This window comes from Molothrus ater, chromosome 3, assembly GCF_012460135.2.
Source record: "Molothrus ater isolate BHLD 08-10-18 breed brown headed cowbird chromosome 3, BPBGC_Mater_1.1, whole genome shotgun sequence".
Classification (NCBI taxonomy): domain Eukaryota; kingdom Metazoa; phylum Chordata; class Aves; order Passeriformes; family Icteridae; genus Molothrus; species Molothrus ater.
In genome coordinates this window covers 78,151,686-78,211,017 of record NC_050480.2, presented here as the reverse complement: position 1 = coordinate 78,211,017, position 59,332 = coordinate 78,151,686, and the positions used below count along the sequence as shown (strand labels likewise).

Genomic DNA, 59,332 nt, shown 5'->3' with positions numbered 1-59,332 from the left:
AGGAATTAAGTAGTGTATATTGTAGAATCCAGAAATCCAACAAACCTACAGCTTGGATTTTACCTTGTTATAACAAGCATGTGTACAGAAAAACATTCCTAAAATCTAGCACCACTGCAGCAAGAAACGTTTCTCATCTGTTAGCACTAGTTTCAACTTATGTGATTCTAAATTTAAGGAGATTATGAGAATGTAACATTTCTAAAATCAATTATGCAAAGCATTTCCACAGCTTGAGACTGCAACAAGGATCCAGTTAAAACTGTTCTTGGTTTGTGATGGGAAAGAACTGCCTTATCTAGGTGATCAGGTCTACTGTACCTTTCAGACCTGTAAGCTTTGGGTAAAGATATATATGATGTAGATACTTCAACACCAGTTAAGTATGTTTTCATTATTAAAATGTATAGTCTAAAGAAACAAACAAAAAAGAAGGATTAGACAATAATTACTTCTTCTGTGAGTGCCATCTCACAGATCAATATGTTCATTTTTTCCCATAATTTCTGGAAGACCCTTTGTCATACCCAATGATTGAAAAGAATTAGAATCATAGCAGTTATGAGAAGTGAACATTTAATTAACCCAGAAATGAAAAAAAAACCCAATAAGCAAACAAAAAAATCCCTACAAAATGGTTATTTCAGCTACAAATCTTCTCAGTGTGTTTTTCTGGACTGCTTTCAGTAGAGACTTGCTTCCTCCACACATGAATTGCTTTTTATATATCACTAAAAATGTTAAAAGAGAAGTAAAGGAAGAATCTTTGGCTAACCTAAAGAATCTATACATTTAGGGTCTAAGACCTTGACCTACATGTTAGCTACCTAAAGCATTATTTACATGGCATCATTCAGGATGCCTTACATCATCTGCTTCTTCCTAGTCCTGAAGACACTTAAATCTTTCAGGGGTCTTCATTTAAGGTTCTTGGAAGTGTCAAGAGCTCTGCTTCTGTGCATGACCAGACCTGCCTGCCCACAGCATCTCAAACCCTCTCAGTTTATGACAGGTCATGTGGAAAACCAAGAGCATCCTTCTGTTTAATTTCTTGTAGGGGCTTCATTTACAGAGAAACATGAGTTAAACTTACACCATTTTTGGAAGAAAATAAGCCCCCAGTAATAGCGGAATTTGCCTAAGTATGACAAATACTCCTAAGTATTAGACAGCTCAGCTGGAAGATGAGAACTGGATAACCCCCAGTGAGGAGGCTCGACTCTCTCTTGCAGAGATGCCTCTCAGAGGCAGGTACCCAGTGTTTAGACACTTGTTACCTTCAGAGCATACCTGGATTAGAAATGCCTGGAGAACATCATCCCACACAACCTGTGAAATACTCCCAATGTCTTAACCAAGCTTAAGGCAATGTAAGACAAGCTCAAGGGTTGCTAATGACTTAAAGCCACAGCTACACATGAAAGAAGCAGCATCACCAGGAACGTAACCATCGTTATTTTGCAGACTCCTGCACCACATATTTGTTAAGTGAAGCACTTAGGGAAGTGCCGGAAACAAGAGTTTCTTAGAAGTCTTTAATTATTCCAAAAGATTCAGACTTGCTGAAGGTAGTCAGTGTTTAATAAAAACAAATGGCTTCTGCATTATTTGTGCCAGTTTAAAAGACAGCAAGGAGATGCAAAGCTGCCCTAGTCAGAGGTGTGACAGAGCTTTTAGGGCACCAGGCGCAGCAGCTCCCTGTGCTCCGGGAGGGAGCTCCGGCCCCCTTGCACCCACCCGTGGATGCGGCGGCCGCCTCGCTGCGCTCCGCCCCGACCCTGCCCGGCCGCCGCTCCGGGCACGGCCGCGCCGGGAGCCGCCGGGAGCGGCGCGGGCACGGGGAGCGCCGGGGCAGGAGAGGCAGCGGGCAGGAAAAGCAGCGGGCTGGTCAGGCAGCGGGCTGGTAAAGCAGCGGGCAGGTAAAGCAGCGGGCAGGTAAAGCAGCGGGCAGGTAAAGCAGCGGGCTGGTAAAGCAGCGGGCAGGTAAAGCAGCGGGCAGGTAAAGCAGCGGGCAGGAGAGGCAGCGGGCAGGTAAAGCAGCGGGCTGGTAAAGCAGCGGGCTGGTCAGGCAGCGGGCAGGTAAAGCAGCGGGCAGTGCCCCGCGGAGCCCCTCAGAGCCGAGCTAGGAGCGCTCGGGCGCGGCGGGGCCCGGCGCGGGTGCCGAGGGGCGAGTGCCGCACCCGCCCTGTCCCGCACACCTGAGAGCAGGACGTGTGGCGGGGATACTCCGCGGGAGCTCGGGAAGGAACGGAGGATTGCGGTGTGGTGCCAGCTGCACGCTCTCCTGCCCTCATCTCTTTGCTTCGTACCACAGTAGTTGTCCCTCTGTTCTCGCTACTGTTCCATCTGTGTGGCTCTCCCGATACCGTCCCTGTACGCCAGGGCTTGCCTTCCTCCAGCTCCTTACTATCGAGCCTGGGAGGAAAAAACACAGAGGAGAGCAATATTCTGTCCTGCCAGTGGCACCTTTTGCAGCCTCTATGTTTAGCAGAGGTCTTGCTTTCATTTTTCCTTGCAAATGTCCAACAATTTGAGAGAGAATATTTATCAAGCAGAAATTCTTTATTACTTTTGGGTGGTTTGGTGAAACCTCCAAGCTCCCCAACAGGCACTGAACTTAAAGCACAAGGCAAATGGAACAGGCTGGGAGGGAAAAGGGGAGGAGGAAGCTTAATTTCTTCATGCAGAAACTGGATGGAACAATCCTGAGAAGGAAGGAACAGCCACACTCTTTCCGTGACATTCTGGAGAAGGTCATGTTCCATTTCAGCCTGAGACGCACAACTGACTCAATTCTCCTGGTGTTTCTGAAGAAAATAAATCAGTGATCTGTTCTAACTCTTTCTGTTCTTAGGGAAGGACACATTTTGTGTGGTGCTCTTTTAGCCACTTACCTGCTTTGAGCTTCTACAGTGACCAGCAGTGGAGGGAAAATATTAGATCATGTCGGAGTTCTGGCTAATTTCTGCCCCAGGAGACAAAACAAATCTGCAGGCATGGGAGAGAATGAACACTGTGACATCTAAATCCAACCTGTCCAGCAACAGTAAATTCCATATTCCAGACTTAAAGGTAAGTGAGGAAGGGGTTTGTGTGTGGGCAAAACAGCAGCATTAGCCAGGACTTTTGGGATAAATATGGGATTTATCATTTGGGATAATATGCAGAGCGTAGAAGGAGCCTGTGGTTGGGGGATGAGTTGTGTTCAGTCAACTGAAAGTTGATCAGAGAGAAATAAGTCATTGTTCTTGAAGCTGCTCTTCACATTGGAAGGGTAGATGTATAAGGAGTAAACATGAGTGAGATATTAAATAGCTGATCTATTGCATTCCATGTACAATGTGCTCCTAGTCATCAAAGTCATACAGCATGGTACGTCTTGGATTGCTAATGCAAAGGGAGCAGCTGACTATCCACAGCCATTGCAGCAAGACTACTGACAGAGAAAAGAGTGTTGCTTTTTTGTGTGCACAAAAAAGAGAGTGATAAGATTTTTATCATCCATGGACCTTATTTTTATCTTCTGTGGACCTTACCCCATTGGTGGTGGTGAGAGTCTGCTTATGTTGAAGGAAGTAAAGCATTTGGAGTATCTGAAGATGCCCATTTCCATTCTATTTGTTCCACGTAAAATTTATTTCTTCTCCCTTAGATTGACCCTACATAATGTTGAGCTGGCAACATTACAAGAAAAGGTTTGGCAATATGCTGCAATACCATAAATATGGGGTTATGACTGACAGTGATTCAAAAAGCAGATGTTGGTCAGAAATGACTTTGTGAGAGACTTGCTTTGGTAATAACAGAAACACAGACAGATACCCCCTTTTGAATAAGTGCTGCTTCCCTTTGTTCTCCTAGTACATCTGACTTGTTTGTATCTGTGCATTATTTGTGTGCATTTCCAGTCACTATTTTGTCTGGTTAAAGACTATTCTATGGAGCTTGATGATAGAGGACAAAGTGAAAACAGGAAGAAAGACACTGATGTGCAATCTTGAGATTACACATACTTTTTTCCTATATTGGAAAAGGCTTTTTATGCCCTAGCTCTTGGGTAAAGGAATTGCTACTATTTTCCACCAAGTAAATAAGGTTCTGCCAAAGGGTTAAATTCATGTGTACTGAGGACAAGTCAGTCCCCTTAAGGCTCTGCCAACAAAAGCCTTAGACAGAGTTGTGCATCTTACTCCTAATTCTCATCTTTTGCACAGGTGGGGACACTGGATGCTCTTGTTGGTCTGTCAGATGAGTTGGGAAAACTTGATACCTTTGCTGAAAGGTAAAATAGATCTTATATACCACCTACAAATGAGAAACAGACATTGTTTTTATGGGATGGTATGTCCTTGTGTTCACCTTGGTCTGACTCAGTTCAGCCTGGACTACAACTGGTCTAAAATGGATAGGCTTTGTTTAACCCTTGTGTTGATTGTCATGGAGTTATCACAAAAAAAGACTCATTCCTTAAAATTTAGATGAATTATATCCATGGTTGCTTTGTCAGCACAGCAATGCATTCGAGTGGCAGTGCTAGGGAAGCTGTGTCTCATAAGGAAACTTTTAAATGGTGGGTTGTGGGGTTATTTTGTTTTGTGCTTTTGTTTTTATTTTAAAGGACGTCCTCCCACCTCATCCAGAAACTTGAAAAAACAACATTTAGAGAATGTGAAGCCCTCCCTGATCTTGTTTTGACAGAATATTTCTATTGAACCTTCTATCCCTTTTCAACCAGATAGAGGACCTCTAATGATTATATTCATTTGAATGAAGTCCAGACTGCTCCCTCTCAGGCTTTTAAACTCCTTAAAAACCAGAATATTGACTCATATTGCATCAAACCTACTTCAGCAAAGACTCACATGATCTCCCTGCTGACAATTACCAAGTTTGCCTTTTGGGACAAAGTGACCTGGGCATACAAAAGAATAATGTAGTACAGCAAGCCAAGAAAATGACAGGTTTTAGGATACTTCATGGCACAAGGTAGACTTTGAGGCAATGAAGGTATAAGCTGCTGGGCTTTTCTGCTTTGTTCTACTTTTTGCTTTGGCAGCTTACCTAGTTTTGGTCACAGACACATGCATTAGCTCTGGGTCTTTTTCCTTTTTTCTCCCAGTCTAGACTGATAAGCATCTTCTTGTCTAAATATGCTCAATCCTTACATAGATCTTTGTGTGGCAGTTGCAAAAATCTACAGAAACCCTGATATAAACTGTTTGCATCTATGCTAGGCAGTTTAGGTGAATGTTGGTCTGCTAGAATACATTTCTCCATAGGATTTTTTTTTCTGATTTCCCTAGTGCTACACAAGGGTTGTATTAGAATGATTGCATATGATAATTCTGGGTTGCACACAAGATTGATCTTTTAGAATCATAGATGCGATTCGTATCTCGAGTTGAAACGGACCCATCACCATCATTGAGTCCAACACCCTGCTCCTCACAGAACTACCTAAACTAAACCATACTGATTCTTCAGGACTTGAAGCAAGGCAAAGCAACTTAATTTGTCAACAAAACCATCTCCATTGTGACCCTGCCCCATATTCTTTGAAACATGTTCCATCTTCTTCAATTATAGAGATCCTTGAGGAAGTGGAAAGGGGGGCAAATTTGGGGACAGATAGTGCCCATACCTGCTATCTGTTCTAATGGAAAGTGTTGGATGATCCTTGTTGATCCTTGTGGATCTCTTCAAACTCAGAATATTCTGTGATTCTGTGTTTCTAATCAGGGTAGCAGATAGGAAGCAGCTGGTTATTCTGGGTTTGAGGGCTACCAGAAATTATCAGAATTGATTTTTCAGAAAGGCATAACTAATTCCCAGCTTTGTGAAGCATTAGGACTTCTGAAAAGCTGAGTTCAGAATCCATGTAAGATCGTGGAGGGCAGTTAGAAGTGAAATGTCAGTAGGAGCGCCTTAGGCTCACTGGCTCCTGTTATTTTTGTCTTTACTTGCCAGCACCATACAGCTGCTTGTTCAAGCTGAACACCACTTTACTCCACTAATTGTCCCTTTAATGCCAGTAATGACTCTTTCCCTCTGATGGGCTCTAGGGACACGGAGCAAAGGGGTCAGTGAGGCCCATCCACTGTAAGCTGCTGAGGCAAGGACTCTTCCTGTTTGTCTCATTTGCCTGTCAAGATAGGTAATCAGGAAAAATCAAGATTTAACAATAAGAAATATGTTTGGAAAAATAAGAAAAATACATTAGTGTAGTATCAGAGAATAACAGAAGAATCAGATGTATTAGCAGACTGAGTCCCACAAGGGCATACAAAAGCATTTTGCATTAAATAAATGCCTCAGGTTTTATGTCTAAATTGTGATTCAAGGGTTAAAATGCCAGGCACTCTCACTTGGTTGAAGTAAATGGCATCCAGAGGGTTACAAGCCTGTTCAGATGACCTGAGCATTTATGTTCCTGGTTCTGTGAAAGAGCTGCCTGCTGAACTGTTGCTGGATAAACACGGCTGCCAGTAAAGCCAGGCAGTGCAAACCTGTCAGCGCTGCCTCCTGCCAGGACAGCAGAGAAGGGGCAAGAGTTTGCAGGAGCTATTGTTTCCACATACTTTTATTATTTATTTACACAGGGAGGAGGAGTGTTTTTCCATGTCATCCTGTGGTAGCGTGGAGCTCTCTCAAAAGCTGACAGTTTCCTCAGTCACTCTTACCCAGGGGTTCTCTCTGGTGCTAGGTCAGTGGCATACCTGGGAGTGGCCTCAGATTGCAGGACTTCTGCTCCCTGCAGTGTTTTGGAGGCTTGGTGGGTAGCACCCTTTCTTTCTCAGTATCATTTAAAGAGTGTTAGACTTTTTTTTTTGGAAGCTAAAGACATTGCAGCCATTGCAGAAGCAAAACATTAGTCTCAAGATATAATGGTAGGTTAAATGGAGTTACTCCCTTTACAGATTTTTATTATTACTTCTTGAAGCAGTTTTGCTGAAACTCTCTTTTTATAATGCATCATTTGATCATGATATTTGCTCAAGATGGGATTCATCTTATCTAAAGGCAGAGATCTGATACTTGGCTGTGAAAACTGTCTATTGTTGGATGTCAGTGGGGCTCCTCCAAGGGTCTGATTCCTGTCATTTGCTCCAGACATCAGTGGTGTGGAGGCAATAGGTTCTGTCTTTGCATGGGAAATATACTGGGTGAGTGAATCCCACTTGCTTTCACAGGATGCAATGCAAGGCAGAGAGGCTAAGGCAGGACTGAAGAACATTCCTCTGGCACAGTGTATTACACACAGAGTGGCTGTATCCTGCTGCAGGGACCATGGGATGTGTGGGTGGGAAGGGAGCCAAGCCTTGCCTGGGCAGGTAGGACTGTCAGGTGCATGAGAGCACACACCTGTCCGTCCCCCCCCCCCCCTTATCCATGGAGAGAGGCCAGAGCTGTCTCCCACCTGTCAGCCACCAGATGCACTCAAGAGTCATGAAAGCAGCTCAGACCCTTTGGAGAAGCTCCTGGTTTATACATGTCCCTGTGAACTGCTTTCTCCATAATGTCTTTGACCTCTGCAATGCTGTTGGTTTCACCAACTGCTGTCTTGTTACATGTTCTTTGGGCTCTTTGAGCGTCTTGAAGGAGACAAAACCCAGCTCTATCTACAAGCTGAAATTTGCAGAAGTGCTTGGTAAGGTTGCAATTGTCAGGGAAGCTTGGCCTGGATCCCTCAACCCCCCCACAGCCTGAGTGTGGGAAATATGTGCTGTACCCTAACAAGCCTCAGCTGGGTCTCTATGGGGCTGCAGCCAGGTGGTGAAACAATACAGCAGCTCTGAGAAAGGGAGGTGAACTGGAGCACAGTGGTATAGATTCCTCCTACAGGCACTCTGAACTGCCTCTGTCCAGGGTCATGGGAAGAATTATTTGGGTTGAAAGGCTACTTTAAAGATCCTCTGGTTCCAACCCCCTGCCATAGGCAGGAAAACCTTTCATTAAACTAGGTTACTCAAACCCCTATCCAACCTGGCCTTAAATGCTTCCAGGGGCTGGGCATCCACAACTTCCCTGGGCAACCTGTGCCAATGCCTCATCACCCTCATAGTAAAGAATTTCTTGATGTCCAGTCTAAATCTTCTCTTAGTTTAAAATTGTTGCCTCTTGTCCTGTCACTATAGGCACTGGTAAAAAGCCTCTGTCCAACTTTCTTATAGGAGCCCTTTATATAGTGAAGCCATTTTTCTTTCATGTTCTGCAAAGCAGTTGCATCTTTTTTGATGCTTTCCTGGTATGCATACCTTGCCCAAAGTCCCTTTTCTGCTCTTGAAAACCACAGGACTGGTCACAACACCACATTGTCCATCTACATAAAAGTGTCCAAACACTGTAGATGCCTTTTCAGTCTCCAGTTCATCTGCAGCTGTAGTAGTCTCCTCTTAGTAAGGAAAGAAAGAGAAATGAAGCAGAAATGAAGCCTGCTGTTACACTCCCTATCACAAGGCCAAGGATTATGTCCACTTTGTGTCTCCACCAATTTAATGGTCAGGCAGTAACCTTGTAGCTTCTAGGTTCTTTACAAGGTGCAGTCAACCTAGGACAGTTAGGGAACTACGTACCAAATTCTATGAATATTTTTGAGTACAGAAGGATACCTAAACAACCAGAAAGTTTTGCAGCCTGTATGAGACAGGTACTTTGACTAGAGACAGGGGGAACTACTCCTAGAGGGACTTGATTACTCCATTCCTTAAAATGAGTAAAGAATAAATAGCATAGTTGTCATTATAATGCAAGAGTTCTATTATCATTACATTGCAAGGGTTCCATATTGCCAGAGTTCCATACCTCCTTGATGTCTCTTGTAGGCAGCTCCTCCAGGCACTGACTCTTCCTTGTCCTCACAGCAGCCAACTGACTCCAGCTCCCACCAATCCACTCTTTTATAACACTCTTCTGATTAGCTACAGGTGTGGCCTGTTAACATCAGGCCTACTTCTAATCCTTAATAATTGGCTCAGCAGCAACTCTTTAGGGGGTAAAGCTACTTTCTATGCTCCCTTTATTTACTTGTGTTCTATCCCCCTACAATTCCCCCTTTTAATTACAGAGTGGCAGCATTTCTAGAAGGACATATTCAAATAAATTAACATTATGACACATTCATGTATTTCATTTAGAACTAAGAGCTATACAAATGTTCAGATAACATATTATAGTACAAACATATACATATTTTTCTGAGTCTTGGTTCAGTTTTGCAGCTTTTCTCAGTTTACAAAGTACTTACCATCAAAATCTTTTATACTCATATTTAACAAATACTAATAGCTACAATTAATATATCTTACCAATAATTTAGTATTCAAGTCCTTTCCCCAAATCCACGGGGTTATATAGTTGAATCCTGTTTCCCCCAATCCACAGGATTATATAGTTTAGTCCTAAATCCACAGAGCCATATAGTTTAGTATTTGAGTCCTTTTTCTCAAATCATGTCAGGATCACCATTTGTTGTCATTATAGTGCAAGAGCTCTATTATCATTACATTGCAAGGGTTCCATATTGCCAGAGTTCCATACCTCCTTGGTGTTTCTTGTAGGCAGCTCCTCCAGGTACTAACTCATCCTTGTCCTCACAGCTGCCAGCAGACTCCAGCTCCCCTCAGCCACCCAATCCACTCTTTTATAACACTCTTCTGATTGGCTACAGCTGTGGCCTGTTAAATCAGGCCTGCTCCCAATCTCTAATAATTGGGGCTCAGCTGCAACTCTTTAGGGGGTAAGATTACTTTCTATACTACCTTTATTTACTTATGTTCTAGCCTCCTACATGGCACAGTGGAGACTATGTTCTTGGTGGGGGGGGGGGGGTCGGGTCGTGTCTCGTCTCATCTCGTCTCGTCTCTGCACAAATCACTATTCTGGACTGGGTGGAAGGATTTGAATCTAGCTCTCCTACACCTTAAAGGAGTGTCTTGTCCACCATGCTGAAAGAGAAGAGAGAAGGAGTCCTGCAAAGAAAAAGGAGTAAGAAAAAAATTCCCCATCAAGCAAGATAACACTGCTATTTTCCCCTGAGTATTTTCTGAGAACCTTTTCTCAGGGAGCTCTAAGGATTTCTTCAGTATCCTATGGAACAGATCTTTAGTGTCTATACATAGCCTCCTTTGCCTTCATTGCCTTGGGGGTTTTAAACATGAGTTTCTTGTCATTCTTGCCTTCTGGTTTCTGCTATGCATAAAATGAGTGTACAGAAGACTGAATCTTGATATTCTCTAAGTCCAGAACACAGGCAAAATGACATTACCTATGTTTTTGCAGAGATCAGTGTATTTAGAGGTAAGACATTTAGTTCTGCATTGTGTCCTAGATTTTTTATTATAATTTGAATTGCAAATTAACCTGCCTTTCTTCAGAAATGTTTTGTTTGGGCATTTCTGTGTTTATTAGATCACTGTGAAACTGTTTTTTAATAATTTTGTTTCTTCGCTAACAAAGCTTCTTTTGTTACACTTAAGTGTAATAAAGAAAATAGCCCAGTACATAGGAGAAGTTATGGAGGACTCAAAAGACAAAGTCCAGGAAAATCTTCTGGCCAATGGAGGTAGGTGCTGTAAATGTGGGGTTTAAATGCATTGATGCTGCTTTTGCTTGCTTCAGAATATGAATATGTGGAATTGAAACCCTCACACTTCAGAAAGGACAACCATCAGCAACATTTTATAAGAAATGTGTCTAGCCTGCTCCTATTTTTCTCAGCAGAAGCTAACTTTGGAGTGAAGATAAAAGTAAGAGACATCCTTGTTCACTCCTAACATGACTTAGCACACTCCTGTGCCCTGCCTGGGCTTGATTTCTTAAGGGCACCTAAATCACGTTCTGTATGGTTGTGTGACAACTGTCAGTGATCTGTCAGTAATTTGCATTCCCCAGCTATTCTGGAAAAATACAACAAAATTTGATGTGGTATGCCTACCGATTACAGACTTACAGCATGATGCTTTTGGATAAAGTAAGAGTGTACACTCCATCTCCCTTTATCTGCAATGTTGTACTTCAGACCTGTATTAATAAAGGATGGGGAGGAAGTTCTTTTAGAAATGTCCTTGAATGATATAAAACTGATGCTTGATGGCTGCAAATGTTCAAGAAATGCAATAATCCCATTTACTGTGTTTCAGGGCTAAAGGATAAAATGAAATGTCTCCAAAGTATGTTGAGGACTGATGGTTGTGGTGTTGTTACATGCATGCATTTGTGTATATTAGTGCTAGACACAAGTCTTGGTCTGGTTGTAGAGATACAGTGATCAGGTTACGATGGATTTCTCAAGTAACAACCTCATAGCTTGATCACGATATCCCTATGACTTGAGAAACAACAGGTTTCGTTTATTTCCTTTGTTTCCCCTTTTTACACCAATTTTTTCCCTATCAGCTCTGCATGTGTTCTATTAGAAGGATATGGAAATTACTTGCATGTCTTACTAATTTCTCTGTCTGGGTTCGGTCATCCAAACAAATCATATTGAATTAGGGTATTAACCTTTTTAAGATTACTGACGGCATCTTAAAAAATGAAGTTAGCTTTAGTATATGAGGATTCCCCTAATATATTCCAGTGTCAGTCTTCATAAGCATCAGCAACTTTACTGGACCAATTCTTCCTCCTTCCCTTTCTGATTAGTAAAAGAACTATGAAGTTGAACACTTTCTTGCAGCTGTGAAATCAGAAACAAAATTATAAGACATGATTTCTTGTTGCACGGTCCTATTTCATACTATTTGACCATCCCAAGATTGTTTTAAGTAACGCTGGCTTTAGCTCACGTGTATGTAACCCCAGTAGCAGTTGGTAGTGTCTATGTGTCTAAAAAGTTTTTTTGCTAGATTTTTAGGAACAAAAATGCGAAATAGTAAAAAATACAGCACTTTTAGTTACATGAACTTGCACACACACACACACACACACTCAACTTTCCAGTGGATAACAGTTGAAAGCAGCCACATGCAAATTTTCCTCTTATAGAGGGAAACGTGTGCTTGTGTAATATAGAAACTTTTAATATATCATAACAGCATAAACAACCTTTCTTGAAATGTAAGTAAAGCTTTCCCTCAAAGATTTGCACCAAATTCTCTTCCATTTATGGAAATGTTAAACCTAAATGAATTAAAAAATTTGGTAAGTGGTGGAGCCATTCCTTATAGTAAACCCAAAACAAAGCAAAATGAGAAGCATAACAATTTTGAAGAACTGAGTGTTTTGGAGAGGAAGTATTTAACATTGTGTTTTAGAGCTGGTATGTAAGTTAGATTGTGAGACATGCAGGCTGTGGGTTCCCTGGGCAGCTGTGAGCTGGTAGGAATAATCTGTCCTGGGTGGGCAGCTGTGTGAAGCCTTTTAGAAGTGACTCAACAGGTTCCATAAATGAGGGATGCCATTCCAGGAGCATCAGGGTCCTGGGGCTGCTTGGCATTTTAAACACAGCTGTGCTAGTTCACAGTAGTTTGTTCCATCCCCAGGATCAGGCTGCTTAACTAACCTGCACCAGTGCCAGCTACCACTGGCAGGCTCACTCAGGAGTGAGCTTGAAAAACTGGGCTGAGAACTCATGCAGTGCTCAACTGCCCAACATTTGGATGCTGCTGAGATTCAAGGAATGTGAGGATAGAAAGGACATGTGAGGTTCTTCAGGGAACTTTTATATCTCATCAGCTATAAATCGGTCAGTGTCTGTCTTTAAAGAGCCTGTGTCTGCAAAGCCTGAGCACACAAGCTTAGAAGAAAGGCAGCAGGGTGAAATCCTTGTGTTGTGTACCCTGTGCTGAAAATGCTGTGTGAACTTTGTTGCTGAAGTATTTTTGACCTGTCTGCCTTCCCCACAGAGATCACGAGCAAGCATCAACAGAGAACTGTGCATACAGCAGCTGTGTCATAGCTCTCCCAGTCTTCTGCTGTTTTGCCCCTTTTCTACACCCTCCCTGTGCAGGAAAATTTGCTCATTCATGATGGGGTATTAGCAGGAAGGGTTGGATCTTTGCCCTATGACTCTTGACCATTGAATGTGGGGGACATTGACACAGCTGTGGTTTTGCAAGAGGGGGAGAACACTGCCATGGCAAGTGCTCTCTGCCTTCCAGGCAGTTTATCTCTTGCTAAGAAGCCTATTTCTCCTAACATAAGATTTTCCATGCTTTGGAAATCTAATAGGGTAAACTGACTCTGTTGTGGGGTGAGAGAAGCCCATGGAAAGGATAGTGCTCTCCTGCTAAGGGTATTCAGTATCACATGAGACTGCAGAGTACCCTCAGCCTGGTAGTATGGCAATTACACAGTTTTTCACATTCCTTCTCATGCATCTTGGTTCAAAAAGTTTTCCCATAAACCCCAAAGTCTAGCCCATAAGAAATTGTGCTCAGACCTTAGTGTGGGACTGAATTAACTCTCTGAACAAGGCAGCAAAGAACACTGAAGTGCCCCAGCATGCATGTCCTTTTACTTGGCACCTTGACCTTGTTTTGCTCCCTATCACCTTAGAGCAACTTCCCAGACATTCTCCATATCTACTCTCCTGGTCTGGAAGGAAGCCCACCCTTTAGGTGACATGCTTCTGGCCTCCTTGTCTAGACCTTGAGACCCTGCCTGCTGCCTTCCCCTTGTCTCCCTAACTTTCTGGGGGGGCAGTTCCAGCCCTTCTCATTGTGGCAGGATGCATGACTTTACCCCATCCTAGAAAGGTCTGCAAGAACACTCTGTAGTGGTGAGTTCAGCATCCAAAGGTTCTCGGACTCAGACAAAGAGCTGTTTGATTTCATGAGCTGCTGGAGGAGAATTTTTTATTTGGTACCATAATGTAAGCCTTAATGTTTCCTAACATTAAGAGCCCTTGATCTTCAAACAGTGAAACAGGAAAACCTTGTTCTAGGAGCTGGGTGTTGTATGTGTTCATTTCCCCTTCATTCTGGGAAGATGCTGTGGGACCCTGTGGTCCAAGGGTGCTTTGTTTTGGGGGTTGCATGCACAGGTCCTTGCTGTGAATTTCTGTTCTTGGATGCTGTGACTGGATTTATCCATTATATAAATAGCCTCTAGCTTTGTGTGAAATGGGGACCTCTGTGTGCGAAGTCAATGAGGAATTCCTCATCACACCTGCATTTGTTTGATTTCTAGTGAGCACTTGACTGAATCACAGAGAAGTGACATCTGCTATGGTCTTAGTACCTTTGATCAGGCTCTCAGCAACCCTGAATATTACTGCTGATCCTGGACACAAAGTATTTTTCTGATAGCTGTTGCTGGGATTAAATTCAGGCATATTGCAGAAATCTAGATTGAGATTACACAGAACTGTTTTTACTGTGAAGAAGAGTAGCTGTACACTGCTGTGTCCCACTGATACAGATAATTTTACACTTTCTCTGTACTGTTAGGTGTAATGCAAAAAAGATTTTTGGTTTAACTTTTAACTTTTGGAGATGTTTAGGAAGTTCATTAGATTGGGCATAGGATCTGTGCATATTTGATCTAGATCAAATCTCTGTAAGAATTGAGAAATGGGCTTCTGGTTAATGCTCTAAAGTTAATCAGAGCTATGCCTAAGCTATAGCTGGGGACTACTCCCCAAAGCTTGACCTGCCATCTGGTACACTATCTGCTTTCATGCATCTCTTTTTCAGTTGACCTCATTAGCTACCTGACACGGTTTGAGTGGGACATGGCCAAATACCCCATAAAGCAGCCGCTGAAGAATATATCAGAAGCATTAGCAAAGGTAAGTTGTACTCCAGATTTTAAGATGTCAGCATGGGGAAGTGTGTCTTTTGACTGGTTGTGATCCCTCCCCTCATGGTGGGAGAGGAGCCTTTGCCTTTGGTTTAGGCAGGAACAAGCTCAGAAGCACACACTTTGTACTGAAGCAGTTGATATTACTATTGCAGTATAAATTAAAATAATGATACATATATTGAAATCTATCCAGTCTGTAAGTATATGGTCCTTTATCAGATTCACTAGAATACATTGATATGTTTTGTGCACTTTAATCCCCTCCATTGTAATTTTCTTTTTTTTTTTTTTTTTTCCATATACTGCCATATTCTCCACTTCAGAGGTGTTTTTCATGAAATTGTTAGTCTGACATTAAATCAAAAGCCTTCAGGCTGAATTAATTATTTACACTGTCAGTTCATTCAGAAAGGCATGATGTGTTGTTGTTCAATGTAGGTAACAAATAAAACCTCTTAGGTACAGCTCTAGCACACCAACAGCAACAGCTGACTGAACCCTACTTTCTGCAGAGGCCTTTGTCCCAGGGGAGCTCTGACCCTGGCTCTCTTGGCCACAGGCCGGTGGTTTTAGGAGAGCTGGCAGCTGTGTCTCTGTGTTAAGGTGGTAGTTGTGGGACAGAGGTGAGAACAAGGCCTCAAGCACTGCATTGACTCCTTTTTTTCACTTTGTTTTAGCAAGTGACTCAAATAGAAGCAGACCTGAAGACCCGATCGGCTGCGTACAACAACATTAAAGGAAATTTGCAAAACCTGGAGAAGAAAACGATGTAAGTATTTTGCATTGGGGATGCTGTTGTGTGGCTGAAATGCGGGCAGTGTGTGCTCACACCCATTGCTGTGTTCTGGTGGGAACAACTTTTCCAGCTTCAGAACATGCTCAGCATTTAGAGATCCAGTGAGAACAGGTGGTAGCTGATGTGGTCAGCATATCTCAAAATCAGCTCAGGGAGACTGAAGTTCCTAATAGGATTTTATTGACACTGTGAGCAGGCAGTCTTGGAAAAAGTCAACTGTTTTGCTCTGATGGGACTTCAGGGAGTCAGAAATTAGATGAGCTGTGTCAACTGGTGGGTTCCTTTGCCACATGGAGCTGTGCCCTATGTTCTGAACAGCATTTGCAAAGCTCCCAAAGGAAACAGCTCCGTTTTCTTGATCCTGCACCTCATTAGCATCCCACTTATATTTTTGTTTTCTTTTTTTTCTTCTGTTGGTTCAGGTAATGCACTGTTCAGGCTTCCCAAATGTTCTCTCTCCTGTCTTCATCTGCTTATGGTCTTTGCCTGTGTCAGTGGTGACACCTGGGTTTTTTTCTAGGATATTACTAGGGAGAATGGTAAAATCCAGTAAGTAGTAAATTTAAAACAACTTAGATGATGCTGTGCAAGCCCCCACCCAACACATGCTCGTATATACTATTGTTCCTACTCAGGATTGGGCACAGGGCACAGGTGGCTGCCTGCTGGCCAGGGCTCCAGCAATTTATGGAGGGAGAAGAATGGAGACCTCATGGCCAGGGACAATCCTCCTTGTCATCATTCCATCCATCTTTAAATGCTCTCAACTCTGGTGTCCACCAGTGCCAAATAGCTTGGGTTGAACAAACATTGAATAAGTTACCAGCCAGTTAGTTAATATTTAGACTGGTCCAGGGAACCTCAAACCCAAACCTATTAGTTTAGGTCCTTCTTCACTCCTGCCCAGTGACAGGGAGCGCAGCTCCTTTTCACACCTGGTGCTTTCCAGCCACATACAGTCAGCCCTGGCTATCTACATGTCCTAGGAATTAATGTGATCAGGTGGGCTCAGTGTGTGGAGACCTCCTGCAGGTCCCACCTGTGCATGAGACTGCTGCTCTCGCTGCTGTTCAGCAGGAGTGTCTCAGCGTGCTGGTCTGCAGCAGTCCAGGAATGCCAGGTTGCTGTGATGGCTTAGGTCTGTACATACATGGCTCACTCTGCCTGCAGCACAGTCACACAAGCAGCTCAACAGGCTTCCTGAGAGAGCAGGTGCTTCCCACAAGATGTGGTGATGACTGGGAGCAGATGTGCACTTCCCAAGTATTTACACCCTTACTGTAAAAACAATAGCAGCAGAATGGTGTGTTTTACTTAAAGGGCATAAACTGGCTTCCTGCTAGTGACCAATATTGTGTCCTTTAGTATTAGTTACTTTTTGAGTCTTTTAGTTGCAGTAAAAATAACAAAACAGCTATTTAAGAAGTGTAGCTGTGTCCTTTAGCCACCTCTTTCTGGGCCTTCTTCTACCCCAGTATAGATTAGCATCTGCACCCACAGCACAATGCCCCCAGTGTTCCACTGCTGAGTTCCTGCTACTGTTATTTTTACTTTGTCTTCTTCACTGTAGGGGAAATCTGCTGACCCGGACCCTGGCAGACATTGTGCACAAAGAAGACTTTGTTCTCAATTCTGAGTATCTTATCACGCTGCTCGTCGTGGTGCCAAAGTAAGGCAGCAGTGGGTGGCACTGAGTCCCAGGCCTAAACACCACAACCACACCTGGTCAGGTTGGGGCAGCTCATGAGTGCCCTGCTGGGACACAGGTGGAGCCCTTAGCAAAGAAGAAAGAACAATTTCTGCCAAGAGTGGTGCTAGCACAAAAGAGGGAGATAAAGACTGTGCCAAAGCTGGAGCAGGAAAATTGGCCTGAGGGTTCTTGATGGTTACGAGTGGGTTCTCAGTCTCCTGATAGGAATAGTATGAGCTAAAAGAAAACCAGATTTTGACTGCAGCCTAGCCAGTCTCTAAAAGGAATTAGACCTGTTCAACTCACAACCTCTCTCTGCTGGCTGCACCCTTGTAAGTGGCCATACATAGGATGACTGCTAACAGTGGGGAAGTTACACCATGTTCTCCTCAGAGCCCTACACAAAACTTTTCCTCTCCATATAGCCCTGTCCCAACACACACATACAGCACCATCACTCTTCTGTCTCTGAGAAACAGGTTACAAAAAGCTATCTGACGTACGTTTATTGACTTCATTATGTGAGTTTATTCACACTAAAAAGAGATTTCTCTCTTTGTAAACTCCTACCATACCCTTGTTCCCTTTCTCACTGGGCTGGCATTCACCATGAGTGCAGTCTAGCACCAGATCAGCTCTGGGATTGTACATAGCAGATGTAGCATACCTACCCATGGACCAGAGCAGCTTGTGCAGGGGTCCTGGAGCATGGGACACTGTGTGGCAGCCTGGAAGTATATGCCACATTCTTCCCACCATCAGTTTCCTGATACTGACCGTTCCTCAAGCCAAGATCCAAAGTGAAGACTGAGGCAATAGTATTAAGGGAAGCATCTCCTCAGCTGGTGACTAGGAGAGGAAAGGATAAGGAGAGGCTTAATGCATTTTAATGACATAACCAAGCACAAAGAGTTCAACCCTTCTACCCTAAGTTATTAGCATAATTAACTACATATATCAACATTTGCTTTCCAGTATATGGTATTTATTTACTGTGCTTTGTTTTGTGTTGCTCAAAGGTCAAGCTATGTACAGTGGCAGAAGACCTATGAATCACTCTCAGATATGGTAGTACCTCGTTCCACCAAGTAAGTGAAATTCCATATTAAGCTCTGTGTTTGTTTCAGAGATCCCTGTCTTGTTTCAGCCCCTCAAACTGGTGGATCCTAGAGGAAATCACTAGTCTAAATGCATAGGCTCCACATTAATGTATTTGCAATTCAAATAGAAATTAGTTTGTTGAAGGAAAGTACAGATGAAAGAAAGGTCAGGTTTTTTTACAATTAGCTTTTCTTTTCCAGTAATCTATTTGTTTTTACTTTCAACCAGACTGTTGCTTGTTTTTGTGTAAAACAGGCAATTTATTGCATTAATTGAGGTATAGTTCAGACATATGTAATCATATAGAACTTTATGGAAAGTACTTTATAAAAAGATGAAACACTAAATCTGCCTTTTTAATTGCTTCCTGTTGTAGCATAGAATAATTCAGCATACTGTCATTTGAACTAGCAAAACCATATTAACTCATCCTTTCACCTTGGGTAAAAAAATCTTTCCTAGGAATTAAATACTCCATTACTCAGCTCATGCAGACTATGAAATCCAGTCCAGGGCACAAAAGCTGACCATGGTATATTACTTGAAATGCAGAAGGTGGAAAGCATAGAGAAAGAAACAAGCTGTCTTGTCTACTGCCTGTGATATAAACACAAGTGCATGTAAAGGTGGGGGAATGTTACCAGGAAACACAGAAAAATCAGACAGGCAGAATGTGTGTGTATTCAGTGGGCTCAGGAACTAAACCAATTGAGTTTTACATTGAGATAGAGTAGCCAGTGCAAGTAAAGTCATTGTTCACTATTTCTGTCACAGAGGTTTTGAAAAAGCAGAGTGTTGTTCAGTATCATAAATGAAAATAGAAAGAATTGCAAAAGGGAAAGATGAGGTAGGTAAAAAAGGCATGAGGGATTTGCCATGTCAAATCACAGCAGTGGATTTCCCTCCCACAGAATGATTGCTGAGGATGCAGAGGGAGGACTCTTCACTGTGACCCTATTTAGAAAAGTGATGGATGACTTTAAGGCTAAAGCCAGGGAGAACAGGTAAGAAGCCCTGACTACTGGGCAGGGCAGGCTAGCAAGAGATGAGGATCAGGTGAGGCTTGTTGTGTGTGCAGGATGCTGAATCCATCACTGGTTTTAGGATTTCTTGACTGCTTGTGTTTCTGTTGGTCCTAAAGCCATTGAGAAAGCAGGGTGGGAAGGAGCTGTGGTAGCAGAATGAGTGATCCTGTTCTTTAAGCTCCAAGTTACAGATCCTGGAATTGCCCTTTCTGCTCTCATTCTGCTGGCTTTCTGGGGGTGATTTCAACTCCTACCCTCCCCATACTTTAACTTGTTAAATGGCTTAAATGGCTAGGAACTTCCCATACTTGCTTCTCCTCGGAAAAAAGAAAGGAGTTTCACATTGCCTGGACTAAGGCTTGTGAGAGCAAATGTCATTCAATTGTAGGTTCATGGTTCGAGAATTTTATTATGATGAGAAGGAACTGAAATGTGAAAAGGAAGAGCTGATGAAATTAGCTTCTGACAAGAAGCAACAATATGTAAGTACCACCTTGTGAGTTGGTGGCCCACATAGTGGCAGCCTTTGCTACCAGGATGCCTAAACACCTCTCTCAGAAATGGCTTTATGGTTCCAACTGTCTCTGGTGAGCTCCATTTAGCCCATAAAACCGAGGCATATATAATGATAATAATAAAATTATTATAATTAAAAATAATAATGATTTGGCCAAGGTCACTTGAGTTTCTGATAGACTGGGAGCTACTATCAGGCTGCCTGGGAAGTATCCCAGCAGTCCATGATGGCCTCAGTGGCAGTGCTGGCTATGGAGCTGCTTCACTCAGCGAGGGGATCACAGCACTGTTCTGGTCTCACAGGGCCCCTTACTGCGCTGGCTGAAGGTGAACTTCAGTGAAGCATTTGTGGCTTGGATTCATGTGAAAGCCTTGAGAGTTTTTGTTGAATCTGTCCTGAGGTGAGTACACACAGAGTGCAGGCAGAGATTCCTGGGGAAGTCAAAATGTACAGCTCTCTTCCTGGTGCAGTTCCTTTGTGGGAAGAACCCTTACACACCTTGTTTTGTCTTGCTCGAGGTGTATGCCTTACACACTCCATTCCAGAAGCTCACAGCAGACAATATAGACGTCCACAAAAAAGGTGACATACAAATCTGGTGAAAAACGATTTTTTGGGGGTACTTACAGGGAAGGGGAAAACAGAAAGACACTGTTTAGTTGACTTTTGACTTCAAAAAGAAAAGGCTTTCCAATAAGGAGGCAGTGTTGTTTCTGCAACACACAACCAGTGGGCATGTCTGGAGGCTGAGGGGGAGAAGGGCACGAGCAGACAGCTGTGGCCCTTCCCGGCAGATGATCAGGTATGTTGTGTTCCAAGGTATGGCCTCCCTGTGAATTTCCAAGCAATGCTGCTGCAGCCAAACAGGAAGTCTGTGAAGCGCCTGAGAGACGTCTTGAACGTGGTCTTCAAACACCTGGATGAAGTTGCAGCAGCAAGTATAATGGATGTATGTATTTGGACCACAAGTGCACATGCTGTAGCTTCTCAGCTTAGCTGAATGAACACTTCCACTGTCCTGGGGTTAGAGCATGCATCTGCTCCCTTCTTGCAATGATAGGAGTCCTGGATGCAGCTCTAACGCCAGCTGGTTACAGACTGGATTAGGTGGGTAGGCTCAGATTATGATGCAGATGCAGAGAGATGGCTTATATTTTCTGTTGAAGCATCTGATGTTTACAGCTACCAGCACAAAACAGGTCTGCTCAATTATGGCTGTTCGCCTACATAAAAAGCTTAAAATCTATTATAAGCATTCAGATCAACAAAAGCAAGAAAAATTAATTTGGAACTAAGACCTAGGACTGTCACACCTCTGTCCTCTGTAAAAGGCTGTCATTTATAATTAACTAGGCCTTCAACAAGCAGCAGTACTTGCTTTCTCCTTCCCCATATCTTGAATGACAATTCAAAACAATTTAGGCTAAAGCAATAAATGAGGTAGCAGGCCTTCAAAACAGCCTAAAACCAGCAAGCATGGGTCCCATTGCACAAAGGGAAGACAGAGATGAGTTGCTGGGGAGCTGAAGCACACAAAAATGCTACAAGTTCATAACAGCACAGGCATGAATTCTCAGTGCTAATTACATTAGGCAACCTGAAACAAGAAGCAGAGCAGATTCTCAGTGGTGAATTCCCCACCTTAAGCATGGCACATACAAAGCTCCATTGCACCTGTGGGAAAGGAGCACAAAAGCAATCCCCTGGAGCTTGGAACTGCACAGGTTTACTGGTAACTAAAGTGGTTACTTCCTTTTGCAGCCTGGCATGGACATCCCTGGGTTACAACTAAGCAATCAAGAATACTATCCTTATGTCTATTTCAAGATTGACCTCAGTCTTCTTGACTGCAGTTAAAGAAGAATTGCTCAAGCTTCATCTATTAAGTTTCAAGACTGTCATGTTACTGTAAAACAATCTTTAGCTGCTGAAAGTCAAATTAAAATGCAAATACTGTAGCAGGATGATCTTCCTACCACTTCTAGTAATTTTTACAGTGACTACAGTAAAAGTTATCTCTTATTCATAGTTTTACAAAAACATATTTCAGAGGCAGAGGTACTATGGTAGTATTTATTTTTTTTGGTAAATTACAAAGATGGAATATCTACTGGACTTGAATAAAACAAATTAAAAAGTATGGTGGCTAATGGATCTACTAGGTGTGTACAGTCCTCTTTTTCTAACAAAGCAAACTTAAAAAAATCTAAACAGAAAAAGTAGAAAGCATCAGAGCAAAGCCCAAAGTTCCTTTAACAAAAAAACCCAAAAGCCCAAGAGGAAAGTGCTGTGGAACTTATCATAATATGACGTACAGTCCCAAGTACTCATGAGTTTAGTTTTTGCAAAGATATTTCAGTTAGAACAGTTCCATTACAGCTCATCTGCTGGGATGATTTAAGAGTTGGAGCACATCTCCTGCACAGAATCAGCAGTTACTGCTGTCTGCCCATGGTTCTGACACTGCCTTTCACGAGGATGAACTATGGGCAATCTCTTACAGACACCAGATGACAAATATCCACATTATGTTATTTCCTTGAAAGAAGGGGAATCTTTCAGCTCTTTCATTCCTTATTTATAAACAAGCTGATCACATCAGGGTCACTTCACTAGACACCAATACACAAGACATGGAGAGCAATAAAATAATGGTATTTCTATTAAAAAAGCAGCAGTAAACATCCCTATTCACAGTCCTGATTCCCCTTCCAAAGGAAATAGCAATTTCAGATCAAAACAATGCCAGATGGGAAGTGAAGAAATATTACTTTATTTGCTGGAGACAGCACCAGGGTGGTTGTCTGTTAGCACCTGGAAATCCTTATCCTTACGCCCTAAAACACAGATTAGCTTTATCACTAATCCAGGGGAAAGACTGACAGCTCCCAGCATCTCTCATTGCAGCAGCAACCCCACTTCCATTGTTATAATGATCTTATGAAGCCTGGCACAAAGAAAGAGAAAGCCCCTGAGAAGAACAGGAAAAGGAAGACTGAAGAGCATTTAAACTAAGATTGTCCATCTTATCAAGCTTTTTAGCCAAACTGTCAAGATCTCACAGCAAGGAGGTGGTTTAGGACTCCCCTCTGCACAAACCTCTATTCTAAAGTTCACTTTGAAGAGTCATCCAAAATGGGACTACTTCTACTATGTGCACCTTTCTTACTCTATACAAGACTAACACTGTGTGTCAAAAAATATTTTATTCTTTAATTGAAACAGAAGCTGAGCAGGTTCCACCTCCATGAAAAAAATTACAGTTAAAATTGGTTACACTAACAGCCTCCAGTAACACTCAAACAGCACATTATCAACAAAATAAAACCCAAGATGTTCCAAAGAAATATCCATGTTGTCCTCAAAATATTTGTTACACAATACAATCAAGTTTACTGGTTATGATAATTCATAGAATTTCTGCAATGTTTTCTTGAGATGCGTACAGTCCACTGCTGCAGTGTATCCAATAGCACAGTGTGTCATGTGCTACTTCTCCAGAAAAAGGCCACTGAAATATCTGCCTGATTGTGATCCAGGCTGCAAACTGCTGCACAGGCTCTCCCAAGAAAAGAAGTTTCCTGAAGATCTCACAGCTCATCTTTACCCAAGTCATCCAGATCCACATCACTGAGATCAATGTCATCTTCAACTGGAAGCTGTTAAAAAGGGAAGGTTTAAGTACATATTTAGAAGTGCTTAATGCCAGGAGACCCCTGAGTTGGAACAATTCTCACTTCATCCTGAGAGTAAAGCTCTCTGCTGTCACTTCTTTCATTCACAGAACTCCAAGTGCACTAAGCACAGGACAAGTGATCAGAGTTTAGACTAGGAGGTTGGTTTTTTACTAATCAAAATACTCCAGATGAAGGCTATACAAATAAACAATGTAACAAAACTACTACCTGATTCTGTGTTTTCATCTACCTGAAGTAGATCAAAGGACTGCAGTAACTTTGGTTTTTACACCAATGTTGAACCTTAAGAAGGCAGACTTGGTTACCATGTTATTTATTACACAGGCTTTACCTAACAAGCTTTCTGGCATTAAAACCTTGATGGCAAGGTCAGCATATTCAGAACTCCACAACACTGGGGGTCTTGAATGCATGAACTACCACCTCCCTTAGTCAGCACTGGTAATACATTTCTGCCTCAAGTGATCCAGCTTTCAGATCACATCCTAACAGCAGGAGGAACATCTGGGCTGCAATGTCAGATGATCAATGTACCATTTGGTCTGCTGGCAGGATTAAGATAAGAGGAAACCATCAACACAACTTGCCACAATCTTGTTAGAACAGGAACTTTCACACTGACAGCTGTTGGTTACTCTATCCTGTCACTCCTGAACACCATTGCTGAGCACTTTCAGAAATGGAGTATCTCTTACCTCACCATCTTTGCCATCCCAAGGTTCAACTGAATGAATTTTGGGGAAAGCTCCACCACCGACTGGTGCTGTAGAACCACGACCAACAGAGAGTTCCCTGAGAAAAAACAAATAGAAGTTAAATTTAAGGAATTCCTCCAACCTCCAGCCACCTGGAACAGAGCCTGTTTCAGATAAGAGGAATACAAGTTCAAGATTTCGTCTCTTTAAGTAGATCTAAACTGTCTGGATGCAAAAACTTCAAGAAGCAGAAAATTACAGAGTCCTTAAAGCAGCACTGAAAATTCACAAGTGGATTCGAAGACATCTGTGAGAAACACTTTTTCATAGTTCAGCAGTGTGAAAATCAGATCAATGCAGCCTCTTTAATAGTTTATCACTTAAAGCAACTTCAAGGGGAGCCTGTAATTCCAGTTTTGGAAGTCACCTGCAAATGTTAGTGAAAATCACCAGTGATTTTCTTTACTGGAGACAGCCTCCATAGATTCCACAGGGTTCAAGGTAACCAGCTTTGTCTGAGACACTCCATCCTGAGCTTGCTAGTTAGGCTTGCTCAAAAAGCCCAGCATTAAAATCCTGAGGAGCTAATCCCTTTGCATCTTTCAGAGGCTGAATTAGCATTTTTCCCCAAACAGAATTCACAGTTTTTCTGCTCTTCATAGTGCCAATTTCCTTACTTGTAGTCAACACTACTGAGACTGCTTATTAGATTGCAGAAGCTGCCTACATCAGCTGAGGGAATGGCCAGCCACACCGGCTGTGATTATACTGCTTTCTGTAGGCAGCATACCTGAGCTGAACTGGCAGTAAGAGATTATTCTAGGAAGCAGTGCTGCATGATAAGACAATACCAAACCAATTACCTAATGCAATATAAGCTGTTAAATTGGCTGTTGTGTCCTTGAAGCACCATCCAGCCTCACCCAGGAGAGGCCTCACTAAGATGGACTTTACAGACTAAGAAAATTTGCCATGTTTCACAAAGGCAGACACTTTCATGTGCATTAGTACAAACCACCTGGTACTTCTCTTCTTGCATCTGTATCCTGACTTTAACCTGATGCCCTAAGAATGTTCCTTTTTTTGGCATTAAGAAGAAAGTCTGATCACTCTCACAGGTAAGACTGATTCCATTAATCCAGTAGGAACTGCATTCAATTAATGTGCTTCTTATGGCAAGGTGGGGAGAGGCTGTTGTATTTGCTTTTGCAATTCTTGCTGTTTCTCTGCCATTCTCCAAGACAAACATGGAAACAACACTTCTAATGTAAGATCTCAAGGGCTCGTGCATAATTTATGGCAGCTGGTCCTTTATGTGTGTCCTGAGGTGACTTCATAATGCTTCTATCCCATTTGTCTGTTTAGGCCAGAAATAAGTTTTGCACCTTTAAAAGTGGTTCCAAGAGCAAAGGGAGAGAGAGAAGAAGCACACAGTTTGTTATCAGAAACTGCACTTACTCCCCCACATCCTTCTCCTGAACAGTGTTGTCTGCAGAACAGACAGACAGTGGGAGAGCACTTTCCTTTGCTTTTAGCTAGCTAAGGCAGAGAAGTTCCCTGGACTGTAGTTTTTCATTTTTTTTGGAACTGTTTAAACCTGCTCTGGACTGAAAGCCCAGAAGAGCACCAGCAGCTCACATCTGTGGCCCACCAGGCTGGGCCTGGGCCACGGCATTTCCAGCACTGGAGGGATGATAACACACTGAGTGAGCCAAACTGCATCCCAGGGAAGAGACTTGGAGTTAGTCATCTCTTCAGAGCAGCAAGAGCTTTTATTGTTAAATATGGTTCATTTTTTTTTTCGTGCTGGTAAATGCTTTGCCTGTTAATAAACAGGTTTTTTCCACTTCTCTCCAAGGAAATCTTTTCCCAAACCAGTTGGGGGAGGGGCTGCTTAAATTTACTTTCTAAAAGAACCCCTTTAGGATTTTTCTCCCAAATCTGCCATAAACCAGGACAATGTGGAAGCAGAGTTCCCACTTTGACCACACTAAAGTAACAGTTGAAGTTTAGTTGCTCTGTTTCAGTGCTGCTGCCACCTTCTGTCATCCTCTTAATTTCCTTTCCCTATTCCATTCTTCTCAGCTCTGGCTCTTGACCAGCTACATAAGAGGCAGTTTCACAGGACATGTGCTGAGCAGTGAGTTATTGACTTTTTGGATGGATTGTTTCAACTCTCCCAATCAATTTATCAAGTGCCAGGAGAATGGAAAGTTGGGAGGGGGAAGACAAGACCAAACTGAATCAGAAAGATGAACAGCAACATATACAACCTCAAGAACTTCAACAGCACCCACTGTGATTCCCAAACTGGGGACTTTCCAATTACTATCTGAATTAAATGGAATTCATTACTAAGTTATTTCTTAAGAGAAACAGAATTTTTCAACATCAAAGTCTACTTCTGTTTTCAAATATTGTACTAAAACTACCTATCTAAGTCTAAATGGCCAACTTAATTCTGCACACCACAAAAAGGTAATGACTGCTTTATTGCAATTGCCATTGAAACTATTCCCTGACTCCACAGAATTCTCATCTTAATTCCCTTAACCATGCAAGTCCTGTGTGGTGCAGGAGAGTCTGCTTGTAGTCTAAAGAGTCATAGCCCTAGATAGAGAAAGATTTAAGTCACTTAAAGATTTCATACCTGAGAAACTCATTAATCCCTTGCTCACTGAATGATCCTTTCAGAAGGGCAAATTTCATCTTCCGAGCATTAACAGCTGCCATTGCTGGATACCCAAAGCCTCCAATCCCCAGAGAGCTCTCAAGATCTGACTGAGCACCTGCTTCTGTCCACAGCCACCTTGAGGAAAAGATGAAATAGAAAATTAATAATGAGGATAGGCACCACAATAATTTTCAAGCAGGGTTTTGTATTGCCCTTGACACTTTCAAAGTCAGCAGGGAAAAGGAAAGTCCTGATCCTGAACCTTACAACAGAAGAAAGCCCCCTCTCAGCAGCACCTCTAGGCCAGTCCCCCTCACACACCCACCAAAAGCTGGATAAGAACAGCCACTAAACACAGTGCAGGGGAAGAACTATGTTAGCAATGTGAACACACAGCTACACTTTACCTGGTATTAAGGGGAAGGTTTAAAAGGACTTTCTAACCTGCACCTAAGAGAAGGAAGAGTAGAGGTACAGCCTGCTGGCTGTTTCTATGAGAGCATGAAACATGTTAATAAACTGCAATTTACTTGTATCTTTGAGAATCCAATAGTCACACTGGCACACTCACCAACCAGCAAAAGATGGTAAAAGAAACCTCCCTAAAATACTTGACTATTCAGGACAAGAGTAAAAGATGCTTAATCTCATTAATGCTTAGATATCACTTGTAAATTCAGAATTTAAGAGGTGGATAAAATTTTTTAAAAAGGGCTATTTTAAAGTCACAGCATTCCCTTCTCCAGTAATTAGTGAAATACCAAGATATGCTACCCTGAACAAGGAACAACCCCTTCTGTAGCCTAAACAAGTATCATACAAATTTTATCCCATTTACCCCCAGAAATGATCACATCTTTTCCAAGATGACCAGTGGACAATAACACTTACCCCCACATTTTCTTTTTGTATTTTTCAGCCATTTTTAACATGACATCCAGGTAAGAATTTCTTCCTGAAGCTCCTGTTTGTTAAACAGAATTGGACAAGTTAAAATACACAACTACATGCTTTAAGTGACAAATTCATACAGAAGTCTGCTTGCTTGTATGTGTACCTGTGTCAAGAATATGAGGCAGGACAGAAATAATGCAGAGCTGATGAGCATCACAGGTACTCTTCAGAACATCCTCACTAATTATCTAGAAGAAAGCAGCACAAAGTCAATGACAGTAAGATCTGGTTCTTCAGTTGTGACTGTACTTCTCTCCAACAACCTAATAACTACATCCTGCAAGGCAGTAAGCAGTGAAACAACTTGACACAAAAGCTTACAAGTTTCTTCTACTTCACTAGTCCCCCAGCACAAGAGTAATTTACAAAAGTTCACAAAGTCTTCTGTTGAGACTTGCTGCAACAAGAAACTGCAGTACCAAAAAAGGCTTACAGTCAGATGTCACTTTTTGCTCAAAATCACTCTTTTTGCCCAAGGCTGGAAAGAGCACCCCCAGGCCCATGTGAATGCTCTGAGCACAAGGAGAGCCAGCAGAGGCAGCCTTTGCTGTGGATGAGGATGTTCAAGCAACAGTAACAGCAACACTGGTTTTGTGGGATCTGCCTCAAAAAGGAATTGATCCAGTGACCTACAACAGTGGTCTCCAACCTTTGTGCATCCTACCAGTAAATAAATTTCTAAGCATGCAGCCTCTGATATATATAAATCAATTGTATGCATATACACATACATCAACATATATTGATGTATTAATATTAGAATGCATACAAAATAAAAAATTAAGAAGGATAAGAAAGATGAAATAAGCACCATATAAAAATATCTTTACTAATAGTACAGATATTTTTTTGTTTTTTCCTTCCTGCATCCCAACTGTCTTTGTGTGCACCTCACTTTGCACACTGGAGACTTTGCACCTCACTTGCTTGCACACTGGAGACGAGTGATCACCATTTCAAATCTACCAACAGCAAGCTGAAAAAAGAAGTCGCTTGACAAAGGGTGGAGTTTTTTGGACAACAAGCAAAACTATCCATCATGCATCTCCTAATGGACAGCTTGCACATGGCAAGGCCCTACCCTTTTATTGTAAGAAAAGAGATGGGGAACAGAACTCAACTTTTTCACTCATTCCTCAAGAGCAGATTCAGACACCCTGGCACCATCCTGTCAATGCCTTCACTGTATCAATTCTGATCATCTTCTAGACAACAACAAATTGATGGTAGAAATGAGCATTCAGCTTTTTGTTAGTCAAAGCTTGTCATCCTTTGCTTTCTGGGGCAAAACAGTGCAGAAGCACCACACTTGGGCAGTTTTCTTTAGAGCTCATATAGACCAGTAAAAACTGCTGCCAAGAGTATGATGGGAAAGAAATTTGAGAAAATGATGTATAGGTACCTCCAGGAGCTCAGGTGGTGGTGCATTATCAGAAAACAGATCCAGAGCACGAGCAATGATATCAGATCTAGTTCTCCCACCATCATAATCAACAGGGTCTTCTCCTTTCTGGAAGATTTTAATGGTGGGAAATCCACGAATCTGCAAGACAAGTTTAAACCATCAGCTCAAATACACCTGAATATTTATGGTAAAAATTATCTGCTTGTCTGATGTCCTCTAAACTAAGAGCAAGGGAGGAGATTCAACATCTTCGTGTATTGAGTCGCACATGTTCTGACTCAACTTGAATTTTGTAGCTTCCTACCTTTGCAACAATTCAAAACAAGGTGAATGTACAATAAAATGCTGTTTGGGGTTTTGGCCTGATGACCCAGCAATGGTTTAACCCCAATTTAGATGCACCAAGCACTGCAGGTTTAAGCACCATGAGGACTATCTTTACCTTGATATTTATTAAACAATAATTTCCTGATTTATCTGGGGGTGGACAACACTGGGCCTACAAGGCAGTGAGTGGACCTGAAGCTCCTTCTGCTACACTTCCAGTAAATCTTGCTCAGTGCTCCCTCTATGTTGTCAGCCATGTGCACTTAGAGGGAAACTATGCAGCACACTGTAAGCTCCATGGACTGTACTAAAAATTCAAGGGTATCCACTCTCTTTTGGTGGGCAACACACCTGATCTGGGCAGCTGATATTGTCAGAGTGATCCCTGATAACTGGCTTCAAGGGTTCCAGAGATGCCCAACCAGCCTACAGTCTCAAGAAAGAGATCTCTCACTCCAGATGATAAAGCTATACAAGATGTTATGGAAATAAATAGCCTTTCTCCTCAGCAACATCCAGAATAATTCTTTTCCTCTTTCTCCATTTATTTATCATTCATTAATTATTTGTGGGAAACAAACTGAATTTGTCACTTATTTTTGGCACAAACATTTAAGTAGCACCAGACTAAGGAACAGTTCAGTAAGGATTGAAGAGAAATCTGATTTGGTAGAGATGGAAAGGAAATTGTAACCACTGCAGAGCACACTCACCCCATATCGGCCTGCCAGCATCTGATTGACTGTTGCATCTACTGCAGCCAGCTTTACTTTTCCTTTAGTTTGTTCCTTCACTTCAGTGGCAGCAGCTGCCCATTCTGGCTCCAGGCTGAAAAACAGAGAGTACAAGTGCCCTAAGCTCTCTCAGAGCTAGCAAAAGTATACCACACTTCAACATTATGCAGGATGTTTTACCGAAGAAAAAAGTCTCTTGCTGCAAATGACAACTGAGAAGGTTATCCAAACAAGACTGATGTCTTCATCTGAAGGAATTAAAAGTTTAATATAACTTCCAGATCTTATTTCTACTGATAACTGGGAATTTTACTGCTAAGGAGGAGGGCAGCCAGAGCAGCACGAAGGGGCCCTAATCAGAAGCCCACAAATTTTTGTTAGATCACCTTACAAAAAAACTCACTTCTGGTATACCTGAGATACAAGGTCTCTTTTAGGGGATATTAAGGGTATTACACAAAATTCAGGAACTGAATTGTTAAAGTAAAACCTCATTTACTTTTTGCAGTGCCCACACCATGGGGCATAAAACTCCACCATCCATACATCGTCGCTATTTATGACATTCTTATCAAAGCTGTCATCAGTCAGCTCAATCACATCCTTCTTATCTCCACCTCCGCTCTCCCGGCTCTGTAAGAAACAAACAGACCCTCACATAAGAAGTAACCAAAACTGGTCTCCCACACAGGCCAACTCCTGTGTGTGTGTCACATTGAACCAAACGATCTTTATTTGAGCAAGATACAAAACAGGCAGTGTTAGGTCATACAACTTTCCTTTTTTAGAACTGACAGTACACACAGCCTACTCCCCACAGCATTTTCAAGACACAGCAAATGAACCTTCTCTTGAAAAAAGAGAAATCAGGTCAAGCAGACTACCAAGAAGATGGGGGAACACTTTTTCTGTTCTTCATGCACTGATCTGTCCATGAATAAAGTGCTCTCCAATGCCCAACGCCATCTGGAACCAAGTCCTGGTTTCCAGGCAAAACAAACAAGTGGGAGTGTGATACACACTACAGGGCACAGTCCACCCAGGTCTTCTGTGCGGCCACCCTGAGGATGTGAGAATGTATTTGCACCACAACTCAGAAATAGCAGTAGGAGCCAGAAGCTTTTCAATTTACCTTCAGGAAGAAATCCAGCAAGCCAACTTCAGAAAAACACTACCAAGTTAAAAAACTTAATCTGTCTAATTTAGATTAGGATTAGCCAAATGGTACCTGAACCACCTGGAGAATGGGGCTAACAGGAACCCCGAAGTTCAAAGGGAGATGCACCCAGAGAGTAACAGGCCCCTATACCAGTATGCACTGAGAACTGACTAGCTGGAAAGCAACTTTTTAAAGAGGAACCTGAGTGCCCTGGTGGGCCAGCTGAACATGAGCCAGCACTGCAATCCTGTGGCAAAGGTGGTCAACAGCCTCCAGAGCTGCACTAGGCAGAGAGTTGCCAGAAGGTCTGAGGAGGTAATCTTCTGCTCAGCACAATGTGAAACACCTGGAGTGCTGTGTCTAGTTCTAGGCTCCCTCACAGAACAGGCAGGCACACACTGGAGCAAGTCCAGCCAATGGTCAGAGCTGATTAAAGGCTTTGAGCATCTGATGTGTAGATGAGAGTGCACAGGAGAGTAAAGAAAACAAAGGCAGGCTCTTTGCTGCAACAGGAAACAAAGCTGAAATATAAGAAATATCATTCTATGATTCTGTAACCTAAAACAAAAGAGGAAAGATTTCTACTGTGAACATGGTCAAACACTGGAAAAGGTAGCCCAGAGAACGCAGTCCATTTGGGGTCTCAGCTCTTGGAGATACAACTTTAGGAGACAGGAACTGAGCGATCTGCTCTAGCTAGCCCTGCACTGAGCAGGGCATCTGGACTAAATTAAACTCCAGACATCTCTTCCAATTCTGTGACTGAGGTAGGAGCACTGATGTCCTGTACTAGACAGCTCCAGCTGAAAAACAAACAACACTCCCTCGAATACCTGTCTTCCAGAACTGTATCCTCCACTTCTGCCACTAAGACGTTCTTTCACCAGGGACCGAAGAGCACTTAGAGCAGCATCAACGATAGCGTCGCTTGTCCTGCCACCTGCAGTGCAGCAAAATAAATGATCAAACCATCAAAAGGCCAGTTTAAGGTATGCTCCTAACTTAATTACAAATGTAATCCTCCCTCACCCTAATGGTCTTTCAGGAAAAGCAGGACTAGGCTATGAGTGATACAGTACTAGTGGTGGGACATCTGACTTAAACACAAGCAGCAAGACAGACTTCACTACACCTTTTCATTACCTGGCTTTTCTTATGAGGAGTGACTCTATGGCAAGCTCCAAATAAACAGGAAGAAAGGAATAATTCCTTGAAACTCCCTGTTAAGATCCAACAACTATGAACTGCAGGGGGGACTATTAGACAATGGTAAGACACACACAGTTTGGTCAAACCTCTCCCACCCATCTGTCTCTCCATTACTACAAGCACTAGACAGGAAGGAAAAACCACTCAACACAGCATTAACAGCTACCATGATTACTGCATTCAGGGAAGGTTTTAGGCATGCAACATCTAAAAATTCATCACATTTACCCTGATAATCCTCTGCTTTGTTTTTGTTGGCTCCAAATATCTTGATAGTTGGAAACCCTCTGACTCCATACTGTCCACCCAAGGACTGATGTTTATCTGCATCTACTGCACCCACTTTCACTACACCCTGCAGAAAAAAACCAAAAAATGACACCCAAGACTTCTACAGCAATTCAACACCTTTCCCCTGCTGGGGGCACAAGGGAAGGGAAGAGAGAGGGGCAGTTACTAGGACTGCAACAGAAGAGAGGTATTTTACCCCACGAGCATTAAACTACAGAACACTATAAATGTCCACTTCTTTCTTCAGCAGACAAAATAAATTTTAAATTGTTTGGGCCATTATTTAGTTGGGGTTTTTTGTTTGGTTTTCTATGAAGGAGAATATACATATTTCACATAGGCAAGGGTTCAGCTAATCACAACATGACTAATTTTTCTGTAATTAAAAAAGACAGTTTTCAGTCTGTTTTCAGTCCTGACTGTTTTCAGTCCTCAAGAATAGTAATGAGAATTCACAGGGACAGAACTTTCTTCCTCAACAATTCAATACCTTTTTTTAAAAAGGATACAACAAACAAAACAAAAATTCTGAGTTTTCTGAATAACACTTTTCTGGCTAGACAAGTATGATTAAAGTGATAATGGCTGTAAGGACCAAACCCCTCCACATTCCCAATCCAGATGTCAAACAGCCAAATTCTCTTCAATACACTTCCACAAGCACATCTGAAAGGTTAAACTTACTTTTAAAGCTGTTGCTGCTTTCTTCCACTCAGGAGTTAGCCTTTGACAGTGACCACACCTTTTAGAAAGAACAAACAAACAAACAAAAAATGGTAAATGTCATTCAGATTTGACAACTATTTCACAGTCACAGCAAACTGTAGGAGACTGAGGATTTACTCATGAAGAGGAAAAGAGCCTGTGCCACAAGATCATATCTTCACTCAGGCTTCTGAAGAAAAACCTCCACATTATGTAGACTGCAGCAACACTACAAGAGGCACAGCAAGGCTTTCCCTAAGCCTCTTGGTCCAGAGTCAAGCTGTCCCAACAAAAGGCCATTTTCCCCAGAATGTGGAGCTTTGGAGGGCAGTATCACAGAGGATTTGTACAAAGATGGAATATATGTATCACCAGAATTTAAATGGAATAGAGACGCTATACTCTGGACCTGAGCAGAAAGAAGACAAAGAGGGATGCTAAATGAAGATGTACAAAGCCAGTATTTTTAAATGGAAATTGGAAATTTGAAGTGTGAATTCAGATCTGTGCTTTCACATCAGAATTAGGATCAGAAACACAGAAGTGAGGGACTTTCTCACTTACCTACTGCACTTTAATCAGTCATTTTTAATACTAATTTAACCAGAACGAATCAGGTAGAAAAATGGCATAGGTTTTGCTACTAGGTTTTATTTGCAAACTTGAAACGCCAATTCCTGCCTTTTTCCCTCATGAATATAATTCAAAGGAGGAATCTCAAGTACAGCTATTTTGCTAGTCGTGAGGCCATCAAACTGACACTGTGCTGCCAACAATTGAATGAAACCTTGAGCTATCAGCAGCAGATTCCTGTGCTGCTTCTCTGTACGAGCAAGCAAGTACACAGCTGCAGTTCTTACCATGGGGCATAGAACTCCACAAGCCACAGGCTCTCGCTCTGAATGACCTCCTTGTTGAAGTTAGCTGGTGTGAGCTCTATCACATCATCACTGGCTGAATATAAACTGTTAACTGCCAGGAACAAAGTGCAGCTCACCGTGCCTACAACGAAAAGCAAAGACATCAGCAGTCCTGTTGAACGTTTACGACTCCCCTGTTGCCATGGCTAAATCATCTCCCCATCTTTGCAAATCAGCAGTGGTGGGAAGGGATTCCAGTTAGACCAGATAAAAAAGGAAGTTAAGGCAAGATAGATGCTCTCCCTCCTTGCTTAAAACATGATTCCACAGGATCATGTAAAATAGGGTCTGTGCCTAAAGCTAGCTGGAGTTACACCCTCCTGCTATGGCTCTCCAGAGAGACTTGTGTCAAAGCTCCTACCCTAACTCCTGCTGGCACCAGACCACCAGAACTTCTGCAGGGATCCCCACCATCAGCTATGTTTTCCTTCAGTTCTTATACAGACTCCTAGGCCAATTGTTCAAACCTCTTGCACAGCAGGTACTCAAACACATCTTTTATAGGACCACATCATGCAGGACTGTCCCAACTAGGCTTGGCACAGTTACGGTGATTTTAGGACCAGCACTTGATGCACTGGTAGTGCATCATTCTTGCTCATGAGGATCTTAGTCTACCATTGATTTATGTCTTCAGGAAGACTGGAGAATAACAGCTAAATCTCTCTGGTTAACAACTCAAGCATCCTGAGAATACTAAAAAAACCCAAAACATTAAAAGACAGAAGGAAATTGCTTTCTCTTATGGCTTCGTACTTCTGATAATTTCTGGAACTTACTATTGCTTGAGACTTTGTACATAAAACCTCATAATCCCTAGTCAGGGAGACTGAGAGATGAGAAGCGTTTCTGTAACAAAATCCACCCAGCAAAAAACTTTTCTTAATTCACAAAAGACTGTACAGAGTGAGAGCTCAGACACTCAAGTTAGAACCAGACATAAAAAAGCTTTGCTGCAAGTGGTTAACAACTTGAATGGGAAGCTGCAGATTCTCTCTCAAGACTCAACATGAGAGAAAAACAGGTCAATGATGCAGAAACTCTACAGCATGTTATACAGACTGCACAGCATCACCTACACTTTAACAGTCCCACCCAACAAAAGCCAGTGTCATTAGCCCTATTTTGCAGGAGAGTGAAGCTGGCAGAAGTAACATCTTCCAGGTTACTCAAGCAGAGATCAGGACTGAATTTCCACTATAAACCAGTCCCCTCTCCACTGCCCCACTACCCCATCCTAATGGTTTCTTCTAGCATGAGGACCCAACCCTTTTCTTTTGGGGTGATCAAAATCGGTTTCCACCACCAGATGTGTGTGTTAGATTGGCTATGTCCCTTCAGTACACCCATACATAAGCAGCACTTCATCAGCATTGAAAAACTGACTTCCAAGGCAATCTGTAGCTGTCACAGCATGTTACCATGACCTACAGCAGCAGCTCCTGCTGGGGTAGAGTAAGAAAAAAAGGATGGATAAAGCTTCTTGAATGTTACAGTCACTCTCAAGAGAAAAAACCTCCTCGAGACAGAATACCATTAAACTGAAATCAGCATATTCTTGCTTCACCTTTTGGGCGATCTCTGGAAGAATACATCCAAAAGACAGAATTCACTCAGCTGTTCCTCGAAAGAGAGAAAATTCTGGCTTATGTAAATGTACCTGCTAAAGAGAACTCACAAAAGAAAGTACATGGTGGAATTCACCTAGTCCCCTGTCACTGCATCGTTTTTTAAACTATGAGTCATGAACTGATGGCATAACTTCTTCTATAGTGAAACATTCAAGGTTTAATTCAACTTCAGCAAAGAAAAAGATCATTTTCCTATAAGAATCAAGCCAGATAAATGCAAATCTGTCCTTGTTATTAAGGAAAAAATAAATAGATACTCTGACTACAAAAGTTGTTTTCTAATGTAAGCAAATAACACAGACAAAAGCATCAATAAACCAGCTAAGGCAGCTCCATGCTGGTGTTACTAGTCCTAACTGAACAGTTAAGTTGCAAGTCAGGAGATATATTATAAAAAAAAATCTTCTGTCACGGGATGATGATGAAGATTCAGCGAAGTTCCTCCTACAATTCCTCCCTCCTGCAGCAGTGCTCGGTGTGCCGAGGCCCCACATCCCCGCACACGTGCGCTCGGCGAGCAGAGTTCCCGGCACCTTCGGTGTTTCCTTCGAAGGGCCCGAGTGGGAATCGTTTACCGATCCCTCCGGCACACAAGAGGCGGCAGCAGGGCCAGGGGACGGGGAACACCAGCCCTCATCGACTCCTCCGTTTGACCTCGGTCACTGCTCTCTTGTTGCCCTCAAAGCACCAGATCGCAAGGCAGGGCAGCCAGGCACGCACGACACCGCCGCTTACTCAAATCACTCAAATCAAAGAAAATCTTTGATTAGGGTGAGAGATAACCATCGTTTTCTTTTCTTGGATTTTGTTTGGGTTTTTACTTTTTTTTTCTGCTGGTATCTTTAGGCTCTCTCTACATGTGCTTCTCTAACGCACCGAGCAATCCCCCCGCCCCCGCGGCACAGACCGGCCACAGCCGGACCGCGACGGCGAGCGCTGCCCTCACAGAATCAGTGGGGCTGGGAAAGCACTCTGAGATCAGGTCCAGCTCATGACCGATCACCCCCATGCCAAGCAGACCAGGGCACTGAGTGTCGCGTCCAGTCTTCCCTTAAACACGGGGACGGTGACTCCACCACCACCCCGGGCAGCCCGTTCTAACAGCTAATCACCCTACGGGTGAGGAAATTCGTAATTCGTCCTAATGTCCAATCTAAACCTCCCCTGGCGCACCTTAAGACTATATCCTCCAGTCCTACTGCAAGCTGCCTGGGAGAAGCGGCCGATCCCCACCTGGCTTACAACCTCCTTTCAGGAGGCTCTCCGCTCCGCCCGCTGCCCCGCGGAGCGGCCGCACAGCCTCGGGCCCTGCTCCCTCCCGCTGCGACGGGGCCCACGAAGACGAGGAAAGGGAAGCCGCATCCCGCCGTGTCCCGCCACCCCCTCAGACCGCCCCCCAGGCCCTCGCGGCTCCTACCCCACCACAGCCGGCCCGCGCCGTGCACCCCCATGGCTGCCCTGCTCTCTCGGCCGCCGCCGCCGCCACGGCCTGCGTGCTCCGCCCCGCCCGCGCCACGCGCCCCGCCGTGGCCGCCGCGCATTGGCCGCGCCGGCGCCCGGGCAGGGCCGCAGCCAATGGGGAACGGCCGCGCCAGCTGCCGCGGCGCGCGGGGGGGCTGGGGCGGCGCTGAGGGGCGGAGGGGGAGGAGGGCGGCGGCGGCAGCTGGGCAGGGGTTGGAGGCTCAGAGCTGCTGGCGGCGTGGCTGTGGTCAGCTCTGGTGCTCGGGACGAGCCCCCCTCAGTGTGGCTCCAGCAGTTTCCGAGGGTCTTGCCCTGTTCAGAGCGCCCCCAGCCGCTCCCGCCTCAGCGCTGGCGGGTGCCCGGGCCTGGGCCAGAACCCGCGCAGGCCTTCAGGGAGAAGGAAGGCATGCCAGGGGTTTGTCCTGTTAGGTGGCCGAGCTGCTTTGCTACAGCCTCTGTGAAAACCAAGGCAGGGATCTAGATCTGAAAAAAAAAGATTCTGAAGTCGCAAGCTCGCCTGCAGAAATTAGCCCGGCTGAGTCTGCTGCAGTCTGGGGAAATACAAGCAGGGGGAGGGGACTGGTGCATGCTGATGAAGGGGCTGTTAAAGCCCGAGTAACCTGCCTGCATCCGACAGACGCTGGGAGGGCTTGAGTCCAGCAGCACAGCATGTAGGTGGCTCTTCAGTATGAAATATCAGCATCCCAGTTCAAAAATACTGGAAACAACTGATTTGAAAGGCTGCTATTCCACCCCCCTCTTCCCCCAAAGACTGCAGGTGGGCCCTAGGGTTTGGGGCTTTATATTGGGCACAGATCCAGACGAAGACTTTTGTAGAGCTAGGTTACACGATTAAGTGAGCTGTGAATTTTGTAGTGTAGTAATAGTAGCTGAACTTAACATACAATTGAAATAGATTTATTCAGCAGCTGGATCTGAAGTTGTCTAAATTTTATTCCCATCCACACCCCCAGTGCTTCATGCTCACAAATAGCACTTTTCAGTAGGGTTCAGTCCTGTTTTTTGAGAGAATGAAATTGTTAGCACGGTAAGAACAGACAGCCGTTTTCACCCTCAAGTTTTTCCAGAAATGGGGACACAGAAATACACGGAATAAACGTTTTAATCAGAATGGCTACAAAGTACTGGTGTCTTGGCATTTCCATCCGTAAAAGAGGCAGGCTGCTGAGCAGGCAGGTTCAGGTTTGTGGCACTTTATAGATCTTAAAACAAAACCTGTCTGTTATTTTACTGATTCCTAAAGCAAACAGGAGCTACTTTGCAGACCATCAATGAGTATTTCTCGAAAGTGTCTCATACATTCCACTGGTATGGTGAAAAAACTAAACATGAGATTTTATGGCACTATTAAGCAATTAGCATGACGTTAGCTCCAGGTAAAATTCTCAAACCCAGAAATCATAAAGGAATCATTTCATGGTGTGTAAATCAACAGAGAAAAATGAGAATTGGTGGTGAGGGGAGAGAATGGCTAATAAAAGGATTTGCAGAAGGAAAAGAGTGATTTCTTTTCCACGGGTGTCTGTTACAGTAAGTTGAATGGTTTTATTTAACATTTCTATAGCACCTAGAAGCATGTATTAAAGTACTTATTGCCAAATAAGAACCTTTAAGATAGATTTCTACTGCCCCATCAAATTCCTGGCGAGTTTCTGCAGGAAACGGTTCTATAGGAAGAGTTTGACTTTTTTTTATGCGTGTTCTGAAAATACGCATAGGATAGTGCTAATAAAACCTGCACCAATATTAGTCGAGTGATAAATAACAATGGAAACAAGGAAATGGTATGTGTTAGGAAACGGCTATGTGATAAATGAGTTGCCTTCAGACAGAAAAAGGCATTAAGGGTGGTAATGAACTTGCATGGGGCTTTACTGTCACACTGATGACAGTGCTTGAATGGAGTCTCAACAGAGAATTGGATGCTGTTTCTCTACTGCAGCATGAACTTTGACGTATTAGTGCCCAAAAGTCTCATGTGACTCATGGTGCATACAAAGGGGAATAGAGGAAAGATACTTTGTCTGCAGAGGTTAATGAGACAGGTTGTTGAGTCTACATTTAAAGATCCCTAGGTATTTGCAAGGACAGGATTAGAAGGGGCTTGGCAGATTTTCCAGGCTGATGAGGATACATTTATGAGCCTGGGACACCTCATGGAGTTGTGCAGGGGAGCCAGCTGATACCAAACCTGAAATTGGTTACCAGACAAAGGAAATGCTGTGTTTGAAGAACATAGGACACCAAGATAATCAATATTATAAATGTAAGAAATAATCTTGTATTCCAGGGGTCTTGCCTGGTTCCTGCCTTGGCAGATGAGTTTAAAGAGTATAACACAGAGGCATTCTGAGTTTACAAGTTCTGGTTGCTTTCTGACTTCCAAATTGAGATGGGGCTGAGTATTTCTGTAGTGCAGTTCACAGTAAAACATGCTTTGTCTGAAGGAACAGGCAAATTCACAGAATTTTCTTCTGTGTTATTAACATATGTTTAATTTTAGTCACTTGGAGTTAGCAAAGGGCTAGAATCAGCCATCTGTCCTCTTCTGTTGCTTAAATGGAGCATTCACCTATTCAAATCCATGCCTTTCTCTCCCAATTCTTTACTATCATGGTCATTCAGGTTCCCAGGGGGACCTGTCATTCCACTTCTTTGTATCATAATTTATTTGGGATTAGCCTCTTTCACAGCCATTCTGTCATCACTTCTGTACTCTCAAAATGGCGTTGAAAACCCAGTAGTTTTAGAGGCACCCAGTCTGACCTGATCATGCAACCACAGCTCAGACTGCTGCAGTGTGAGGTTTATTCTTTATGCCTGATAACAGAAGGTACCATGTTTGCCAGATGCTTCTCTCTTAGGTTATATCCTGATAGTAAGTGAGATGGGAACAGTGACACACCCTGACATGGAAAGTCACCTGTCATTCGTCTGGGCCAGATGGGACATCGAGATTGCAAGATGCATCAGAAGGATTTCTAGTGGCATTTTCTAGAGTATTGTTTGATGTAGGATACCTGTCAGAGGTCCCTCCCTTGAGCTGTGAAGCCTCTGTTCTCCTGGGATCTGATGCACCCACTCCTTCAAAATAGCAGCAAATAATATTTTTTTAGTACTTCTAACATTAATAGCTGCCAGACCAATTTTTACTGTTGCCCATGAAGAAGTTTGGGAGGACTGGCCATTCTTGATGAAGGTGTTACTAGTGTTGACACCATTTCATTCTGGTGCTGCTGGAAGCAGTGACAGTAGAAATGAGGGGAGACCCAGCTCACAGCTCATGGCTTTGTATTCAGCAGTTAAATTTAATTGATCTAAATTCCCTGAAACAGCTGCACAAGGGAAGGGGAGGGTTCAGAAGCAAGAGTCTGGCAGGACCCCAATAGTTCTGACTTCTATGCTTAAGTTAGCATAGACTGAGCCCTCAGATTTCAGTGGCAAAAGGAAAATAGTCAATAACGTGTTGGTTTATTGAGGATGCCTCTGTGCTGAGGATGCTGCTGAACTTGTGAGAAACAAAAGAATGCATGATGTAAGAGGAGAAGTCTCAGATACCAGAATATTAGAGAGGGTGCAAGCATGATCATTCAGTTTAGAAGCATGAAAAGCTTTCAAATTCATTTAGTTACATGAGAGAGGACTTCCCAAAATTTGTCCCAAAGAGTACATAAGGACAATTCTTCCTGTGCCCACATTTCCAAAGTGGGAAGAGGAACAGAATGGAAAAATAAATTCTTGTTTTGCTAAAAAAAGGGAAGGAGTTGCTTCTGGGTCCATTTCCCTGTTTTCTTCAACTTGATCAAGCAACTTGCAAGCACAGCAAGTTTCTAGCCTTCTAGCTTGAAGTATCCAACAAGGCTTGACAGCACAGAAACAGTGTTTTCAGCAGCTAAATAAAATCCTTTGCTTCTTCTGGCAGATCTACCAGAATATTCTGCATTAAAAGAAAAAAATTACACAAAATCATTTCAACTAAACCAATAAGATTTTCAGGAAGTAACATGATGCTTGGTGCAGAGGACTGTGTTGCAGTTCAGAAGATCCTTAGGAGCATCTCCAGTTGAGCTAAACATAGAATGTACTCAACATAGAATTACAGTCTCTTCATGAATCTCAGGGCTGACTAGGTCATGTGTAGTTGTATGGCAGGCCACACTGTCTGTCACTTTGGAAGTCACCCTGGGATGGAGCGGTGAGGCCGGTGGAGAGAAAACGCCCAGGCTAGGAAATGTCCAGCCCACCTCCAGCCAGTGGGGCACTTCCCCAACACGAAGTTGAGTCTCGTGCCTAAGGCAGTAATCTGCCTTTCAGACGTTGGCTGCAGGGATACTCCAAGACCGCAGGATAGAAGAGGCGACTCCCGGTTTCTTCAGGGTAGCAGGGTTTATTGGGTCACGGGGAAGCAGGAAGCAGGGAAGGAGAAGCCAAGGGCAGGGGAGAAGAGACCGAGAGCCCCGAGGTGAGGACAGACCTCGGGTTATAAAGGGGATGGGAGGGGAAAAGGATGACAAATCAGAAGTAGGGAAGGGAAGATACATTTGATATTGACAGGATAAGCGAACCAACAGGGTGCAACTGCGGGAGGGGCCCTGGTCCCTGAGCCAATCACCCGACACCCTAACCAGAAGCTTCTGGAAAAAGAGGCAGGGGTGCCGAGTGACAGGCAGGCAGCCAGGGGAGGAGAACAAGAACGATACATTTGGTAACCAAGGTAACTGGGGAGGGGTTTAGGGATTGACAGAAACTGGGCAACAGGGCAGGACCTTCAACATGAACAATGGGGAAAACAGAACAAACATAAAACGAACTACAACATCTCCCCCTTTTTTGTTTAAAAAGAAAAAGAATGGCAGGGGCATAACATAATTTAAACTGAAGTTGACGCCCGCTCTACGTCGCTGGAATCTGGGCAGGAGTCTTCAGAGCTGGAGTGTTCTGACGAGGTGGAATCCCATTCTCTACTTTCCTCTTTGGAGACTTCTACCCTGTTGATGTCCGGGACGGTGGTGACCTTTGATATGAGTCTCTTGACAAGTCCCCAGACGACAGAGCAGGCAATTAAAACGATGAACAAAACCAAAAGGGTCAAAAGAATTGTTTTTAGAATGGACCCCGCCCAACTTGACAGTCCCCATCCTTGAAAAAGGTCCCCCAGCCAGTCCGATGTTTGTTGTTTAATCTCGTGAACCAGGCCTTGCATTTTGTCAATGGCTACCCTCGCGTCCTCAGCCCTTGATGATAAGTTCTTGCAGCAGAGTCCCTCGAACTCCTCGCAGCGATGGTGATGGAGTAGAAGCAGGAAATCAATCGCTGCGCGGTTCTGAAGGGTCGCCTTCCTTGTAATTTCCTCGTCTGCGAGGAGGTCGGAAACCATCGCTGATGTTAAATTTGCTTGCTTAGCCACCCAACACTCTAGGCGGGCCAATTCGCCCAGAGATTTAGCTATAGACACCCAAGGTAAAAACAGGGTGAGGGCTACAGTTTTTGGTTTCGACCAATGTTCAATTTATGAGTCACAATCCGGGTCGAGATCTTTGAGATCTCTTTTGGAACGGGCCGAATTTGGATGGACTCTTCTTGTTTTCCAATCGCGAATTTGGGTCATGTTGGGGGTAAGCAGCAACAGCCGCCCAAGAGTACACGGACCTCTGGACAGGCGAGCGGGGATGCCTGCCCAAGCTCGGTTACTGCAAATGAAAAAGATCCCTCGGGGTAAGGACAGTGGCTTGCTGCCCAGGGTGGAAGCGAGTGGTATCTTTACGGCCGTTTGACACCACTGGGCAGCCTGATATTCAGGCTTCGATGGTTTGAGCCACGTGTATCTACTGTCCCAAGGGCGAGGGACAAAATAAAACAGGAAGCAAAGGGGAGCGTTGGCGGAGCCGAGCAAATCAGGTTCTGGAGGTTCGGAACTCAAAGGGGCCAGCCCTTTGATTCCGTCCCTCCAGACATTTTGAACATTGATTGATGGGGGAGGGGTTCCGGAAACGACTGGGGCTAGGGTAACATTGAAAGGGGAGGGGAGTTCATTAAGGGAGAGAGGGATCCCACAAGGCAAGACGACATTGGGTCCTCTGCTGAGCCCATATCTAGACAAATATGTTCTTGGCCGAGGGTGCTTGCGAGGGTACGCCAGACATTGGCCTTGGGCTGGGGGACGATCCATGGGCTTGCCGATGGCATAAGCGTCCCGATGAGGATGGCTGCCAAGAGGGTTGAGATTCGGGTGAGGTCCATCGGGGAGAAACTAAAAGCAAACAAAGAGATACATGTGAGAAATAAATCTGAATAAGGTCTTGTCCATAGCAGGGAGAGAGATAAGGTGAGGGTGGCTCCGCCCCAGGGAGCTTCCGCCGCCGCCGCCAACAAGCCTCCTGAACCTGCTTCACGTTTTCTGTTCCCAGTGTCCTCCCAGGGCGGAAGGGTTTGACCCACTTGGCCGGTATCCATCCCGGCCCTGAGGGGGTGGACACGCAAGCGTATCCTCTCCCCCAGGTGACGAGATCAAAAGGCCCTTCCATTTTCCAGGTCTCTGGATCTTTAATTAGGACCGGAGGCCTGGCCCTGGGCTGCAGCTGCTCGTGCCTCCCAAAATGTTGCACAATAGGCGGGTTAAGATTTTCAAAAGAACAATTCAAGAAATTGATTGTAAACAACGCCTTGGCGAGACGGATATGGGGGGACTCCACCTGCACAGCCGTACGTTGTTGTTCCAGAACCTCTTTTAGGCTCTGGTGGGTCCTCTCCACCATGGCTTGGCCTGTCGGGGAATAGGGGATGCCGGTCTTATGGTCTATTCCCCATTGTTGCAGGAAGCTACGCAGTTCCCTGGATTTATACACTGGGCCATTATCTGTTTTTATGACCTTGGGGATGCCCAGAACAGCGAACACTTGGAGTAGATGTTTCTCGCAGTCCGCTGCCCTTTCCCCTGTGTGGGCAGAGGCATAGACTGCGCTGGAGAAAGTGTCTACAGAGACGTGTACATACTGTAGACGGCCAAACAAAGAGATGTGGGTAACATCCATTTGCCACACTTCGCAGCTAGATAAACCTCTGGGGTTAGCTCCTAAAGGTATTGATGGGAGCTGGTGGGACTGGCATTGAGGACATGTAGCCACAATCGCCTTAGCCTGTTCACGCGTGAGATGGAATTGTCGAACAAGGCCAGGGGTGTTTTGATGGAACTGCTGGTGGCTGATCTTTGCTTGACCGAACGGATCAGGGAGTGGGGCAGCCTGAACTGGAGCGGCAAGGGCGTCAGCGCGCCTGTTGCCCTCCGCGATGAACCCCGGCAAATCGGTATGTGACCTGACATGCATCACATAAAAGGGTTGCTCTCGGTGGGAGACTAAATTTACAAGCTTGGAGAGCAAGTTAAACAAAGGGATGTTTGATACCTCCTGTAAGACTGCGTTTTCAGCTCTGGAAACTACACCCGCGACATATGCCGAATCGGTAACTAAATTAAATGGTCCAGAGAACCTCTCAAAAGCTCTGACGACTGCGTCTAACTCAGCTACTTGAGGCAAACCTTCCACCTCAGTGACATCTGCCTCCCACCGCTGAGTCTGAGGATCCTTCCAAGTCATGACTGACTTGTGGGATGCTCCAGACGCGTCCGTGAAAACTGTCAAGGCCTTTAGAGGGGTTCTACTCTGAATCGATTTTACAGATAATGTAAATTGGACATCCTGATTGAACAGTTTGTGGGCCGGCCGATCTACTGCAATTTGGCTGGTGTAACTGTCCAGAGCAAACTGTAACATTTCATTAGTTTCAAGCAGTTCATCAAACGTTCTCTTTTTGAATTGGCCCGATTCCAATTTGATAGGGATGTGAATGCAGTTGAAGTCACAACCAGCCAGCTCCCTGATCTGTGATCTTGCCTTTCGGATCAGTTCTGCTACCAGCTCTGATGGCTGTGTCATTCTTTTGGGCCTATGATGGTTCAGGAAGACCCACTCTATAATCAAGAGAGGGTCCCCCGAGCCTTGGCCCTTGCCCTTGATACAATCGTCCCATTGAAAAATCACCCCATGGAGGTGTGGCAACTTTCCCAGAATTACAAACCTGAATGGCAGGCCCGGTTGGTATCTGTGGGCCTGCCTGGCCGAAATGGACTCTTGGATTTTCTCCAGTGCTGTCTGTGCCTCTGGGGTAAGTGATCTAGGAGAACTGAGCTCCTCTCCCCCTTGCAATAAATTGAAAAGGGGGGCTAGGTCATCAGTTGGTATCCCTAGCGAAGGTCTTACCCACTTCAAAGACCCACACAGCTGGTGGACATCCGCCAAGTTCTTAATGTTGGTTCTGATAGCCAATTTTTGCGGAACAATGGTCCGCCTAGTTATCTCCAGACCCAGGTACTTCCAAGGTGGCATCCGTTGAATTTTGTCCTGCTGAAGCTCAAACCCTGCAGCAACCAATGCATTGATTGTCAGGTCAAGGGCGTGGGTAAGTATGTTGTTGGTTGGAGCACAAACGAGGATGTATCCATGTAATGGTAAATTATGGCATCCCTGGCAGCTGTACGTATTGGGGACAGCAAGGAAGCGACATACCATTGGCAAATCACAGGGCTGTTCTTCATTCCCTGCGGAAGAACACGCCAATGGTAGCGCTTACTTGGGGCTCCACAGTTGATGGCGGGAACCGTGAAGGCAAAACATGGAGCATCATCCGGGTGAAGAGGAATTTGGAAAAAACAATCTTTTATATCAATAACGGCAAAATTCCAATCTCGGGGGAGCATCGTTGGGGACGGCATCCCTGGTTGGAGAGGACCCATATCTACAATGATGTTATTAATTTGGCAGAGGTCGTGAAGGAGCCGCCACTTATCTTTATTTGATTTCTTGATGATGAACACTGGGGAGTTCCACTCTGACATGGTCTCCACCAGGTTGCCTTTGAGTAACTGCTCCTTGATGAGCTCGTTGAGCGCCTTTAATTTTTGCTTGTTGAGCGGCCACTGTGCTACCTGTACTGGTTTATCCGATTTCCAATTCAGTTTCCAGGTAGGGTGCCCCTCAGTGACCGCTGCCCAAAAAACCTGGGGAACCACTGGAAGGTCAATTCGGGCTCCCCACTGGGCAAGGAGGTCTTTCCCCCACAGGGGTTCCATGTAGTCCAAAACGAATGGGCGTACTGAAGCCAATTGCCCATCCGGCCCCTTAATTTGCATGGTGCCCTTTGATTGTCTCACCAACTGTAAACCCCCAACACCTTGGATGTGACCCAACACGTCCTGCAATTCCCAATGTGACGGCCATTTGCGGGAAGGAATGATCGTCACATCTGCCGCTGTGTCCAATAGACCCTTAAGAGGTTTCTGGTCTTCCCCCTCGAGAGCTGACACATTATTCTAGGCTTCTTCTGCCCTAGAACGTGAGCCCAGGCTACCGTAGGATGTGTATATTGAGATGGTGTGGAAGGCAGCCCTGGGACCCAGGTCAACTCAGGCACAGGAATAGCTTGTGCAATAATCTGGCCCTTGGGCAGGAAGGGGGGGGGCGGGGCGGACACAGTACAGCCCCATAGAGAACTGCCCCAGGTCCGATGTTAAGAGACCCGGGACAATGTTTACCTCAAGTGAGGTAAACTTTGTGTCTCCGACAACTACATACTTACAGCTGATCCGTCCCCAGTTACCTGGGCACTCCGGGCACACGGTCACCAGATGGAAATTGGAGTCCTTTAGGTGGAGAGGCTCCGTCAGCTGCAGCCTGAAAGGTACAGTTTTGGACGAGGCAGTTAGTATAGGTGTAGGTCAGAGGCATAGCAGACATGACAAGTCCGGTCTGTAACAGTCTAAGGCAGTTGTGGCAACAGGCGGTTCTCCTGTTTTCCCCTCCCCGCTAGATGGAACTAAACTCGCCTTATTTTTGTCATAGAGCAGGGGGGGACTGCACTTGGATCTTAGTTTTTTGGCGGAGGATTCCTCCAAAGCCCTTGCCCCTTTTTATATTCATAGAACTCCCTTTTCAAGGGGCAGTCGGGCATCCAGTGCCCCAGCTTCCCACATAGGTGGCATGGGGAAGTCCTTTTCTGGGCCGGTCCTGGAGTGTTAGGATGATGCGAGCGGTCTAATGAGGGAGTGTGCCATTCCGCAGATGTGATGTCCATGGCCGCGGAACCAGCAACAGCAACATGGCGAGATGGTGGCTTGCCCCTCTGATCGGAGTCCCTTGATGGCAATGAGACCTTTCGAGCACAGACTGCAAGCATTAGACGCAGAGTGGGAGGAGGGTCCATTGGTAGGCTGAGGATGGCATCCCTGCAGGCGGAGTTGGCATTTGCAGATGCCACCTCTTTTAGAATTTCCATTCTGGCATCCTCACTCGTCACCTGCACCTAGACTGATTTGTGAAGTCACTCCACAAACTCAATAAATGGTTCCTCTGCACCTTGAAAAATCTTAGAATATGTAATTTGAGGGGCAGCCTTCCGCAGCCCCAAGAAAGCCCTTTCTGCTGCCTTTGCGTTTTCTCTTAACACTTCAGGAGGGATGGCTCTGGCCTGGGAGGGACCGTCTGCCCAGTTCCCCGTCCTGCACAGGTGGTCAATGGAGATGACCTCGCCATTTGTATCGTGTCCTGTGCAGGGGTCGTCCCACAGGGATGGAAGGATCCCCACCGCCTCCTTCCTCCATGCCACCTCCCATATCACAAATTCTGTGGGGTTGAGGAGGCATGAAAAAAGGCACTGGAGATCAAAAGGGGTGACCTCCGATTCCGACAATGTGGCCCTCAGGATCCCCCAGAAGTACTCACTCTTCCAGGAGAAGTCCTTTTGGGCCTTGCGTAACTCTTTGATCTGGTGGTGGGGAAAGGGGACCTACTGGGCCTGAGCTCTCCCCTCCCTCTCTGGATGGTATGGGACCGGGGCCGCAGATGGAATAGAAACTGGCCCCGGTTCCCGGGTCCCTACCCCCTGCCCCCCCCCCCCCCCCCAGACACCAAAGCATGGGAACTGGAAGGGGGAGCGTGGGAACCAGAAGGGAGGGAGGAAGGGGAGTAGCTGGAGGACTGGGCGGAGACGTCAGATGTTAAAGTCTCCGCCCCTAGGGAGGAGACAGGGGGCTGAGCTTCATGAGAAGGTGGGGGAGGAGAAATGGGAGGTGCCATGGGAGGGGCTGACAAGGAAGGAGGAGCAGAGGGAAATTGGGAGGAGTCCAGGGACAGGAAGGGGTTGTTCCTAGACCAAAAGGGATTGTGGGGAGAAGAAGGGATTTTTCCCATCTTAGCCATGTGGCTCCCTCCATCTTGGGCTCCATGGGAGCCATCTTGTGGAGGGAGACAGAAATGAACTGAGGGTTTCCTAACTAGGGGCTTGCGAACTGGGAAAGAGGGGGAGGGAAAGGAATCCCTAAGAGTCTGGCCAGGACTCTTAGGGCAGGGTGATTGGGAGCTTTGAGGGGAGCCAGGCGAATGGAGCCTGTGCCTGGCTGGAGCGAGCTGCCCCCCCTCAAAATCCCAGCTTTCAGACAGACAGGGGAGGGAAAAGGGCTAGGAGCAGGGGTAGAGGTAGAACTGGGGCACAAACTAGAGAACAAAGGCTGTCTTCCCAATTTTGAACTTGATTTTAGTATGGATCTAATTTGAGAAGCCCAATAGATTATTTTTGTTAACGAGGAGTCCCGACTTAACCGAATTTTGTTGTTTAACATTTACACCATGCCAAAAATCAGGGTCATGAATTTGATCAGGGGAAACTTCAGAAAATTGAGAAGACAGCCATTTAATCAACTTATGTAACTCCTTTTTTTGAACCTTGAAACCCCCACCCCCCACAAGGATTCTGCAACCTGGGTATAAGGTCTCTTTTGGGTTGCAGAAAGTCTAACACCCATGATGAAAGATCTTAAATGCTGCAACCCAAACCGCCCCCTTTACCAGAAGAATTAAAAAGAAAATAAGGAAGAGCCCCACACCGGCCCCTGTCAGAAGTATAACAATGCACAGCAAAAGAGAGAGAGAGGAAAGAAACCTTTGACACCACCTGCAGTACAAAAGGATAAAAAGGACTAAAAGGACAGGGCAGAAAGGAAGAAGCACTTGCAGATCCAATGGGGGCGAAAAGAAATCTGGAACAAGGGGTCCTGCGGTGGGAACGACTCCCTGGGCATGAGGAGCTGCCATTCCTGGTCCCCCAGGAGCGCCACCCACTAGAACTGGGTCTGCTCCCAGTGGGGGTAGTTTGGCGGCCAGTGGGACTTCCGTGAGTCGTGTCCGTAGGGTCTGTAGACACCCTCAGGCGATGCGCTCAGGTGAGGCAATGCCAGGAGCTGCTCTCAGGCCCCACGTTGGGCGCCAGAACTGAAGCAGCGTTGGCTAGAGACGTCCTGGCAAGCGGGCCAGCACGGCTTGCAGCCAGGGGGGCACTATCCCGACTTTGATGCCAGGCACAGCGCCTAAGGTCAGCACCCTACGTTATAGTAGCAGTGCTGCCTTGAGTGAGGACGTGGTCGCGTAGAGCTTCAGCCCGCAGAAAAACTGAGCGCTCTTCAGTGGTGGCTAGTCTGAGTTTATTGTAAATCCAGGGAAGGCCAGGAACCGAAGAGGATGGGGGGAGGAATTACATCAGGTTATAAAGGTTGTGGGAGGTAAGGGTGGAAACATTTCAGGAACGAATGGGAATCCAGGGGGGAGTGGGATACAAGAGATTGACTTAGAAGGAATACCAATAGTGGCAAACCAAGGGAGGGGCCCCGGCCCCTGAGCCAATCACTCAATGCCCTAGCTAGAATGTTCTAGAGAAAAAGGTAGGGGTGCAGAGTGACTGGCAGGCAACTGGGGTGGGGTTTGGAAGAAGATACATTGGTCTCCAGGGAGACTGGGGAGGGGTTCAGGAGGGGATACATTCGCTGTCAGGGCAACTGGGGAGGAGCTAGGAAGACTGACAGAAACTGGGAGGGGAGGATAACCAGGGCAGAACCATTACAAAACAGGGGGGAACGGAACATACCAACCTAACACACCACAACAGCACTTAGCCTTATTTGCTACATTTTCATCTTTGTAAGTGTAGGGATAGTGAGGATTACAGTGCAGGAAACTGTCTACATGGCAGCCCTGTGCATGTGACAAAGATGTGGAAGATACATAACTTATCAGGAAAGATGCTAAAATGTAACAACAGCCAGTTTCACTTGAGTCCTTCTAGTACAAAAACATTTAAATATAGTAAATTGTGTGTTAGTAACAGTGCAATTTGCAGATTTCCCATGGAAAGAGAGGTTCAGCATGAGCAAGGTTGCAAAAGAACATGAAACCACGATTGAAAGCCACAGGGGGTCCCTTTTGTCTTGCCACTGGCCAGCCTGGCCAGGCAGGTTGTGTGATGAGCCAGAAGCTGGTCATCCCAGATGCATATTTTATGCTACTCTGTTTTATTTAGTATTTCACAAGCTTGATTTATACTATATGAGTAGAACCAGCTACCAACTCAGTGCTGATCCTCTGCCTACACTTGTTGGTTTACCATGTGGAATACTGTCTTTGGAGTGATGCCCTTTATTTTTCAAATATTGTCTTAGTCATCTTGTGAGTTCTGCAGTTTTTCCTTTGAGTGACAAATGAGTGACAAGCTAGAAGTCAAAACATCTTATCTCCAGACACCAGCTGGTACTCTGTCTGGACTCGACTGATGGTTTTTAGAAGTATATGAAATCTGTATTAAGCATCTAAAAATGCATGTGTTTGCCTTGTGTTAGTATTTCGACCCTTTTGGATTTTGGATCTTGCTGTGCTATGTGTTTTCTGTGCCGAACTTGCAAATCTACAGACTAACTTACCTTCCTTTCCCCTCACTCAGTCTGCTATTGTCACTAATTAAAACATGTCATCCATCAGAAAGCTAATTCCCACTACTGTACAGAAGAGCAGTCTGAGGAAAGGGTATTTCTAGGAGATCAGAGCTGTGGCATGTGTTTAGTTTTTGGAAGCTAGAGGTCTGGAGAACTATCTTGTTTTTACTTTTTATCTTTTTTTTTATCTTTTATCAGGGAGCATGTCTTGCATCAACTCCTCCTCAGAGGAGGAGGTTGTTTTCATAACTAACCTGCTTGTATACTACCAGAAAAAGCATTGTTTCCCAAAAGTTTCTTTAAAAAGAACATTTGAAAAGTCTCTAGCCAATTGTCCCTGTGCAGGGAGACATATTAATTCAGATACATGTTTGGAAAGGGGATGGAGAGCAAATGGAGTGAAAGAATAGAAATGAGTGGACTAGAGACAGCTCCTTCACTCTATCTTAGAGATTCTCTGGGGGAAATATTAGAGGATCATCTAAGACAAGAGAATATTGGTTATATATGAATGCCTGTAGTCAGGTCTCTTTTGCCAGATATCCGTCTTGGACCTTAGGAAACTTTTTCCCCAAAGCCTTTAAATTAAAGTAGCATATTACTTTGAATGCTTTTTTATTGCAACAAATCAAAGTTGAGAAAAATATGTTGTAGTTTGGTCTATTTCAAAAAATCTTGATTAGTTTGAGTCATGAACTGATTCAATGGCACTAACAGTTATCTTTACTGTAGAATTTTATAGAGTTGGGGAGTGTGTGAGAAATATCATCTTTCCTTTTCTCACCCACTTCTACTGCAGGATTGCCCAAGTTTGGTGCAAGCCTGCTGCTCCTTGCAGTGCTCTGAAAGAGCTGGCAGATGGTGCTGCTTGCCTTTGACATGCAGCATATCTCATCATTGTACTGTGGGTACTGTCAAAACAGTCTGCTCATAAAAGTGTTGTGCGCTTGAGATTGGAGATCAAGGAAGAAGAAGAGTAAAAGGAGTTGATCAGGAGTGAGTCTTACAGTCTTTAAGATTTTGATGGAAGCTGCCAGAAACAAGGTTAGTTTGAGCTACTGCATTGACATGACAATTTGCACTGTTTGCTAGTATTAAAATGGAAAATCATCTGTGCAAAATTAGACCTAATGTGTTGTATTTTTTAACTGAGTACTCATAAGTTAATGTAGCTGACAACTCTGGGGCAAGAAGGGTTAATTCTGATAGTGTGAGCTGACCTGGGTTGAAACAAAGGTCCTTGGGCTTCCCCTAGCTGAACTAGCCCATATCTTTTAGACAAGCAGTTGAAAAATGAACAAAGGTCAGGAGTTGGGTCAGTATTAATTTATCCCATATGAGGAAGTGTTACATTAAATCTTGTGCACTGAATTTTACAGTGCTTCTGTGGAAGAAAAAGGTCACTCACACTGCCACATATTGCATCACATCACTGTAGGAAATAATGCTGCACCATTGTAGAAACAATTTTATAAAGCTCAGAGGCAGATGTTATATAGAAGGAAAGGTTATCTCATTTTCTTCCACCCTCATACCTGAATGATCTCAAGCACTAAGACATGTGTCTCCAAGTCACATACCCACCATTCAGGCATCTGAGATGATCAAGTTGATCAGGTAGGCAAAGTAGTCTGGTCCATGTGCATTGTGGAGGAAAAATATACAAAGGACTCTGATTACTGAGTAATCATCAAATTTCCTGGGTTCTCCATAGTTTGATGACCAGTTGATAATTTCAGATAAGCATTTTTGCACCTACAGAAGCTGATGATGACCTGATGACCTTGATCTCGTCTCACTATCCCATTGCATCTCATTCAGAGAATTTGCTCATGATTATTTGTCTCCTTAAGAAGAGGGTTTAAGGATCCACCCCTGTTAGAATCACAGAATGGTGGAGGTTGGAAGGGACCTCTGAAGATTATCTATTCTAATACACCTGCTCAAAGCAGGGGTAACCAAAGCAATTTGCTTTAGACCATACCAGGTGTGGTTTTGAATATTTCCAAGAGTGAAGACTCCACAACTACCATTTTTAAACACCCCTTCAGGTAAAAAAGGTTTTTTATGTTTAAATGAAATTCCCGGTTCCTCATCTTCTTACCATCATCTTGTAATGTCTTGAATCTTTGTTTTAGTCTTGATGTAGGATGTTCTTTATTTTAGGCTCTCCTTTTTTAACCTAGACTGGGTGTGAGACATGCAGAAACTGTTGGTAGATATGCTATGAACTTGATGATGAGCTAATCTAGGTGCCAACACATGCCATTCTTACACCCTGCTTCTTCCATGCATTATGGTGCATCTGCATCCAGACATTTATCTTCTTTCTCTACTGGGATGGATCCTAAAGTTTCTGTTCCAAATCTTAACATCATCAGTGTCATATAGGGACATTCAATTTAATGAGGCAAATGCTAGTGCAGAATGACCAAGTATAACAGAAATGGATGTAGCAGAGTAAGACATTTTTCTTCTCATCCAACTTAGAGAAATAAACTTAATTGCAGGGAACAGGGCAATATTTCAAATTAAACCCTATAAATTCTCCTGTCACCTTTGTCTGTGACATGGAAATAAGATCTTGAGTGTTCATTTGGGAGGCTGACAATATGGCAATGAAGGGGAATGCAAGAGCATGTCCTTGCTACATTGCTAAAATAGAACAAGCAGCTTCTTAAATGTTGAAGGACATTTGTTTAATGGGTCCTGAATGGAAGCTAAGAGATTCAGAAGGAGACTCAACACTGAGTAGTTGAAAGTTCATGTATATGGAACAATCAAAATTGGTCTGTATTCCTATTGTGAAATGTGAAGTTTTTAGGACCACAACATTCTTTGCTGCTTACGAGAGTTACTTGGGTGAGATGTTGTGATGGTGTTCGCAGGGGTCTTAGGATGAGGAAAGAGATGAGGATCTGACTCCATGTTTCAGAAGGCTTGATTTATTATTTTATGATATAAATTATATTAAAACTATACTAAAAGAATAGAAGAAAGGATTTCATCAGAAGGCTAGCTAAGAATAGAAAAGGAATGGAATGATAACAAAAGCTTGCGCCTCTGACAGAGAGTCTGAGCCAGCTGACTGTGATTGGCCATTAATTAGAAACAACCACATGAGACCAATCAAAGCTCCACCTGTTGCATTCCACAGCAGCAGATAACCATTGTTTACATTTTGTTCCTGAAGCCTCTCAGCTTCACAGGGGAAAAAATAATAAGTAAAAGATTTTTCAGCAAATATCATGGCTACAAGATGTAAAGACTTTGCTGACTTTTTCTGATACTGATGTAAGCATGGTCTTGAAGGAAACTTACAGAACATTTCACTACTTGAGACCTGCATGTCACAGTTGCTCACAAATGCTGATTTTGTGTTTATTGGTACATATTCACCTTTGGACTTCATGGAACTTTGCAGTTATTATGTTGGGCTCTCAGGTGAGCAGCCACCTGCGAGCCTTTCCACAGGGCAGAGGAGAAAAGGCTGACTCTGATTTTAGGTATCACAAAATCTACTGTGCTTCGATTGGGGTTGTTCAGATGTCAAGGCTCCAGTACACTGAGCAAAAGCCTGTTTTTCACAGCTCTTGCATTGGTAAAGCTTCTGAAATCACACAGAGAGGGCAGCAATACAGTAGACAGAGTGGATGGATTTAAAGGCCTGTCTTATAACATCTACATTTCAAATTTATGTCTTTAGTGTCTGGAGGTGCCACATGAGAAGTAAACAGTTTAATCATACCAGCTGGCCACACATGGCAGTGTGATTTGTGAAAGGTCAGTGTGCAAATATGCATTATCAGGAAGCAAGATACAATTTGGACAAGTATGACTATTGTTAAAACCTGTGATTGAACCTCTGAGCCTGTGCAGCTCTGGTGTTACACCCCAACTCTTTGATATCACAGTAACCTGCCGAGATTATTTCAGTTAAACCCCTCAAAACCCCCAAGGACTTTCCTTACACTGCTGCATGTGAAAACAGTGACACCAACAGTGAGCACAAAATCCAGAGTCTAGATTTCACCAAGGGGAATAAATTATGGTTAGTTTTATGTTATATTTTTGGCCTTAAACATATGATGCCAGTTTTTTTCCTTTTACCAACAAATGGATTAAGTTCATTGCAATTTCAGAAGAATGGTTAAGGGGACAACATGGATCTTTTGGTTTCATTGCTTTGGGTTATTGATATACTGCAGTTATACTGCCAGTGGTAAACTCAGCAAAACCTGGAGCCCTTTTTGGCCTTGAAGCCAGCTGGCCTTATCTGGCCATTACCACACTATGGAGCTCTTTAGCTTCTGAAAAATGTTGTGTGTTTATTGATTGATCCCTGTCTTGTATTAAAAATCCCTGGTTTACATTAATTCCAAAACTATACCTGAGGATTGTGTAGGAAAGTGCTAGTTGACCTGAGACAAAATTATGCCATGGATTATTCTAATGATGTAGCCACTCTAGAAAATCCAGTGGTCAGGCTTATGCCTCTAGCTTAACTTACTAATACAAATAGAGTCCTATATGTTCAAGCATAGTTGTTTTTTGCAGGGGGTATAGTTCATCCATGACTTCTAGAGCCAGGAGACAAGATGAAAAGCTAAATTTTCATGCGACTCTTTTCCTTCCACAAAACCCAATAACTTCTTCATAAGAACCCTTAATTTGTATTTTTAAAGCCATTTGTCAGAGTGATTAGAAAAGCCCAGGGGACAAATGTGCAAAAGGAGGTGTCTAGAATGGGAGCTGTCTGCTTGACTTCTATGTCAAACAGTTATTTAAACCATGATGGGATGTTAGGCTGCCTTTATAGTTAAGAGAGACAACTGTTAATCCCACTTAGGTTTTTTCTATCAGAAACTGTATGAAGAACCTGGTTGAATGCCATATTGAGCCTTCAGGCAGATGAATTGGGAAACTCACCTTTTTTTTTTTTTTTTTCATAAGACACCCTAACGGGTTGCCTAGAGTCTTTGTGGATGCCCCATCCCTGGAAGCGCTCAAGGCCAGGTTGGACGGAGCTTTGAGCCACCTGGTCTAGTGAAAGGTTCCCTGACCATGGCAGTGGCATTGAAACTAAATGATCTTTAAGGTCCCTTCCAACCCAAATGATTCCATGATTTTGGTGGCTGTGAAATATACCTGTGGAAATATCTACCCCTACTTACTTCCTCAAGGGTGTTACAGACGTCACCAGAGCTTTGTGTGGTTGTCACTTTTCCCTTTGTTTTACATAAGCCATGCAAAGAGACATCTTAAAGTTGCTTTAGTAATCAGTGATTCATCTCCCCTAATTTGTGTCAGAAAATAATTAACTTTGGTTTGCTAATCTGCATATCTCATTAAAGCAGACTCTGAAGATAAGGAAATAAAGAGATGTCATTCAAAACCTCTTCTTCCTGTTCATGCTGTGAGGAACCAAGGAAGAGCTCTCCAGCTGGGCTGGGTGGGCAAAGGCAGCTTGTCATGGCTTTGGCTCCATGACCCTGGGACCGTGTCAGTCAGGACTAAGGTGGTGATAAATAAAGGGATGGATGCAATGGTATTGTCCAAAAAATAAAAGGGTTTAATGACGAAAACAACAAACAGGAGAAGCCCAGCAATGGTATAGGACTAATTCCAAAGACCCAGAATAGGATAGCCAGGCTACATATATAGGGTCAGTTGAGGGGTGGATCTGAGGGTAATGGTTCAATCTGAAACAATGATTAGGAATATGGAAAACTCTACACCAAATGACAACCAATCAGGGGGAAAAAACTGGTAACCTTCTAGAACCACAAGCTTATATGGACAGAGCTATTACCATATTATTTCCCTGCTTGAAAGGGGAAAGAGTCAAAGCTGCTTGAATCATGCTCACCCTATGGGTGTGGGAGTCTGCATGGCAGCCTGGCTGCAACCACTGTTTCCATCCCCATACCCCTGTCTTACTTTTTGTTCCTCCTAAGACAGTTCAGAGAGAATCTTGTAAGCTGCTATAGGCTGAGGTTGCATCTGAAATAAGCCACAAAGAAGGGAGAATGAGTAGTTTCTAGTGGGGCAGAGGCTAAATCCTGACTCTTCACTGCTAAATTCCCTGAGGCCAAGCAAGAGGGCAGCACAAGAGAACTTCTTGTGGATAGAGAGGTCGCAAAATAACAAAGGCTGTGAACTTGGTGCTCTGTTCTGTCAGAAAGGGAATGATTCCCCAGTCTGAGTTTTTCCCAACAGGGAAAATTTTTTCTAGAGTTTGTGCCAGGTAAACATTCAGAGGTCACATTCTTGTGGATGAATTTTAAGATTATTTATATTTGAAGAAGTGGTATAAAAGTGCATGCAGCTTGTGCTGCAGATGATAAGAAATCCTTAAAGTTGAGACTAAAATCCAGGACAGAGAAATTTAAATTGTTCCCTAGCAATAGTTAGGGGAATATTTTTCTAAAAATATGATACAGATGATATTACAGTCCCCTGAAGAATTACTGTAGGGCTTATGGAAAGAAAATTTAATCTTAAAGTATGAACTAAAGGTGTTTGAGCTGTGCATTAATTACAAATTTCAGTGAAACACCTGCTATGATGTTGCTACCAGGTTGCATCAAGATATTCAGTATGTTCAAATTGCCTTTCTTGAAAACATCAGATTATACAAATTGAAAAATCATTATAAAGACTGTTTTAGGGATTCTGTAATGGATTCCAGTGGCCCAAGATCACCTCCACCCTCAAAGCATAGCCAAGTAACTTGCTGGAAGACAGAGAACCCACAGTTATCACTATACCATCAAGATTCAGGGTCAGCCTTTTTATCCTTGTCAGCCTTTTATACCACCATGAGAATGACATTTTTTTCTATTGGGCAAATGACTGAGACCTTTGAGCATAAACCCAACTTAATCTGTATCTTAGATATCAAAGACTTAAATCTTCAAAACTCTCATGGGGTTGTTGCCAGAGATGCTTGAGCTTCACAGGCAGCTCAGTTTTCTGTAACAGCTCCAGCAAGAGCTGGGACTCCTTCTTTGCATGCCAGAATAACCTTATTTTCTTCAGGGCTGTGCAGAGTTATTTGTCTTATACCATATCCTGACAAGACCCAGGAATTCTGCAGATTTAATAGATGCCCAATAAAGCTCAGTCTAACCAAAGCAATAAAACAGAATATGGGAGCTTATTTATTCTGTTATCTTCTTTGACTGAGCAGCTTCAGACCTATGTTGCATGTATGGAAACTAAGCACTGAGCTACATTGTTTTGGGGTGAAAAAGAGGGGGTGCTGAACCCCTCCTATTGGAGCTCTTCCTCCTTGGACCAGGGGCTGGAAGGTTCATGTGTAGGTGGGCAGGATAAGCAGACAGCAGGTTCGTGTGGGCAGGGAAGCTCTGGTTCCCATCCTGTAGAACAGGTCGAAGAACTGCTGTGGATGGGGGCTGAGTAAATTTTTTGATGGAAACAGCATCACAAAGTAATGCTTTTTGCCACTGTGTGTCTGTGTCTTTGGGCACCTCATTCCCTCCAGGCTTAAGTAAACATTAAACAACAGATGGAGATGAGTGCAGTTGTTGAAGTTACCGGGTGATGGCATGTGATACTAAACTGTGATTTGTCTAACAGTAAAGCAGTTCAACAAAGCAATACTCTCTGTGAGAAGGTGTTGATCCTGAAATTTCCTAGGTGTCCTGAGAAAAGAGAGAAATAATACAGCTACCAAAATTTCCTGGTCCCAAGTCAGTTTTAGCATTTAAAGCTGAGAGAGAAACTTATAAGGATTCAGGA

The 59,332-nt window shown here is 44.0% G+C and overlaps 2 protein-coding genes across 3 annotated transcripts; one reads left to right on the top strand and one right to left on the bottom strand.

Annotated features, from left to right (window-relative positions):
* Positions 1–2,804: 2,804 nt before the first annotated feature.
* ATP6V1C2 (ATPase H+ transporting V1 subunit C2) lies at positions 2,805–22,028 on the top strand. Of its 2 annotated transcripts, XM_036379942.2 has the most exons (13): positions 2,805–3,072; positions 4,215–4,282; positions 10,476–10,561; positions 11,139–11,168; positions 14,637–14,731; positions 15,423–15,514; positions 17,112–17,210; positions 18,251–18,319; positions 19,244–19,336; positions 19,746–19,839; positions 20,177–20,274; positions 20,694–20,823; positions 21,636–22,028. In XM_036379942.2, the coding sequence occupies exons 1-13, from the start codon at positions 2,944–2,946 to the stop codon at positions 21,729–21,731; spliced, it is 1,179 nt and encodes a 392-aa protein (XP_036235835.1). In that variant the 5' UTR covers positions 2,805–2,943; the 3' UTR covers positions 21,732–22,028. The 2 variants fall into 2 exon arrangements, with proteins under 2 accessions (XP_036235835.1, XP_036235836.1); XM_036379943.2 differs by lacking the exon at positions 11,139–11,168 and having other exon boundaries at positions 2,807–3,072.
* A 1,033-nt stretch (positions 22,029–23,061) lies between these two features.
* PDIA6 (protein disulfide isomerase family A member 6) lies at positions 23,062–37,783 on the bottom strand. The gene is made up of 13 exons (XM_036379941.2): positions 37,694–37,783; positions 34,586–34,727; positions 33,705–33,762; positions 32,958–33,084; positions 32,354–32,460; positions 30,861–30,994; positions 30,341–30,455; positions 29,298–29,438; positions 27,999–28,083; positions 27,833–27,905; positions 26,918–27,076; positions 24,268–24,364; positions 23,062–23,533 (listed from the first exon to the last, which is right to left on the bottom strand). The coding sequence occupies exons 1-13, from the start codon at positions 37,725–37,727 to the stop codon at positions 23,465–23,467; spliced, it is 1,341 nt and encodes a 446-aa protein (XP_036235834.1). The 5' UTR covers positions 37,728–37,783; the 3' UTR covers positions 23,062–23,464.
* Positions 37,784–59,332: the final 21,549 nt, after the last annotated feature.

What these genes read in the sequence shown, in the direction of transcription:
- PDIA6 (XM_036379941.2), bottom strand. Translation starts at nt 37,727, where the DNA reads ATGGGGGTGCACGGCGCGGGCCGGCTGTGGTGGG. An exon ending in TGCTGGCAGGCCGATATGGG is followed by an intron (nt 29,439 to 30,340) that starts GTGAGTGTGCTC and finishes CTTGTCTTGCAG; the next exon opens with ATTCGTGGATTTCCCACCAT. An exon ending in CACCACCTGAGCTCCTGGAG is followed by an intron (nt 28,084 to 29,297) that starts GTACCTATACAT and finishes GCTTTCTTCTAG; the next exon opens with ATAATTAGTGAGGATGTTCT.
- ATP6V1C2 (XM_036379942.2), top strand. Translation starts at nt 2,944, where the DNA reads ATGTCGGAGTTCTGGCTAATTTCTGCCCCAGGAGACAAAACAAATCTG. An exon ending in TAAAATGAAATGTCTCCAAA is followed by an intron (nt 11,169 to 14,636) that starts GTATGTTGAGGA and finishes TCTCTTTTTCAG; the next exon opens with TTGACCTCATTAGCTACCTG. An exon ending in TATCAGAAGCATTAGCAAAG is followed by an intron (nt 14,732 to 15,422) that starts GTAAGTTGTACT and finishes ACTTTGTTTTAG; the next exon opens with CAAGTGACTCAAATAGAAGC.